General features: G+C 33.8%; 2 protein-coding genes, 1 long non-coding RNA gene and 1 pseudogene across 9 annotated transcripts; 1 reads left to right on the forward strand and 3 right to left on the reverse strand.

Moving 5' to 3' along the window:
* Nucleotides 1-3590: 3590 nt before the first annotated feature.
* Nucleotides 3591-9874, reverse strand: LOC112773211 (uncharacterized). Of its 5 annotated transcripts, none has more exons than XR_011876469.1 (4): nt 9538-9874; nt 9068-9399; nt 7926-8660; nt 3591-6866 (listed from the first exon to the last, which is right to left on the reverse strand). It is a non-coding gene; the product is annotated as an uncharacterized lncRNA (long non-coding RNA). The 5 variants fall into 5 exon arrangements; XR_011876471.1 differs by having other exon boundaries at nt 7926-8131; nt 8566-9399; nt 9538-9870; XR_011876470.1 differs by having other exon boundaries at nt 9505-9851.
* A 21375-nt stretch (nt 9875-31249) lies between these two features.
* On the forward strand, nt 31250-33419 carry LOC112772313 (SNF1-related protein kinase regulatory subunit beta-3). 3 transcript variants are annotated; one of them, XM_025817229.3, is made up of 3 exons: nt 31250-31773; nt 32636-32750; nt 32828-33419. In XM_025817229.3, the coding sequence occupies exons 2-3, from the start codon at nt 32724-32726 to the stop codon at nt 33152-33154; spliced, it is 354 nt and encodes a 117-aa protein (XP_025673014.1). In that variant the 5' UTR covers nt 31250-31773; nt 32636-32723; the 3' UTR covers nt 33155-33419. The 3 variants fall into 3 exon arrangements, with proteins under 3 accessions (XP_025673014.1, XP_025673013.1, XP_025673015.1); XM_025817228.3 differs by having other exon boundaries at nt 31341-31773; nt 32657-32750; XM_025817230.3 differs by having other exon boundaries at nt 31358-31773; nt 32640-32750.
* A 5654-nt stretch (nt 33420-39073) lies between these two features.
* Nucleotides 39074-43498, reverse strand: LOC112772763 (cell division cycle protein 48 homolog). Its single transcript, XM_025817763.3, has 9 exons — nt 43324-43498; nt 43009-43174; nt 42379-42607; nt 41099-41865; nt 40728-40949; nt 40543-40614; nt 40171-40452; nt 39665-40024; nt 39074-39585 (listed from the first exon to the last, which is right to left on the reverse strand). Exons 1-9 carry the CDS (start codon nt 43350-43352, stop codon nt 39292-39294), a joined length of 2421 nt encoding a protein of 806 aa, XP_025673548.1. The 5' UTR covers nt 43353-43498; the 3' UTR covers nt 39074-39291.
* Nucleotides 43499-52646: 9148 nt separating this feature from the next.
* On the reverse strand, nt 52647-57897 carry LOC112772443 (cell division cycle protein 48 homolog; annotated as a pseudogene).
* Between the last annotated feature and the right edge of the window lie 11888 nt (nt 57898-69785).

The raw sequence follows: 69785 nt of genomic DNA on the forward strand, positions 1-69785 counted from the left end.
AGATAAACAAAACACCTCCCTGGCTCCCTTAGCTTTATTAGATCAAAGGAGGTCTATGCAAAGAAATAATAGTAGATTACTCTCTTAGCTTTCTGATTGTCCATTCTTATTTTCTTGTAACTCATTGTCAAAGCACCTTTTACTTCAAAGAGTACAAATCCTTCATTTAAGAATGGTTTAATTTCCGATTGTACAAAATCAAAGCACCTGATACACGTTCAATAATTTGTTACTGCTGCACATATTTGATAAATAAAATAGTTTATTAATATTCATATTCTAGTAATTATTAGGTTGATTTACGGGGAAGATGATTCTATCTTTATTATATGATAAATTTCTTATTAAATCCACTGATAAAAGTAGAACTTGCAGTATTGTCACAATATACAATGTGTACAAAACATAATAATTTTTATTAATTTAAATACATAAATTTCTCTTACAATAATAACTAGAAGTTAAAGCAATGTTAAAACATTAAAAATTATTCTCTTGGTTTTCATTTCACGCAATGGTGTAAGAATCAAATGTTGTTATAAAGACAACACTTAATATGATTGAATATATTATTTTAATAAATATTATGAAATTATATTCTATAAAAAAAATCAAATCGTATAACTAAGGGAAAAAAACTCGAATTTAACTTTTGGAGAAGAGAATATATAGGTTGGATTGTAGTGTAGAAGAGGATCCCGTGCAGGAGTCCCAAATAGAGGGATTTTTTTTAAAATAAATAAATAAATTATTTTATTTACTAAAATACTTAATTTATAACGTATTTACTAATTTATATTACATTAATTTATTTTATTTACAGTGCAAATGAGATAATTATAAATGTATTTCATTTATTGTATCTCGTTTATACTGTAAATGAAATATGTATATTTTTTAAATTTTACATTTTATCGTGTAAATGAGATATATTTATAATTATCTCGTTTACACTATAAATAAAATGAATCAACCTGATGAAAATTAATAAATAAGTTATAAATTATATATTTCGATAAATAAAATAATTAAATCATTTATTTTAAAAAATCCTCTAAGCAGATAGTCATGGTCCTTTTAAAGTTTTAAGTAATTGAGTAAGTTGCATGCCTCCTGCCACATATATAGGATGCCATTCTTTGGGACCAAAACCCCTCTCTCTTTTTGGTACGGATAACATTAATATCCAATAGACATTTACATTGATGCATTTTATTTATAGACCACTACTCAAATTACATTTTCTACTTTAGTTCTTGTACTTTCTCCTCTTTTATTTTCCTTTTTCATTCTACTGAATAAAAATTCATAAAGTTAAATTTCATCACAAAAGAGTTTGATTCATATATATTAATTAAAAAAATATTGAAAGAGATATTTATATATTTTAAAAAAAATTTTAAGTATATCAATATACCGGTATTTGAATAAATTTTAACCATTAATTTTAATTATATATATTATATATATTTTTTATAATTAAAATTAAAAATAAAAAATGACTAAAACACAACTAAACCGATACACTTGAAATTTTTTTTATATTTTATGTGTCTTTCTTTCAATTTCTATCAACAAGCATTTGTACTTTCTCTTATTTTATTTTCTATTTTTATTCTACAAATAAAGATTAATAAAGTCAAATTTCATCACAAAAAAGTTTGATTCATATGTATTAGCTAAAAAAAATCAAAAGAGATATTCATATGTTTTATGTATCTTTTTCTTCTGTTTCTATCAACAAGTATTTGTATTTCTCTCCTATTTTATTTTCCTTTCTCACTCTTGAATAAAAATCAGCAAAGTCGAATTTAATGACAAAAGAGTTTGATTCATATGTATTAGTTAAAAAAAATAAAATCCAAACAGATATTCATATGTTTTATATGTCCTTTTTTTCTGTTTTTATTAACAATCGTTTGTACTCTCTCCTATCTTATTTTCCTTTTTCATTTCATTTTAGACAACAAAAATCAGCAAAGTTGAATTTCATCACAAAAGAATTTGATTCATACGTATTAGTTAAAAAAGAGTAAAGTATTGTTTTTGTCTTTAATGTTTGGGATAAGTTCTAAAATTGTCCCTAATGTTTTAATCGTCCTATTTAAGTCTTTAACGTTTTAAAATTGACTCAATATTGTCCTACCATTAGGGATCCGTTAACAGAATTAAAGGTGGGACAAAATTGAGACGATTTTGAAACGTTAGGAACTTAAATAGGACGAAAATGTTGGGGACAAAAACAATACATAGAAATAAATTTTAGTTTTATCCTTCAATAATATTAATTTTTTATTGTATATAGTATTCAATTATTTTTTAATCACATCTAAGTAAATTACACTTAATCACATTACTTTTATTCTAAATAAACTTATTTTTTTTATAATTTTACACTTAAAGTTATAAGTTAATATAAAAATATAAAAAAATTTATTTAGAATGAAAGTAATGTGATTAAGTGTAATTTACTTAGATGTAATTAAAAATAATTGAATATTATGTACAGTAAAATTGATATTATTGAATGATAAAATTAAAATTTATTTCTATGTATCGTTTTTGTCCTCAACGTTTTCGTTCTATTTAAGTCTCTAACGTTTTAAAATCGTCTCAATTTTGTCCCGCCGTCAATTCTGTTAACGGATCCCTAACGGCAGGACAACATTGAGCCAATTTTGAAACGTTAGGGACTTAAATAGGACGATTGAAACGTTAGGGACAACTTTAGAACTTATCCCAAACGTTGGGGACAAAAACAATACTTTACTCTTAAAAAAAATTGAAAAGAGATATTTATATGTTTTATGTGTCTTTCTTTCTGTTTCTGTCAACAAACAAATCATGCTCAGTAATAATAATAAAGTAGATAAAATATAATATAACTTAGTTTTAAAAAGATAAAAAAAAAAACCGAAATTTGACCAAATGAAGTGATTGTATAAGAATATCCTACTAATAATTAAAGTTGTAAAATCTATATATATTATTTTGAAATAGTAAAGTGGTGAAACATAGGTTTATGGAGAGAATCAGGTGATTTACAGGGATATGTGGACTATTACCTTTTGCACTTTTTGAAAAAAAATTAATTTAAACAAATGCTGTCCGTATCCTATGAAGAGTGTTTTCAACATAAAAAAATAATAATAATATATTACTTTTCCCTTTTATAAAAACTTTTTGCTAAAAAATAAAACATATTTTTTGTTTCTTACAAATCTTTTTGTCAAAAATAAATAAAAAGTGCTTTTTAAATAGAGAATAAAAATAGTTTTTTTTATATAAATGTAAAAGATTAAAAAAAACACATACAAAATGCACATATTCTTTATTAATTTAGTAAGAATTTTTTTACCTTTTAAACAAACTTTTTTACTAAAAAATTTCTAAATAAAAAAATACTTTTTTGTCTTTTACAAAAATCTTTTAACTCTATATTCTTGTGATTTCAGTATGTGGCATTACCTGGCATTTCATACAACAACAGTAGTGTCATAATCAAAATTTTGAGCCACATGGATCTATATATAAAAACGTGAGTTTATAACCGCCACTAAATTTCAGTGATATCCAGGATAATGATCATGTCGAAAAAGAATTTCATTTCTTATCGTCAACTATCAAATTTGACACATATCTGTACCCTTTTTCCCCTTTATTATGAATAGTTTGAACTTTGGACTTCGAATGGAGCAAAATAAATATTTGTGGCAAAAAAGCAAAATCTTACAGCGCATTATTAGAGGCAGAATTTTGTAAAAAGCTGGAAGAGAACCTCATCGGTTTCTAACTTTACATCTATGAGATCGATGGAAAATCAATATGTGCCTCATCATCCCAACATGACATGATGTATGAGAATCTCATCACAACATATTTTGTACGAAAAATATAAAAAAGTTTATAGCTCACAGTCAAACAAAACAGTGGATATTGTTTAATTTGCATCTTAATAACACTTCAAATTAAACTATATATATATATATATATATATATATATATGAATTATTCTTTTCCATAACAATAATTGTTGATATTCCAGACACACACCAAGAGAATCCCATTTATTGGTTATTGCTCTTCCTCCTTCCTCAGTTAAAAGTAGTTAAGACGTTGGATAATGGAAGGCAATGAAGTTCGTGGAGGCATGTGATTATGTCCATTTTGAAGCCAAAAAAAAAAGGTTGAAATGATGTCTACTTCTATCAACTTGTTCTTGAGGGGGAAAAAAATCTTTCATTTTAATCTTTCTGAAAAATTGTTCTACAGAATATAGTTTTCCATTTATTAATTAGACAAAGGGATGACTTGTATTTAGATTCAATTTTTATACATACACTAGTTGTATATACAATTGAGTAATAACTTTTGTATGATTTAGTTTAAAGTTACGCCATAACCATTATTAGTGCAAATGATGATGCAGAGGATTGAAAATTTTGCAAACAACAAGAATCACTCATGTTTGCCAAACCAAAATAGGATTCTAAAATACAAACGTTAAAAATATAATCGTTTATGTTTTTTCCTCCTAGCTATCGACTGAAGATTTTAGAAGAAATGATTTTATGATATTAGAATTTTATGTTCGAAATGTCTAAAGTTCGATGTTTGGTGAATTTTAAAAGACAAAAAAAAAATATCAGATAAATAAAAGAAACAAAAAATATTTATACAAAAAATCAAACTTTGTGTACGAAGAGATTATGCTATTTGAATTATAATTCATTGGTAGAGAAACTTGAGTTACTTTGAATCAAAAGCCAATGATATTTAATATTTTATAATTAAAAAGTTATCTCATTTTAAAATAATAACCACATAAATATCACGTGTATAAAAAAACTAGTTACTAAGTTCATTATTTGTATAGTATATATGTTAAAAAATACGTATTAAAAATAAATTAAATAATATATATTTATAGTAACTGATTTTTTATAAATATTTATTTTTTTATAAAATATATATAAAAATGTATAATCCACTAATAAGTCTTCCAAAAATACTGCTTGTGAATTGACAATTCGCTTCTTAATTACGTTTAATAAGACAACTTTTCAGTTTTCACTAAAAAGAGGGAAGAAAAAATGTGGTTAATTTAAACATTATAGTACTGAGTCACCAAAAAAAAAAACATTATAGTACTGTATATATATCATAAAGTTAAGCACAACTAATATGCTATATGCTATCCAAGTAGCTTCGTACCAAAGCTGAGCTACAAATATGGGCAAGGTAAGCAAGAAGTACACAATTGATGGAATGCTTTTGTTTCTTTCTTAAAAATGTGAGACACATTGTCAATGAACGATGTAAGCCATAGTTCATTCTTACTAATAAAGCCATAACCTACGCAGTTTTCTTTTAATTCCCCTATATATATATAGCCAATATTGACAAAAGGATAAATTTGAAAAAGATTAATGTTAGAGGATTATTAGAATTTATTGTTTTTTTATTATCAATTAGTTATTAATGTTTAAAAGGATAAGATAAAATATATTGTTGGATTATAAACTAAAAAAATTAAACTAAATAAATTGAATTGATGGTAAAAAATAATAAATTTAATGGTCTTTAGTATTTTATTTTTGAAAAAATAATTATTAAAGATATAATTTTTTGTACTATTTTTTTATAATTTAATTTTTTAAATAAATAATTTAATAATATAATATAAAATTTAAGGTAAATTTTATAAGTTTTTATTGTAGTGTTTGAATTGTCTAATTTATTTTTAAAAATAAAAAAATTTAAAATTTAAAATTTATTAAATATTATATATTTATCTTTTTTAGTAAGTTATGCATAATGTTAAAAGGGCCATACTATTCACCAAAATTTAAACTTATAAGTGATTTCACAACGATTGATAAATAAAAATTTTAAATGTATAATCTTTGACTTGTTAGATGTGTGAATTTTATATTGACTTATTTTGTTGTATTGAATATCAAGATAATATTATACATTTATAAATGAAGAGTATTTGAGTTTATGCTTTATCAATGCAATAATTTTTGTACCATGGCTGGCCAGGAAGGCGGGAACCAAGGAAGAAATATATATGCATACATTATGATTATTTCAGCAGAAGTTAAATTTAAATCTCAACTAAAGGTGTAACTAATTAATAATGTTTGATAAAAGAAAATTTAGAGATGATTATTATTATAGATACGTGAAATTTTTAGATATTTTCTAAGCAAGACATTTGTTTTGTTTTAATTTATGTACTGATCATCATATTAATTTGGTGAATAAGATGGTGGTGGTGGTTATTGATTAATTAAATAGAGGAACCTACAAAACTGATGTAAAGAAAGTGAAAGAGATGATAAGATGAACAGAAAAATGTTACTTCTAAAGCACTTATAAAGCCGATTTTAAGACACTGATGCTAACTACTGTGTATTGTTTCAATTCTCACTGTTTATGAAGATACCGATACAGGAGTCATAACCTAAAAATGCATCAAATTATTAGTACCGATGAATAAATTGTACAGCTAAAGAAGTGCACAAATAATATTCTAAATACACTTAACTCAGTTTCTTATATCATATATTTAATTACTAGTTATAAAACAGAAGAGTATGAAGTGCATTTGTATGCCAAACTAATAAAAAAGCATACACTTATTACTTTTTAGTTTAAGTTTTTATGTATTACTATTAAAAGGCAAGGAAATATATGTAGAGATATCATCATAATTCATAAGAATATAGCTTAACTCAATTTATATACACATATATGAAATTAGTACTTACAGAAGATTCATGTGAACCAGCATGTAGGAGATGCATGGTTAGAGAGGTGGAAGTATAGACTCCCCAAATTTAGTTGAAAATATTCCTTAACTGCAACCAAATCAAATACTACTCATGATGAGTTAATTAAGTGGAGGAATCTGGTTGAAGATTAATAATTGCTTTAGTCTAATGCAGCTTTAACTAATTAAGTAAGCTTGCTTTAAACAGCAATAAATAGACATAGCTAGCAGCTTCACACAGAAACTATATGTCCTCATCATCATCTAACAAGGTTAGGTAATAGTTAACTTAACTAGTCAATTTTCTCTTACGACAATTGACTTATATTTGACTTAAATTAGATTATTATGAAGTCTTTGTGTCATTAAGTGATATCATTTACCTAATTTAATTTCACAATTTGAAAAGATCCCTTTAAAAGAGACTAATCAACTGCCTATATGTCAGTCAAAGCTCAACAAACAAATTAAAGTGTATGTGTAATGGTTAGCACTGAAGAGAGAACATAAAAGTAGTACTGTGATGAGAAAAAAGGTACAAAGAAATAGGGCAAGTTATGCTTAGCTTGTACAATATTCCTTATTTTAAGAAAATAATTAAAACTAATTATGTATATATACATGAATTTATGTATGAATGATATATATGTATCTCCAACAATATTTATATGCAAGCAATATTGGACAGTGATGCCAGCACACAGATATCCATGATAACATCTTAAATAGAGAATGAATAATCACTATCATCAATAAACAAAAAAGATATTGGAATATATTCAAACAGACATACATCTTAATAATAATAATTAATAATAAGATGTATATGTTAAAATTAAAGTTTTAGCTAGCTAAGATATATTTATTATTTAACTTAAAAATCATTATTCATAAATTAAAAGAGGAATGAAATAGAATATTATTGAACAATAAAGTTTTAGTAAAAAATAAAGATTATTTTTTTTAATAAAAAAACTCGCTCAAAAAATTTTGTCATATACAATGCACATATTTTTTCTATAAAACTCTTCACTTTTTTCACCTAATTGTATTCTTAAAAAAAAAATCTCTAATAATAATAGTAGATGAATGGCTTGAAATATCTCTGCCATATTTGAAATAAAAGAGAATATATAGTACTACTTACCAATGGTTCAACGTTGCAGCATCTATAGGTGTTGGTCCACCTTTGAGCAAAAGATAGTTGATCATAGAAATCAGACAATAGTGTATGCCCTTTGATAATTTGCATATCCAACTTCCAATTTTTCAGTGATATCTTATAATTCCCAGATGCATATCCAACCACTTGGAAGAATATATGTCCATTACTACCTAAAATATATTTAATTTCTGCATACAATATTAAAAAATAATGCAGTAACAACAATAATAACTAACAAGTACAAAGCTTGTGGGCACGGGAACCGAACCCCTCCCCCCCCCCCCCCCCCCCAAAAAAAATAAAGAGAAATTAAAGAAAGAAAGAGAGAAAGAGAGAAAAAAAAAAAAAAAAAAACAAGAATAAGTATCACAAGGTACAACTCAGTGGCCCTTGTCTTCAAAATACAGTGAGGTACCAATTAAAACTGCAGGCTGAATTTCTCTACAATAATGATATCCAGGGTATCCATAGGGTAAAAATGAAAAGAGAAAAAAAAGAAAAAGTGCTAGCTATGGACACACAGAACAATAATTCGAAAGATATGGTAGAAATAAATATGAATCTAATTAATTAAAGCCATATATATTCATCATATAGTAATTAAAAAAGAAATTAAATGTACCGTATAATAATAAAATAAAGGCGGCATGAAGACTTTACTAGAAGTGAGTGACCCTTCTCTCTTCCTCTTTTGTGTGTGTGTTTGGATCTAATTGTCTATATATAATATGGATAAGTAGTATAAGAAAGAAAGAAAACAAAACTATGAAGATAATTTGCAATATTGTATGATGAAAAGGAATATTCATTCATAGTAATAGATAGATCTGTAAATGAAGTCAGCATAAGACTTCAAATAGTATTAGTGTATGTATGTATATAAATAAATAACAAAGAGAAATTAGATAACCTAGTATTGCCTACAAATTGCAAAAGACCTAGATAATAATGAATGCATCCCCATCCTCATTAAAAAAAGAAGCAGTGGGTATAGTAGAGGGCGTGACAATAAAAAAATTATATTAATTATTAAAAATGAAATTAAGAAATTAATAAAGGTTGAATAAGAAATAATTAAACTAAGCCGGCCATCTGACAAGTGAAATTAAAGAAAGAGTAGTGACCTGTGGTGATGGTGCCTCTAGATCTCGTGTGTGAAGATGTTGTTCCACCAGTTCCCACCTCCTACCCACTACTAAAGTCGTTTATGGCCGATGCAGCATCATCAAGATTCTCATAAGCTAGCACTTGTTGCAGCATGTGAATCTTGATGATGCTACATCCGCAAACAACGACTGCTTTTACTTTGATTTCTTCATCCCCATGCAACTTCCTGCTAATTAAACACGTGCATACGAAGTAGAAGAAGCTGCAGCGAGCATAACTTCATGTATAGATTACTCAGAAAGAGTAGAGAGTAAAGACCAATCACAAGGAAGCTCGTCTCCTAACACTCCTGTAGTTGTAGTTGTAGAGTACATACAGAAGAATCAAACACAGAGAGAGAGAGATAAAGAAGAAAAGATAATAATCAATTGAGATCAGATGTTATGATGATTACTTTATATGCTTGATGAGATGAGTAAATTTTTACCAGCGGCAAGGCCACGAGGGAGATGCTGACGTGGCTTGCTGGGAGTGGTTAGGAGTGTGTGTTGTGTTTGCTAGGCCCCCCAGTTATTGTTCATCGATCTTCAACAAAAGAAAAACAGATCGGAGACAGAAAAGTATAGTCATGAAAGAAATTCATGGAATTCAAAGGCAGCCTTCGGAGCTGAGGATCGAATACAAGTACTCAAAAGAAAATAACTAAACTAAGGGAGCTCGGGGGATCGGAGATAGATCTCATTAATGGCGAGAGATGAAAAGGGAAAAGAAGAGGGGGAAGGAAGAGGTGGATGAATGGTAACAGTGGAGCAAGGTTTGTGGTCACATATATAGAGCCACCAACGCGTTATATACTATTTTCCTCTAAATTCTCATTGGTTCCTTCCACACTTACCTTCTCCTATTTATGTGTTTATTCTAAATGTTATTTTTACACTAAAATTAATTATTAAAATTTTTATTATATATTTATGTATAAATATATATTATTTAATTAATTTTTAATATATATTTTATATTAATAATTAATTTTAATATATATTTAAAAAAATATATAAAAAATTATTTTTTATTTAATTAATATTAGTTAATTTAGTATTTAAAATTTATTATTAAAAAATTATAATTTAAAATTTAAAATAATTTAAAAAAAATTAGCTAATGTTTATTGATAAAAAATTAATTATTTAATAAAATAAAGTATATTTTTTATTCTTAAAGTTTGATAAAAATTTTAAAAATATTTTTAAGTTTTATTTTTTTTAATTTTATTCTAAAAGTTTTTGATTTGCATCAAATATATCTTGACGGTTAATTTTTTAAAAAATTTAAGACAAATTCAACAACAATTTCATAAGAACAATCCTCAACATAAACAAATCAAGCATAATTTTCATGCATTATTGTTAGATTGGTCTTAAATTTTTTGAAAATTTACTCGTCGATGATATATTTGATGCAAATAAAAATTTTTTTGGACAAAATTGAAACAAAATAAGACTTAGAGATATTTTTAAAATTTTTACCAAATTTCAGAGACAAAAATATACTTTACTCTATTTAATATTACTCATATTTCCATTGGTTTTTGAAAAATATGTATTTTAATATCTCATAAAATTTTTATTCATAAATTTTATTATTAGTATATTTTCAATTTAATTATTATTTTATTATAATAAATTTGATTATTTTGACAATTGTTTATTTAATAATTAATATATATATATATATATATATATATATATATATATATATATATATATATATATATATAATAACTCTATCTGGATAAATCTTAATATATTGTATTATTTATATGGTAATTAATTAAAATAATGGTTAACATATTTGATAATGATCAAATAAATTTTAATTTTATAAGAATTTGAGATAGATAACTTTATATATTATATGAAAGAAATAATTTCACAAATATTAGAAAGTATAAAGGTACTATTTGATCTTAGCTAGAATAACTAATGTGGAACTTAACTAAATATGCATATACATCCGAAACCCTAGCTAGTTTTAAGGTCCCTGGTGGATAGTTGATGATGGCGAGCGACAAGGACTCGCTCATTTTCTTTACCATAAGATCAGTGATCACATACATTATTATGTGGCAAAAAAGTGTAGGGCTGCCGTTCTTTATTTCTATTTATAATTTTAAAGTGACGCAACTACTGGTGAAGGTCCACGTTCCACAATACAAATTGACAATGCAAGATTCCCATTTTCAGAGGCATTACTCTAATTAAACTCATATATTTATTCATTTATTTCTTTAATTATTGCAATTAATATATAATATGCAAACTACTGCTGCTGCTAAGTTCCATTTTAGCAGAGATAAATTAAATCAGAAAACATACACATATTTCCGATAAGATCTAAAATTATAATTATTAAGAAAATAGGAATACTACACATCCATGTAATTATGTAATCAAGTTGGTCCAAGATCAAAAAAATCCAATACTATTAAATAAAATGTGAAATACACGCGCCCAACACACATAAAATCGCTCTTGCTCAACGCTTCTTCTCCCCCACACTTCTTCTTCTCCCGTATTTCTTCTTCTTTTTTCACGCTCATTTACGCACGGAGTGTCTTCTTCTTCTTCGCGTCCCTCCTTCTTCTCCTTTTTCGCGTTCCTTCTTCTTCACGTGTTTTCTCCTTATCGTCATTCTTTTGTTGTTGTTGCTGCTGTATTTTTTTGTCTTTTCCTCCTTCTCTCTCTGGTGAAGAAACAATAGAAGGTGAAGAAGAAGAGTTTTGAATAGTGCAGAATGAACCAAACACATTACTCATGGTGAACCGAACACAGTACTCATGGTGAATCGAACATAGTACTCATGGTGAACCGAACACAATACAATTGTATAGTATTGAGTGAACGAAACATAATCCATTATATAAAATTAAATTCAAACAGCTTTCTGCAGAATGAACCGAACACAACACTCATGGTGAAACAAATACATTACTCATGGTGAAACAATTGTATAGTATTGAGTGAACGAAACATAATCCATTATATAAAATTAAATTCAAATAACTCTGCCTACAATTTACATATTGTCAATTCAATTCAATTTAATTCAGTACACCTTCGTCCATTTAATTCAATTCAAATTAGCAATTGCATTCCATTCAATTCGATTCAAAATTGAACAATCCAAACTTTGTCAGTTTGATTCGTTTCAGAAGAGTAATCCAAATCGCTCTCCTGTTTACCAAAAAATTATGAACCCCTAAACACTGAACTCTAAACTCTAAACCCTAAGCACTAAAACCAGAACCTTGAACACTGAACCCTGAACCTATAAACCCTAAATCCCTAAAACCCTAAAACCTAAACCTTACACCCTAAAACATAAACCATAAACCATAAACCCTGAACCCGAATCCTAAACACTGAACTCTGAACCCTAAATGCTAAACCTTAAACCCTAAACCCTGAACCCTACCGTAAACCCTAAATCCCTAAAACCCTGAACCCTAAACCCTAAATCCTAGACCCATAAACCATAAACCCTCAACCATGAACACGGTGAATCGAAATTAATACACGGGACAAACCGAAAGTTTGAAACACACTGAACCCATAAACCCTAAACCCTAAAACCCTATCGTCATTTTTTTGTTGTTGCTGCTGTATTTTTTTTGTCTTTTCCTCCTTTATCTGGTGAAGAAGCAATAGAATGTGAGGAAGAAGAGTTTTGAATAATGCAGAATGAATCGAACATAGTACGCATGGTGAACCGAACACAATACTCATGGTGAAACACACATAGTACTCATGGTGAACCGAACACAATATAATTGTATAGTACTGAGTGAACGAAACATAATTCATTATATAAAATCAAATTCAAACAGCTTTCTTCAAAATGAACCGAACACAGTACTCATGGTGAACCGAACACAGTACTTATAGTGAAACAATTGTATAGTACTGAGTAAATGAAACATAATCCATTATATAAAATCAAATTCAAATAACTTTGCCTACAATTTACATATTATCAATTCAATTCAATTCAATTCAGTACACCTCCGTCCATTTAATTCAATTCAAATTAGCAATTACATCCCATTCAATTCGATTCAAAATTGAATAATCCAAACTTTGTCAGTTTGATTCGTTTCAGAAGAGTAATCCAAATCGCTCTCTTGATTTGAAGTTGAGTCATTTATTGTTTCGATTCAGAATAAAACGAAGAAGAATAGGAAGAAGATAAATGCAATCAGATCGAAATAAGAAAACGAGAAGATGAACGCAACCAGAGAAGAACGACGAAGGCAATGCAGATCAATAAAGAAGAACGCGAACAGAGGAGGAGGAGGAGGAGGAAGAGGAGGAGGTTTACGTTGTAACTGAAGGTTTACGTTGAGCAAAACTTTAAGTTGTAGCACGTTATATGTAGCGCGTGTATGACAAACGAATGAGGAGTGGGGAACACGCGTGTGAAGGAAATTAAATTACTTGATTAACAACCATGTAAAAAATACATAGATGCAAAGCTTTTCCGTTAAGCAAATTAATTGCTAATAATCAGTTGCTGACACCAACATCATCTAAAAAAATGTGTGTGCTTTCAATTTATGTTTTTGTTTTTCAAAAAGATATATACATGAAAAATCACTTGTTAAACTAATTTATATATATTTACAAATGATTAAATATTACCAATATTATTTATTGTAACCGATCAAGTGATCAACTATTATAATGAGTGAAAATCACTATAAAAGAATTATATTTTTAACAAAAAAAAATATATTTTTAAATATATTTTGACCTTTATTAGATAATACATTGACTTAAATAATATTAAAATATTTTTTATAAGTATTTTATTTTTAGAGGTGGAACTATATTTAAAGAAGCTGAAAGAATGAAACATTGCATATCAAATGAATTATACTTTAAACTTTTTTTTATATAAATATTAATAGTTGATTTTTTTATATACATGTCGTAATAAACTTAAATTTTTTTTCTCCCTTTTAATACTAGAAGCTTACTAGGAGATGTTAACTTATTATATTAATGTTTAATGACATAAAAAAATATGGCGTTTATCGAAACAAGCTTAACTATATCCTGTTTTTTTAAAGGACTGTATTTGATTATGACATAAATATTTGATTAGTGTTTTAACGAACATATTTTTTGTTGACATCTGATCAAAGAGTCTTTAATATATGTTCTTTAATAAGGCCTTCGGCATGTGCATGGGTGTGATCTGAAGCGGATGGCAGTATGGTACTGATGATACATGATACATCCTTACATTAATGTTTACATTTTTTTTAATGAGAATTTCTTAAGTTACGGAGTGACTTAAGTGGGAAAAAAAAAAAAGAAGATAAAAAAAAAAAGATAAAAAGACGAAAAAAACTTAAAACACAAGATAAATTTATTATTTTTAATCAATACTTTTAAATATTAATCTAATTTTTTAATTTAATAATATATTTTTACTCTACATTTTAAATATTATTAACTAATTACTAATAAAAAATAATAAATTTTACAGATGCTTTAACATTTTTCTAAAGAAAACCATTTCTTCTATAAATTAAAAGAGCTGTACGTGGACCAGAAAAAATGTGTAATTTAAATTTTTAATTGCAATTATTAGTGACACTTAGTCACTTATTATATTATATATGTTAGTGTTTCTTAAGGTTGATGGTGGTAGGGTAGCGAAGTTGTTGTGAAGATTTAGTTGAAATTAATTAATATAAATTATTTAATTATATATTACAAACAATTTAATTTAAGTTTTATTTTATTAAATAAGTCTTATCAATAATATAATTAAATTATATTTATATTTGTAAACAAAAAATATAGTAGTGGCTATTTCTATATTCATAGAAAAAAATATTATTTTAATTGAAAAATAGTTGCTTAATTTATGTAAAAGATATAATTATTTTTCTTAAAAAATGTAATTGTTATTATAATTGATTATTTTATTAAAAATGTCTTTGAAATAAGTAAAAATATATATAAATATATGTAAACTAAATTTGAATTATTATAAATGTTTGGTAAAAAAATTTAGGTGCAGTCAATTTCACGTAAAGTTGATAATTAAAAATTGTTAAATGATTTGATTGATTTGATTAAATTTTTATCTAACAACTTTCAATTATTAACTTTATATGAACTTGACTGTAGTTGATTTTCACTTAGATATTTTTAATATTTATAATACTCTCCTTTTTTCTTTATATTATTTTTTTATCCAATTCCAGTAAATAATTTGTGATTAATAAAGTAACTATATGAAAAAGAAAATTGAAATTTCTGCAGTGAGATGTGAAAGGCTCAAAGGGCAAAGGCTCCAGTGCGAGTCCCACCTGAAGAAAACGCCATGGCCCACTCCGTACAATCTGATCTGTCTCTGCGGCTTTCCCGCTATTCTTTTCTTTCATCATCAAATCAACAAACCAAAATTGTAAATAAATATATAAATAAGAATAAATTAGTAAAAATCTAGTACAAAGATTTAAACAATAACAAAAAAAAGAAACATCGGAAGATAAAAATAAATAAATATTTTAAAAATATTTTAATATATAAATTTTATTTCATATCTCACATATTTTCATCATATTTTTTAAATATTTTAAAAACAGTTAAATAATATATGAGACTCAACAAATAAATCAATTTCTTATGTCTCCCCTTTTCTACTTCGATATCACATGTTAACAGTTTAAGACAATTTATTAATATATATATTAGTCACAATTATTTTTACAATATTGATGATACTATGTTGAATATTATATTTTTATATACCATATATATAAACACGAAACATTTTGACAAGACCTAATCTTAGCTTGTTTCTTATGACACAAAAAGATAGGAAAAATCAAAGTTAATATATTTCTAATAATATACATGTGAGGATTGTGAGATTATCAGAGTGCAAATTTATTTTAGACCAAATTAAAAAAAAAAGTGCAAAATATATAATATTTAATTGTACACATATATTATTTCGATTAATATTCAAACAAATTAAAAAGTATTAACAATGGCTAGACAATAAACTAAGATATATAATATAATTCCATAAAGTAAGGAATGGTGGTCCCAAGAATGGATGGTATATGCAATTGTAGTAGTGAATAATAATAATGGTGTATGAATGTATGATGGTTACTAACATTGCAATGAGTTGGAAGTTGGAACAACTCCATGATTGCAACCCACACGGACACGGCCCGAAGCTGCTTATGTCAAGTCTTATATATGTCTGCTCATCAATCCCTGCAACTTTGTGCATCTCCACATACTTACTTGTCACCAAAAAATCTAACAATTATCATTCTATCTTCCATGCTTATTAGGTCAGGAATCATGCAATGCGCCTACATATATACTCATGTTTATTAGCAATATGGTACACCAAGAATGGTCATAATTTGATAGCAGTGAAATTAGATGTCTTTTAAATATTGTCTTTTACTTAATTAGTTAATTTAAAAAAAAATAAAAAATAAATATTTTTTTTTCAACAACTAATACATAAAAATAAGTATTTAAATTAATTAAATAATAATAAATTTTTAAAAAAGACTAACCAAAATCAGAATTTTAAAATGCAAATAGTATTTTTCATTTGATAATTCATGTCTTTCACAATCAAAGGCTATTAATGGCCCAACATTCATCGCATATCAATGACAAAGTTATAATAATTTCAGATTTATATACACCTTCTTCGTATTTATAACTTTTTTAGAGACTTTATACTTAAAAGATATAAAACTTGTAATGCGAATTGATTACTTAATTACTATTGTTGTCACTACTTATAATTCATGATTTGATTATTTGTTAAAGATAGGGAAAAGTACAGTGATTTGTTTGTTGATTAAGATTAGCGGAGTCAAATTTGTAGTGTATAAAAAAAAGTCAGCTTACTTATTCACTTAAATAAATATTGTAGTTTAAATTTTGTTTTCTGCATGCAGTAATTTATTAGTTAATAATACACTCTTAAGTAGAATTCAAATTCACAATAAATTAATTCTTAATCTGTTAAATTGGGAGATATCAGGCCAAAAAAAAGTGATTATTACAGCTTGACTAATTTCAATCATGACTCATATATGATGAGTGACTTCCACCATAGTCATCCATAAATTGTCGATATAAACTTAATCGCTACTTGTTGATACTTGATTGGCCTCTGCACATTGATAATCCACGCCGCCACACCAATTACGCTCCGAGATTTGGAACATTCATTCACCTTAACTATTCTTATTCATACATATATGAAGAACTTACTCTATCAAAGTCAAATAGAATGTACGTAATTAATTAAAATCATTATCATGATGAGTAGTCGTACCCAAGAAATTAAAAAATTCACTTGCGGGTAAATATTATTCCACGAATCACCTTTAGTTTTGCAAGTCAAGTTTTGTATGTGACTAATAATGCGGACAAAAGATTAACAAATATCGTATGCCACATTTCAACTACTTTAATTATTTTAGCAACACATGGGAAAGGAAATATTCCCATGAATCATATCTTCCATGCTTAGCCATATAGCGAGTAATAATCATCCCTACGTCAACTTGTCATCATCATAATATTATTTACATAGACACATACACCTGATTCAAAAAATAATAAAATTAGTAGACACTACTAATCATGTTTTGCTTGCCACTACTCTCGTCTCCATGCATATATAGTTCATTGTATTTGATAAAGTCCTATACAGTGTTAGGTAATCAATGATTATTTTGAACAATATAAATAACCATCAATCAAATAAAAATATACTACATTCTAATTTAATGCTACTAATTAAATTTAAAATTAATTTACTCTTTTAACTCTATTAATTCATATTATTTACACATTGTTCAAAAATATTGTTGGTTATCTATACTTTTCTATATGCAATTGACTGTCTTCCCCACAATGCAGAGACCTTTATTAATTGTTTGGATAATATACTTTTTGGGGTGTCTAATCTCATTTTAGCCTTGCTTCATGGCTTTTAAAAATTTAACCAAATCTCATATTTTGTCTTATATACATATATACCACAGACGTTATTATGATGGCCGTGAAGATCATATCAATTATTATTGGGAAATATCTAAGACTTTACACGTAACCAATGACTAATGAACATAATAATAATTAACTTGGAATGAAAAACCACATTCAAAAAGTTAGTAGGTGAATAAGTTAAAAAAAAAGAAACAAAGGAAGAGTATTGTTATATGACCACTCATCAAGCTAATTAGACACACTATGCATAATGTTTATTTATTTTTTATTTCAGTTTCTTAAAATTTTGTATGCAAAAGTAGTACTTAGTTATCGCCTTTAGCTACTTTAATAACCGGCTTTTTCGGTTGGCTGATTTTCATCAAACGTGGAATTTACAACTAGCATAAGATTTTGTTGAGAGAATATGATATTATTCTAAAAGGAAGCTATGTGAATAGAGATTTCAAAATGAAATAGAAGATTACGAGTTAATGAGTAATGAGCATATGTAGTGCGTGCAATGTGTTATGTATGTGTATCGTGGAGTGTGATGGAAATACGAAAAAGGAAAAAATAAAGAAAATAGAAATTTAAAAAAAAAAAATCAGAGGAAAGTGGAAACGGTGTACGCAGCGTGTTCACTCGATTGATAAGTACATAAGATGTACATGGTGATGGTGGTGGTGGTGTGGTTGGTTCGAAACCAAACAAGACCCACGCCCCCTTCACGTGAAATGGGGGCCATGACCGTACACTTTCACTTTAATGGCTGTAGCTCTCTAACTCAAGTACTCAACGCTGCCCACGTGACCCACTCCGTCTTGGCTTTCACTCCTTCCTCTTCTCATATTAGGTTTTGCTTTGCATCTAATATATGATTCATCTTCTTGTTTTATATATTCACTTCACACATATGTCTTTATGTATTCTTAGAAGTGTGTGTAAAATATATGCAACCAACATATTTATTTACAAGTGGTTAAGCTTTTGCTGAGTTACACACTTCTTTATTGTCTTTAACGTATAATATAATTTAAGTTTTTATTTTTTTCCTTTTAGTTATTAACTATTCACCTTTTTTCTTAAATAAATTACTATAACATAGTGTCATAAATTCTACTATCCAAAAATTTTAAAATTCTATCTTTAATGAACAAAAAAAAATATAAGAGAAATAAAAAGAAAAAAAAGACCTATACAAAAAATTTAAACAAATTCACAAAAAAAACTTTATTTAAAAAGATATATTAGTATTTGGTCCAATCCAAGCTATATATTTACAGTGTTTGATTTTGTTGTAGGAGTTGTGAAAATTAATTCTAAAGGGTTAGAATCGATTTTTTTTTTCTTTTTGTATTAATGCTATTTCTGCAATGAACATACAAACGGAATCTGTTAGACACCTAACGAAGAGTGTCTTTGCACAATTCAAGCTGCGCAAGCAGTAGGCTTAGCAATGTTACGAAATGCTCAAGGGAAGGAGGAAAGCGTAGAAATATTCTTTATAATGTTAAAAAAAATTGAAAAATAATAAAAAATTTAATTTAAAATTGTCTAAATTTGCTTTGTTTTCTATTAAATTTCTTAGTTTTGCATTTTGTAATTACTGCTTGAATAATGAAATAATTTTAAAATGCAATAAGTATCATATATGAAATAATGATTATTAAAATAAATAAAAAACTTGGATTATTATTTTCATACCAAAATGTTGCAGAAATTGACATAGTTATTCGAGATGAGAGAGTTGTTCTTTGGGTTTTACCGTAACCAAAAGAAGATGATTACAGTATGTAGTAGAGTCATATTAGAAGTAGCTTTTCTAGAGCTTTGACAATGCTTAACCAGTCATCTCTTATTTTGTCAATTTAATTGAATCTTTTGTTGAATTATCATATTCATTCATAGAGTTTGAATGCTTGTTTATACCTGGCCACTGTCAATTCTTTTTCTTTGATTTCATCTTGATAATACCAAAGAAACGTGTGATGAGAATATTTTTAATTTCTTCTATGTTTCTATTCATTCTGTTTTACTCACTATTTTTGTAAGCACTTTGTGCGATGAAGCTTTTCTCTTTTGTGGTCGAAATAAAAAAAAAAAAAGGAGTAAAACTGTAAAAGACATTATAAACATATCAAATGATAATAGGCAACAACATTTTGGATCTAGTTGTAATGTATTCTTAGTTTTAGTTTAATAAATTTGCTCCAGCCCTAATGGCCTTGTCAAAGAAGAAGTTGGGTTAGTTCTTAGTAATGACTTTTATGGTGGCCATGCTGAAGAGATATCGTCACTAAGGATCGAGTTTTCAAAAAAAAAAAAAAAAAAAAAAAAAATAATAATAATAATAATATAGAAAAAATATTATTTTAGTTCTAACCTCAACTCTTAATTTAATTTTTAATATTTTAATAGTTCTATTTTAATTTTAAAATATTTCAAAGGGTTTAATTTTATGGTACAATTAAATTTAATATGAATAATTAACATATTTAAAAGTCAATATAACATTGGATTTTAATATATAAATAAATTAAAATTATGATCACTAATATAAATTTTACGTTAATTATTCGAGTCAAGTTTAATGATAAAATAATATTAAATTTATTTAAAATTTTTAAAATTGAAATAAAACGATTAAAACGTTAAAAGGCCAAAATTTGACTTAAACATTTAGGACTAAACTAATATTTTATCTTAATATATAAAAGGTCCAAATTTAATTCTTCAATAAAATAAAAAATATTAAACATCGTTATGTGTTTTATTATAAAATAACCATGTTAGATGTACACTAATATCAGTATAAATTATATATTAAAATATAAAATACATATTAAAAATAAATTAAATTATACATATAATTATATATAAATACATAATAACTAATTTTAATAATATAAAAATAATATTTTTTTTATTATAAAATTACAAATCAAAAGAAAAAAAAAATACTAACAATCCTTTAAGATTGTCCAAAATTTAAAACATTTTGATATTACCTTCAATAATAATCATCAAGCCTTATCACACACAAACATATCAAAACTAATATGTTGTTAGGTAGACAATAATTTTTGTAAATAATATGAACAATAAACTTTAAAATTAATTCAATAAAATAAAAAAATATTCCACTCCTAAATTATTTTTTAAATCTTAACATTAGAATAACTATCCACACACCTATTAAATTAAACATCTAGTCATTGTTAACTGTGTATGAGTAAATCAAATAAAAAAAAATAATCATCCAATTAAAAATAATAAACATATATAATCATCTACATACCTATTGAATTGAATATCCGATATATGTATTATTCATATTGTTTAATATTTTCATTGTCTACCTATACTTTTTCTTCTCACGATATAAAAGCATAAAATCTATAGTTGAATCCTCTGTATATATCTAAAATATAAAAATTGTCAATGAGTTTTCAACTATAATCCAAACATATAATCTATATATACTCGCCTTGAAAAGTAATATATATAAAAAGGTGTATACTTATATCATAAAATCTATAGTTGACTCCTCTGTATATATCTAAAATATAAAAATTGTCAATGAATTTTCAACTATAATCCAAACATATAATCTATATATACTCGCCTTGAAAAGTAATATATATAAAAAGGTGTATACTCCCATCTTAATTATTAATTACACAGAATATATTTAGAGAATGTTTAAGTTCCTAAAATAATCTCTTGTATTTAACCTAATTTTTAAAAAAAATATTATTTATATACTAAAATTAACTATCATATTTATACATAAATATATGTATTATTTAATTTATTATTATTATTATTATTATTATTATATATATATATATTATATTTTAATATATATATCTATAATAATTATTTTTTGAAATACGAACTAGGCAGCTTCGCTTTGAAAGGCACACCACGTCACCACATCTACACACATGCCTCACAGTCTCCTACTTTTATTCAAAGGAAAAGTCCTAGAAATTAATATCACATATCTAATATTGCAATTAATATTTAATATAAAAAAGATTTAAATTTTTTAAAATAAAAATATATAATGAAAAAATTCAAAATTTAAACTCAATAAAAATTCATTTTTACTTCAATTTTTTACTAAATTGTTTGACATCTTACTGTAATGTTAACTAAAATTAATTACTATAATATTGTAGATCATAACATTACTCGGTTAAAAAATGAAAATCGCATCACTCTTCCATAACTACAACAAAAACGCCATTTAGCGGCGGTTCCTGGAGCCGTTTGGTGGCGATTTTGAACCGCCAGAAAATATTTCGTGGCAGTTTCATGAACGTCGGAAGATAGGGCGCGGCAAAACGGATAGCGGCGGTTTTAGTCAACCGCTGAAAAAACCGCCGCAAAATGCAATTTGGGTTTGGCGGCGGTTTGTCAAGGAAAATTGCAATTGCCCAATTTGCGGCGGTTACAAACCGCCGCTAAATGTCGAATAGGAAGAAAATATATTATAGTTTTGCGGCGGTTTCAAAACCGCCGCCAAATTCATTCCCATTAAATATATAGATTCTCTATTATGTTTATTAAACTATAATTTTTTACTTTTTAACTAATTTAAACAAATTTAAACCAAGTAAAACAGCTCAATTAACATAACAAACCAAATTAAACATATGCAAACATAACATATATAACGAAATTGTCATAACATCATCCAAAATAAAGTAAGAATGCTCAAGTCGAATAAAATAAGCATAACGTACTAAACCTATTTAAATGTAAAAGTATCCAAGACCATTAATTGAAATTCAAAATTTTTGTTGCGGGTCCTAATTTCCAGATGAAGATGGCTCTGCGCATGACGAGTCCGGTGTACCGCCCACAAAAGCCAGCTCTTCAGCAATCTCAACTGGCAAATTGCCTCCTAACTGTTGGACTACATATCCCAAGACCTTATGTATTGACTGTCTCTTTGCCCGCTCTTCTTCTAGCTTAGCCGTCAATTCTGCAATCTTCCTTTTATCCTCTGCATTGGACTCTGTAGAACCCGACGGTTGTCCAGCAGCATTACCAAAGACTTGGGTGGGACATGGTCCAGCACCTAGGGCACGAACTCGTCCTGGGTGCTCCTTTCCGAGAACTTATGCTAGCGAGTCATTTTGTGAAAGGTGCTTAAAGGATCCATCCTGCCTCTCAACATTCGCAATTACTTCCTACAAATATACAACATTGGAAAGGAAGAAGTTAACAGTAGCACGATATATACAGTAAGCTATATATTGCTTCAAATTTTCAAACATGACTTACACTAACAACACGCGCATCGAGATGGATATACGAGCCATCTTTTTTCTTATGAGTCATGATAAACAACTCTCCTCTACCAACGGGTCTTCCTTGCTCTCTCTCCGATATTATTGATATTGACACAATTTAGTAAACAACAACAACATTTTTCAGGAAGCTTAACCAAAATCTAATGCAAATAATGACTTATTACCACTTCGTCTTTTTTTTTTTTTGCCAATATTTTGGAGCCCCCAGTATGTGTGTAAAGTTGCTTGTCCGATTTAAAGTGTTCTATCTACATGCAGTTTGATCTGAATAAGGGTCCGGATGAAGAGGATGAAACTTTAGAAGACCAACAAGATAAACAAGATGATATACATGTTAAGAAAAGGTGCTTTGATCTGAATAAAATGTCATGGTATGGAGGTGAAATAGCAGATCCTCTGAAACATGAAGCCCATAGATTCATAACAGAATATTTTTCGCCGAGTCAATACGATGTTGGAGAGAAATTTTGATCTTTTATTATAACAGTTACGCTGATTTCCTTAGTTTAATGATTTGGGTCGCAGTTGTACATGTTTATTCTTGATTTAGGTTTAGTAAGGCATAACTTCAAAGAGGAGTAACTTTGATTTATGCTCTCTAGAATTTTATTTTAACTTCATAAATATTAGAGTTTGATTTTATTTTCTTCTTTTACATCCATGATTGAATGCAGTTTTTAAATGCTAATAACGTAATCAAGAAAATCTTATTGGTAAATTTGTTCACATGAGTTAACATATATAGTTTACAAGTAACTTGTAAATATTTTTAACGTAAAACAAATGTAAAAAAAGTGTTACGAGTTTAAGTAACAATGATTTAAACATAAGTATCTTCAGATAGTAATCGTTACTTAAATAGATTATACCTAGATGGTTATTACTAAAGAGAACAATAGAATATGTGATAATACGCATTTTGCGGCGGTTTAAACATAACCGTCGCAAAATGCCTAACAAGAAATCACCGGCGGACATATCGCGGCGGTTTTCGAAAAGACGCCACGAAATGCAAACCGGACAGCAATATAACGGCGGTTTGAACAAAACCGCCGCTAAACGTCAGCCTGATTGCAGTACCAACCTCTAACCACCGCTATATGTGCCCCAATTTGTCTTTTTGCGACGCATTCACAAAACTGCCACAAAATAACGGTCGCTATCTTAAGGAATTGTTGTAGTGCATGTTTTTTCACCTATTTTTTATAGATAGATTTTTTGTAGGTTTAATTACTTTATTAATTTTATAATTTTACTAATTAATTAAATTCTTATAATTTAAAAATTTATAACGAGATGGTTTTTTTAAGAAAATACGTTAATTCTAAAATATTTTACATTTAGAATATTTTGCAATTCATCCAACATAAAAAAACAAAAATGAATATTTTTAAAAATTGTATTTTTTTAACAAAATATAATTAAAAAAAATCTAATTGAAATTTGTATCTAATATATAGAAACTTAATTACAAATTTTTAAACTATACAGATCTAACTAAAAATTTGATAAAATGATATAAACTAATAGAATATATATATATATATATATATATATATATATATATATATATATATAGTTCCGATGGTTACCTGAAATTGGGCTTATTGGGCTTGAATGTGTGGCTCAAACGTTGGAAAGAATGGGTCTTAGGCTGGCTAGCGTCCGTAAGCCGCCTTCCGAGTTGTTTGTTTGGAAGAATGGGATGTGGTACCTGCAAAGACACTCCGATGCCTAAGTCAGCAAGGGGTTTAGCAGGTTTTGAATGTATTAGAACTCAAGTATACCTGATAGGTGTCAATGTATTTATAGGTGATGAGCCAATAACCACCGTTGAGGCAGTTCCACTTCTGATGGTGGATAACCGTCCCTTTATCTTAGGGTTGTTGAGATATCCCTTCTAGTAGTGAGAGAGAGATTTACGAAGGCAGTTACTTAGATAAGTGTGTCTCTTCTAAGTTTTTGAGCCTCCTTTTGCTCTTCGGGAAGGATGTCGAATTTTAAGTATTCGATCAGAGGAGTCATCCATCCAAGGTCTAAGCCAGAGACTGGCAAGATATCCAACATGTTATCCATCTTTGTGACCGGGGGCTCTTGGAGAGTTTCCTGTATCAGACTTCTATTGTTTCCTCCCAGCTTGGTACTTGCCAGTTTGGAAAGGGCATCGGCTCTGCTGTTGAGCTCCAGTGTTATGTGTCTGACTTCAGTTTTGAGGAACTGCCCAAGAAGCTCGAGCGTTCTTTCTAAGTACCTCTTCATGTTGGGATCTTTTGCCTGGTACTCTCCATTAATCTGGAAAGTCACGACTTGAGAGTCGTTGAAGATTATTACCTTGGAAGCACTGACTTCTTTGGCGAGTTTTAATCCCGCAATCAGAGCTTCATATTCAGCCTGGTTATTGGAGGCAGGAAACTCAAATTTTAAGGATAATTCTATTTGAGTTCCCTCCTTATTAACCAGTATGATACCAGCTCCACATCCTACCTTATTGGAAGACCCATCCACATATATCTCCCAGATTGTGGAGGCCTCTTCTTGGTCGCCTACATATTCTGCTGTGAAGTCGGTGAGGTACTGAGCTTTGATTGCCTTCCGAGTTTCATATCTCAAATCGAACTCGGATAGTTCTATTGCTCATTGAACCATTTTGCCCGCAACATCTGTTTTCTGAAGGATTTGCTTCATAGGCTGGTTCGTCCGAACTCTTATGGTGTGAGTTTGGAAATAAGGCCAAAGCCTCCTAGATGCTACAACCAAGGCATATGCAAACTTTTCAAGTTTTTTGTACCTTAGCTCAGGGCCTTGCAGCACCTTGCTTGTGAAGTAGACGGGATGCTGTCTGACCTCATCTTTCCATATTAATGCTGATGCCACAGTCTTCTCAGTGACAACTAGATATAACACGAGTTCTTCCCCTGCTTTTGGCTGGGTAAGGATGGGAGGTTGGCTCAGAAACCTTTTGAACTCTTGAAAGGCTTCTTCACATTCAGGAGTCCATTCAAACTGGTATCCTTTCTTTAGTAGGGAAAAAAGTGGTAGGGCTCTTAGTGCTAATCCTGCCAAGAACCTGGATAAGGCTGCAAGTCGGCTGTTTAGCTGCTGGACTTCCTTTAGACAGGCCGGACTCTTCATTTCTAGGACCTTTCTACACTTATCGGGGTTAGCTTCAATCCCCCTTTGTGTTAGCATGAATCCTAGAAATTTTTCAGCCTCCACTGCGAAGGTGCACTTATCGGGATTTAATCTCATCCCATGCATTCTTATAGTGTTGAAGACTTGCGTGAGGTCGCTCAAGAGGCAAGTGTCATCCTTGGTCTTCACCATGTCGTCCACGTATACCTCTATTAGTTCTTCCAAGTGAGGTGCAAACACCTTATTCATCAGCCTTTGATATGTGGTCCCTGTATTTTTTAGTCCAAATAGCATGACCACGTAGCAATAGTTTGCTCTGGGCGTGATGAACGATGTTTTCTCTTGGTCCGGTTTGTACATCGGGATTTGATTATATCCCGAGTAAGCATCCATGAATGACAAATATTGATAACCTAAGCTAAATTCTACTAGGGTATCAATATTGGGTAGGGGATATGGGTCTTTTGGACATGTCTTGTTGAGGTCGATATAGTCCACGCACATCCTCCATTTGTCATTCTGCTTCTTGACCAACACCACATTTGCCAGCCAGGCCGGATACTTGACGTCCCTGATAAATTTGGCCTCTAGTAGGGCTTGCACTTGTTCTTGGACCACATGAGCTTGCTCTGTCCTGAGCTTTCGTCTCCTCTATTTTGATAGGTCGGGATCCTGGATAGACTGCCAACTTGTGCGACATAAGCTCGGGATCTATTCTGGGCATGTCGGAAGCTTTCCAGGCGAAGAGGTCGGAATTTTCTTGTAGCAGCTTTAGGAGCTCTTGTTTCAGTTCTGCCCTTATGTTGGCTCCTATATTGGTATTTTTTCCGACCTCTTGCCCAATTTGGACTTCTTCCGTCTTCTCTTCCGGGTGTGGTCGTAATTCTTCTTTTACTCGGGTTCCTCCGAGTTTAGGGTTTATTAACTTCCTTGCCTTTACCTCTAAGGTTTAGGATTTCATTATAAAATTTCCTTGCCAACTTCTGATCTCCCCTAATGGTAGCAATCCCCTCGGAAGTTGGGAACTTCATACAGAGATGAGGGGTAGAAACGATGGCTCCCAGCCGATTTAAAGTTGTTCTGCCTATCAGAGCATTATAAGCGGAAGCTACATCGACAACAATGAAGTCAATACTTAGAGTTTTAGACTTCATCCCCCTTCCAAAAGTTGTGTGCAGGGAGATGAAGCCTAGTGGCTTGATAGGCGTGTTTCCTAAGCCAAAAAGGGTGTCCGGGTAGGCTTTCAGTTCCTGTTCCTCTAGTCCTAGCTTATCAAATGCTGGATTGAATAGTATATCGGCTGAGCTTCCTTGATCTATCAAGTTTCTATGTAGATGAGCGTTAGCTAGGATCATTGTGATTACCACCGGGTCGTCATGCCCGGGTATGATTTTTTGTCCGTCTTCTTTGGTGAAAGAGATGGTGGGGAGGTCGGGTCCATTACTCCGACTTGATAGACTTCTTTCAGATGTCTTTTTCGAGATGACTTGGTCATCCCTCCTCCCGCAAATCCCCCGATATCATATGGATATGTCGTTTGGGAGTCTGCGGGGGCGGGCCCCTCCATTCCTGTCATTCCTCATCTCTTTTCCTCTTCCCATGATTGTCCGACCTTTCCATGAGATATATATCTAGCCGACCTTCTCTGGCCAACTTTTCTATTACATTTTTTAGGTCATAACAATCATTAGTGGAGTGTCCATACAATTTGTGGTATTCACAGTATTCATTACGGCTCCCCCCTTTTTGTTCTTGATGGGTCGTGGGGGAGGAAGCCTTTCAGTATGACAAATTTTCCTGTAGACGTCGACTAAGGAAACTCGTAGGGGAGTATAGGAATAGTATCTTCTAGGCCTTTCGAACCCGACTTCTTCCTTTCTTTTGGGCTCCTTCTCCTTTTCTTTTCTTTTGATTAGTGAGGGTGCCCTAGCCGCCAGCTCGGTTCTCATAATCTGGCGTTTTCCTCTATATTGATGTACTTCTCAGCTCGCTCTTGTACATCGCTCAAAGAAATCGGGTGTCTCTTTGAGATGGACTGGGAGAAAGGTCATTCTCGGAGTCCATTGACGAGACCCATTATTACTGCCTCAGTGGGCAGGTCTTGGATTTCTAAGCACGCTTTATTGAACCTTTCCATGTAGTCTCTCAGGGGTTCTCCGACCTCCTATTTCACTCCCAATAGGCTGGGGCGTGCTTGACCTTGTATTTCTGGATTGAGAATCGTGCAAGAAACTTGCGTGAGAGTTCGTCAAAACTAGTAACCGACCTTGGGGGGAGGCTATCGAACTACTTCATGGCCGCTTTTGTCAAAGTTGTCGGGAAGGCTTTGCAACGGGTAGCGTCGGAGGCATCAGCCAAGTACATTCGACTTTTGAAATTACTAAGGTGATGCTTCGGGTCAGTCGTCCCGTCATACAGATCCATATCGGGACTTTTAAAGTTTCTGGAGACTTTAGCCCTCATGATATCCTCAATAAATGGGTCTTCTTTCCTCAATGGGGTATCCTCTTGATCCACGTGAGAATCCTTGTTTCGGAGATTGGATTCCAACCTCGAGAGCTTTTATTCAAGCTCTCTTCGTTGCTAGATTTCTTTCCTTCGGCTTCGGTCCACTTCACGTTGTCGTTCTAGCTCTTGTTCTAGCTGCTCAAGTCGACCTTGGTGGCCATGTAGGAGTCCCATGAGGTCGGTGGAATGAGGTTGCTCCTCTTTTCCAGGCTGATGAACCTCAGAGGAGACTTTCTTTGATCCCTGCGTATTCGAGGGACCTTTTCCACGCGGCCCTTCCGCTCCTTGTAGGGATATTATCGCTTGGTCATTATTGATTGCGTCCTGATGCTCTTGATCAGACTCAGATGCAGTGTGTCCGTCTTTATGCTGATCGTCTGCCATTATGCGATGATCTCCGAGTCCCCGGCAACGGCGCCAATATTCCGGGAGTTACCTGAAATCGGACTGATTGGACTTTAACGTGTGGCCCAAACGTTGGAAAGAAAGGGTCTTAGGCTGGCTAGCGTCTGTAAGCCGCCTTCTGATTTGTTTGTTTTGAAGAATGGGGGGTGGTACCTGCAAAGACACTCCGATACCTAAGTCAGCAAGGGGTTTAGCAAGTTTTGAATATATTGGAACTTAAGTATACCTGAGGGGTGTCAGTGTATTTATAGGTGATGAGCCAATAACCACCGTTGAAGCAGTTCCACTTTCGATGGTGGATAACCGTCTCCTTATTTTAGGGTTGCTGAGATATTCCTTCTAGTAGTGGGAGAGAGATTTACGGAGGCAATTACTTAGATAAGTGCTAAGTGTCTACTCATGTTGATCCTGACCTCTTCGAGAAGGTCGGATAGACAGTGAAAACCAATATTATGAATTGGCCTTTTAGTTTAACTTAGGCCTGACTTATCGTTTAGGTCAAAATATGAATATATAACTAAGCTTAAAATTTAAAAAAATAGAAAAAAAATTACAGCTATAAGAAATTACAATAATCAATCGTTTTCTATAAATTCTTTTAGTTAGACTTGGAGCTAATACACAACTACAGGAACTTATGCTTAATTTTTTGTATGAGAAAATATTAAGGCTAACAATTTAATTTATTTTAACAAGTACTTTTAGCCAATAAGTTAATATTTTTAGTTTAATAATTTAATATTATATTTGTTATCAATATTTCTAAAATAGTATTAATTAATAATTGATAAAAATAATAAATTATAGTGAGATCCAATTTGGGTAAATAACTTAAATAAGTTATTTTGGAAAAAAGAGTTTAAAGCATAAGAATTTTTATTAATTTCAGCTTATAAATAAATTATTTTGTATTTGAATTTTTAGTTATAAAAGTACTTATTTTAAAGTTGTAGTGTTTGGATAAATAACTCAAAAAATAAATTTTTTTTACAGAAGAGAATAAATATTAAAATAACGATGATAACAAATACTTTCCAATATTGAATGTTGATTTTACATAACCTAATCACTAATATTGTGTATGATATGGTAGGTGAAAATAAAAAATAAATATAAAATGTGTGTCAATGTATATTTTGTTGCTGTTTTTTTATTTTTTTACTCCTATTAGAACTCCCTTCTCCTTTATTGAGGTTAAGAACTTGCTATAAAATCACATGTGAAAAAAATAAAATTAAAACTGAAACTTCATAACACAGTTAAATACAAATTTAATAATAAAAAATAGAGTGATAAAATGATAAAAAATACTTAGAATAAATATATGCGGTAGAATGTTCAGATGCAATATTATTTGAAAATGAAAATGGTAGTGGAGGATCAATACTTCCATCACATGAATCATTACGTGAAAATGGTGAGGTTTGAAACATTGCGTGAGAATGATGGTGGAATAATGGTGGAAGGCCAGTGCTGACCTTACATGAAAATGGTGGTGAAGGGTCAGTATTTTTTACAGAGTAAATAAGGAAAGTAATTTTTTTTTTGTTTTGAAATTAATTTTTTTACGAAAATGGTAGAATGACTTATCGAGAAACAGAGAAGTCATATATTTCTACTTTTTCAAAAAGCTGTAAATTAACCTTTCGAAAAATTAAAAATTTTTTTTAAAATAGTGTCAAATACACATATTTTGACTTTTTATAATCTAAAAGTAAAAAAAAAAAAAAATAGCTTCTCCTACTTCCCAAACGAATTCTGATTCTTTAACGATGCTCCTTTTGTATTTATTCATCAGTTATATTCATTCATAAGATTTTAGTTCAACTTTTACGAATAAATTAAAGTTATATTATTGATTGATTCTGGTCGTTCCACATTTATATAATTTTTTTTAGTTGGCACTAAAAAATAAAAATCTCCTATGGTCTCTTACCATATTGAACAAAAAATTGGAAATCTTTCCTCCTATAGTCCTCTTGCCCAAAAAAAAAATTGCAAAGCGGTGCGTTTTAAAGAATAGAAGAAGAGAACACAGTGATGCCAGCTGTGTTGTGAGCTGAGCACATTGCTTTAGCTGTCGTCCTTCTTCTTCAATGTCCAAATCCCTATTCCCTCCATTTTCTTAGGGTTTCTTTTATGCGCTTCCACCTTCCCATCCTTTTTTCTCACAATCATCAAACCCTAAATTATTTCAATTCAATTTCAATGTGCCCAACCAGGTTGCGCATTCTCGCAATTCCTTCATAATTACCTTTGTTTCGGTAACTAGCCAAATCGAAAGCGTTGTTCTACAAGGTACCATCTTCTCGAATATTCTTCTTGTTCTCTTAAATATTTATTTTTATTAATTGCGGCGTGCATTTGGAGCGCTCAATTTGATGTGCTTTGGGTTTTTGTTTGGTCCGGAACTAATAGAGATTTGTACGTGTACTCTGTTTTTTCAGGGTTTTCTTTTGTATAAATAAATGGCTGTAATTCTAAGCTTATTGTTGTAAAAGTTGTAGCTATAAACCGTGTCTTGATTTATGAGTGTATGATTGGCTAATTGGTATTATAGTGTGAAATGCACGATTCACTGAAACTTTAGGGTTCTTGCAAAAATAGCTGCTTCTTAGCTGATTATTCTATATAGCAGCATGTCTGGACTGTATGGTAGCATGAACTAATTTCACTAATAGTGCAGAGTTGTTGAAATGTGTGTAGTAATCAAATGGTAGTTTTAATATGTACTGTTGATTGCATTGCATTCGCTGTGCGATGCAATTATGTTGTGTGCACCAAAGGATATGTTCCCATGTTTATCATAGCAAACTCTATGCAGAGTGAAGTCATAAGATTTCCCTATTAGATGTGCTTACCTATTAGGATAGAATAATTTCATCATAGAAGCTCCAGTGGTGAAGATGTTTTCTTCTCTCGTGCTTTGGAAGAAGGGAACATGCTGAAGTGAAATATAAGGGGTAATCAAAGTACATAAGTTGATAATAGGCATGAGATTGATGAGCAAGAGACAGAAGTCTAATCAATTAGAATATATAATAGTTATTCATGCATACATTTTAGAATGACAATTTACTAGCTCCTTAGATTAATGATATGCAAGTGTTCATTATATTATGGATCTTTACATATATTTATTATGCATTCTTAATTGAAGGCAGAACTACTCTTTCTTCAGGCTTATATTGATATCTTGAGCTCTAGTTGATGAATTCACGTTGTTAGTTGTTGGCTCCAATTGCAATATGAGCAGCTCATATGCCGAAAATCATGTGAGTAACTTATTCTAATACAAATTATATCAATTGCTTATTTGTAATATGGTTAATAATTATACAATCTTCTGCAGGATGAACGGACCGTGGTTGGCTTTGAAGTTCCAAAGTCACCTGACTCTAGCTACAACAATGTATATCCAGGAAATGAAGATGAGACAAGGGATCCACCTATGGTTCCTTCACATTTGCAGCACAGTTTGCTGGGATATCCTGCTAGTATAGACAATTCAACAACTCTTCCATCGCCTCAAAATGTGATTCTAAATCATCTTTATATTGAGAACAGAGAGCCACCAAGATCTGTGGTGGCTTTGGGATTCACTCATCGCTTTCGTTCCAAGTTTGTTACAGTTGTGCTCTACAAACCAGTGCAAAGAAGGGGAAGTACAAGCGTTTGATGTGCATAATTGAAAACTTAAATCCCTGTTGGTTTGTAATGATTTATTGTAGACTCCATATTTGAATTAGCGTGACCTGATATTTCAATGAACATATAGATTGGTTCTTAGTAACTTGGCTGCATAGTTGTAGTTTTAAAATGTTATGCAGTAAAGGTTGAACAACTATTTTACTTAGAGAAAAATCGTGACTGATTTAAGAGAGGAGTTCATTTGCTATTATATACCTTTTTTTTAAGTAATAAATTGTCTAATAATGAACTAATTGTTATCTATTATCTATTTATTGGTGCATACTATGGTGGAGAGGAAAAATGGTGAAGAGAATGAAGATTCTCTTTTAGTAGTTGGATAGTTATCATATGAATATTCGTCTTCATTCTTTGCACGCAAACGTATCTTCATAAAATTGGCATGCAACTACTGTTGGATCATTGTTCATTGCATATTTGCTTTTGTGGTCTATCTTGTAAACTGAGATATTTCAGGTGATTGTAATTTGTTATGTTAATATATAATCAGGTAACTCACCTTATCGGTGAATAATGCCATTAGTAAGATAAGAGATACTTTTCTTTTTTTTTTTAAGAAGCCGTTGTTGGTCAATGAGCTAAAAATGCGTGCGCATACATGTAAGTAAGTTAAAATGAGTAGCCACAAAAAAGTGGTCAACTGTGCGCATACATGTAATTAAGTTAAAATGAGTAGCCACAAAAAAGTGGTCAACTGTGCGCATACATGTAATTAAGTTAAAATGAGTAGCCACAAAAAAGTGGTCAACTGTGCAAAACATTGATAAGCTAACACATTATTTGAGCCGTCTTGATTGGCTTTGAATGAGTACTATATTACCATGTTTAACAGCAAGGGAAGGGGCTACCCCTCATTGCTTTCTTGGAGTTTTAGTACTACTGTTGAAGAGACAAATAGGAATATGTTGAGAAAAAAAAAATACTAAGAAAATGAAAGAATGTGTAAGATGTTAGAATCCAAAGAAACAAAGGAGGTACAATCTAATCATCCCTAGATGAAGTGGGTCAAAGAATATAATTCATAAGTGAAAAACTTCTAATAACACGTTTTGTATGAGGATGTTTGAGTTCTGGCCAGCACAAAAGCAACTTTGTTAATTAAATAATTTACTTTTAAGTTAAAAGACTCAATTTATGATACCTATTGATGAGACAACCACACGGGACCTTCTCTCTGAGAACATGGTGAAACTGTGGACTGACTACTCCATAACCATAAACATTGCAATGAATTGTCATGGTGGTTCCACCGAACTGGAGACCAACTCTCTAAATGCCCTTGAAAACAACACTTCCTCCTCTTTAATTACTTAAAAGTTTACCATACTTTCAATTAATATTACAATTGCAAGTTTACAACAATAATACCCATTGTTAAAGTTCAACTTGTAATTTATTTCAATTTCCAAATTGTGAGAATGCAATATAAATGAAGATAGTCTGACGAAGCCTAACCTATAAAATTATAAAAAAATTATTTTTATTACATCAAATCCATACAAATCTAAGTTTTTTCAGCACTTAAGAAGATACTCAGAAATCATTTACTAAGAAGACATTTATAAATTATTGTGAAGCCCCAGTGGCAATAACAATCCTATGAAACAAACAAAGACATAGCAATAAATATAAAATACAAATAAAAATCGACAAAGATTTTGTTTGTTCGTAGCCATGGGCTCAAAATCTAAACACTCCAAGGAGTGAGGAGTTTCACGTGAGGAAAGTAAATTTGAGGCCTGTCGCCTCTGAAACCTTTTTTGCCTTTTCGAGGCAGTAAGTTGTTAATAATAACACACCTCATGCAATTACTACTATTATAATGTGGCACCCGAATTTCATATCGATAGTAATAAATAAATATGTTATGTGCATTTCAATTTTCGAATTGAAGTTTCAGTAGAATCTCATGAATCTCCTTTCATCCACTACCCTAGCGGTTCATGTATCATAAATGGTAAAGTTTGCACATTTTTATGACCCTCAACATGAGTTGTTCGACCATATTATTATGAGCCTCTGTAAATGTGTCTGGTATAATCTTAATTCCATTTTTTCTTTCTTTCATTCTTTTTTAACTGTCCAATTATTACTGTCGGTAGTTACCTTGAAGGTTGCAACCATATCTATCATATTTCATTCTACCAAACTAACCCAATTATGCTCCTAAGTCCTACCTAGCCACACTTATTGTGCTAAGTTTTCAATTTTATAGGAGGGAGAAAATAGAGGGAACCATGGTTTGATATTCTCCTTTAAAAATTAAACTTCATGAGTAGTTATACTTTGCTTGTGGTTGATGAATCCTCTCATTCAATGCCGTTTTATCTGTAATAAAGTTTTGGTTCCTAACTTTTTTATTTGTTATATAATAAAAGATATAATAGGCAGAGAATTTTAAGTTCTTACAACTTCTAAATAATACAGCCCTGTCCAAATAGTGTCATTCACTTCAAAGACTTAAAACTTATATCATTCTTGCTAATTAAGCTAACTCTTTTTAAGTGGTTTTTAATTTGTTTTTACTACCAATTTAATAAAATGTTACACAAATATGTTTAATATAACATAAGTAAAATAATTTTTTTCTGTAGTCACACTTTGAACGATTATCTAAAAATAATCTCATTGGATAAAATTGTAAACTTATTCTATAGCTGTTTAATTCATTAGAAACAAAGTATTAAATGGCAACTTAATTGGAGAAGGTGGTGTTATTAAGGGAGCTTAACAATTTGTGGATGGGGTAAAGCTACCACCACAAAATTAAAGAAGTCTGGTTAGTTTCATAGTGTAACCAACAAATTTAATGGGAAATACAGCTACATAACAATAGTCATTATAGAAATTTGTTCAATGCCTTGAATTCTTATAATGAACAATCAACTATTCAACTGCCATGTAGAAAAATAAAACAAAACCACATAAGTCTTAACTATATCATTATGTAACCTTTAAATATTCATTAAGTGCTCTCCTAATCTGCAGAACATAACAAAGAAGAAACCATTAGAGAGTATACAGAATAGTAATATAGTATCTGGGTGAGTGCAATAACAAGAACTCACGAGCATAAGGTGCACCCACCCTGCCAACTCACAATGAAACCACAACCTCAATAGTAATGGTGGGGTAAGGTACTAATTAGTAGTACTAAACATTAAACAATGCCATGTCGTGAAAATTTTGTGACATTTCTTTGCCTATTCACGAGGCCTATTTAAGGCTGCATAGTATCAAGCCATTTTCAACAATCTTGTACCATAAAAACCTCTTCTATACTCACAAAACATAACCATCTATCTAGCTTAGCTTCTTTCACATTTACAAGCCAAAATCATAAGAGACTATAGAAAATAGTTCAATTGAGATCATTTTAACAAAAAGAATGTCTACAGCACATGTGTCTCTTATGGTGATAACCCTTTATCTTCTCCTTTCACTAGACTTAACCATGGGTGGAAGGATAATTCCCCCTAGTGCTCCAAGTACGGTGACAAGGCCACTGGTTTCATCAGAAGTTGAAACATATGTGAAGCCACAACTTGATCACAAGCAGAAGGTGTTCCAAGTCAGAGAGGTGAAGGGTTGCTTGCCGAAAGGGTTCCGGCATAACTCAGCCCCAAGCAGATTCGTCAACTATGATCCACTAGGATCTAGCGGCTGCTCCGGAATGCGTTCGGGGAAACAACAACCTTGAACGTGTTTTCTTAAATGGAAGAGGCTTTTGCTTCTTTTCTTGCTTCTCTTCCTAATTGTATATGGCTTTTCAACACCAGTATCAGTAGCTAGAAAAGATGAGAAATTTAACTATGTCTGTTTTCATCACTTTGGTTATTGACATATATATATTGTCACCTACAATTTTGACAATGATGGTGCATGGATGATGCCCGAGACATTGGCTAAATATTATACCAAAGAGTGAATCAACATTTAGCTTTATTTTTTTTTGTCACACCAAGTACTAAAACCTTCAACCGTCTAACTAAAAATCCAACTATGGAGTACTATATATGCAATTTCATGATGTTATTGGTAGATGTAAACTTTTTTATAGAAACTTCAGTTTTTTTTACAATGTGCTACACATCCAAGTAATATTGCCATTCAATCAAGTAGACCCAATATTAACAAAAACTACTCTTATTAAGAAGAGTTGATTACGCACATATATCATTCTTCCAAGTCATTTACGTTCACAGATTTTACGTTATCGTCGTCATCTTTTCTTCTTAGCGTTCCTCCTCTTCCTCCTTGATCCTCCTTCTTCTTCTTTTTCGCTATTTTCTCCTCATTGTCATGCTGTTGTTATTGCTGTTATTAGAGTAGAAGGTGGGGAGAAAGAGTTTTGAATTGAGCAGGACAATGAGTCCAAGTGCAGTTTCTCCTTGATCCTCCTCCTTCTTCTTCATTTTCGCTATTTTCTCCTCATTGTCATTCTTTTGCTGCTGTTGTTATTGCTGTTATTAGAGTAGAAGGTGGAGAGAAAGAGTTTTGAATTGAGTAGGACAATGAGTCCAAGTGCAGTTTAATTCATTCAGAAATAGACCGAAATTATATAATTATTGCGACACAATTAATTTAAAAATGAACCGAAATTACGTAATGATTGCGACACAATTAACTCAGAAAGAAAGAGAAGCAGAGAACAATGGTAAAGAATATGCAGAACTCAGAAATTGTGTTAAATTTGAGTAAATCAAAAAGAATTTTAAAAAAATGAAATAAGAAGGAGAAGATAAAGAAGAAAAAGATGAAAAAGAAGAATAAGAAACAGTAGAAAATGAGGAGGGGAAGGAAAAAAAGTTTTGAATTGTGCAGAACGAGTCCAAATACACCTTAATTCACTCAGAAATGAACCGAAATTATATTACAATTGCGACACAATTAACTCAGAAATGAACCGAAATTTACGATAATGATTGCGACACATAAACTCAGCTTGAAAACAAGCACACAAATAAGACTAAATCATGAACAATAACACATCCAAAATCAATTTTGGATCAGACAACGTCATTAATATATTTTTTCTTCTTTTTTGTTTGATATTTTCTTCTCTTTTTCTTGATTTCATTCCTCTCAAGAGAATAAATAAAAAAGAATTTTGAGAAAATAAAATAAGAAGGTGAAGATGAAGAAGAAAAAGATGAAAGAGAAGAAGCGAGGAGAAAAAGTTTTGAATTGTGTAAGAGAACGAGTCCAAATGCACCTTAATTCACTCATAAATGAACTGAAATTACATAACAATTACGAAAAATTAACTCAATTCGAAAACAATCACACAAACAAAATTGAATAATGAACAAAAATACATCGAAAATCAATTTGGATCAGACAACATCATCATTCATCAACATGAAAAAATTCAACAATAACAATAACGATAACGAAGATATGTATAAGATGATGATAACGATAACGATAATGATGATGATGATGGAGGAGGAGGAGAAGAAATTCAAATGAGAAAAGAAGGAGGATGAGATGGTGGTGGTGTTGGTGATGAAGAAGAAGAAGAAGAAGAACAAGAACGCATGCATGAATGAATTTGAAAGAAGAAGAAAAAGCACCGCCAAGGGAGAAGAAAGAGAGGGAAAAAAACACGAACTCTAAATTACTTGAATGAACTTGAATGTTAAAATTACTTGAACGTGAAGAATAATTCATTTTCTTATCTACTAAATTGTATTATTTGGTTGATGCAAACTTTTCCAGAAACTTCAATTTTCAGTATATGGTTCTTTCCCTCAGCTGAAATATAACACTAGTCAATGCCAAGTATTAGACACACTTTAATAGTTTCTTATGTCATAATCTACATATTGAATCCAATTCACTTCAGGGTATACTTTCAACGGTTTTAAATAAACACACAACATGGTTGTTGAGAATCCGGTGTGAGACCATGCAAGAATGCATGACATTCACAATTATTATCTAAAAACTAAAAATTCCATCCATAATATAAACATAGTAACATATCAGCTCTGAATTTATGTTTATGTGTATTTTAAGTATATTAAAAGCAAAATAAACAGGAGGCTCCGATGTTACTAAAGGGAAAGTCTAGAGACACTAATACAGAGCTTATAAAACCGACTAACTATACAGATCATCTTCATCGGCTGCGCCAGCAGCAGTTGCAAAGGGATCAGATCCAGTAGTCCTCTCAGCAGTTTCTGGAAACCTAAACTCACTTCCGAATCCCCTCGACTGCTGTAAGGTCTGAGCAAATGCCTGGTATTTGCGAATATCCGCGTCGCTGACACTCCTGCGGGCAAACTTCATTGACTCTTCAAAATGAGCAGCCTTGATCTCTGCAACTTCGTCGTCGACGACATCTTCGTCCATGGCCTCAGGGTTCTCGCTTTTCCTCCTCTCTCGTTCTATGTCCTGAAGTAAATCATACAATTCATCAAAGTTTTGTAATTGACCAATGACAACTTAATCTAATGTTGCATCAAAAGTATACCTTTTCGATGTTTTCTCTAATAGCATATTTGCATGCTCGCTGGCATATCTCAGTAATATCAGCACCACTGAATCCTTGAGTATATCTGGCCAGTGCTCTCAAATCAACATCTTTGGACACAGGTGACTTCCTCAAGCAGGCCTTGAAGATCTGGTGACGGGAATCCTCATCGGGAAGAGGAATATAGATCAATTGATCCAGACGGCCTGGCCGAAGAAGTGCTGGGTCAATGATGTCTGGTCTGTTAGTTGCCCCAATTATGAACACAGTCTTTTTGGCTGACATGCCATCCATTTCAGTCAGAAGTTGATTCAAAACTCTGTCAGCAGCACCACCAGCATCCCCAACACTGCTTCCTCTCTATACATGAATGACACAGTGATGTTTATACAAACAATTGTAAACTATTAACTTTGTCCCACAACATTACAATGTAACTCAGTTTGATTTAGTAGCATATTAATAGAGTAAGAGACTAAGAGTGTGATGTAATAAGAAAAACCAACCTGAGTGGCAATGGAGTCGAGCTCATCGAAGAAGAGGACACACGGAGCCGACTGTCTAGCCTTGTCAAAAATTTCTCTAACATTGGCTTCACTTTCACCAAACCACATTGTAAGTAATTCTGGGCCTTTCACACTGATGAAGTTAGCTTGACATTCATTAGCAATTGCTTTGGCTAACAAAGTTTTTCCACATCCTGGAGGACCATAGAAGAGGACTCCTTTAGATGGTGACATGCCAAACTTCTCAAACTTTTCTGGGTGCTCCACAGGATACTGAACAGTCTGAGTCCACAGAAAAACAAAAAAGCAGTTAGAAATTAAATAAATATGTAAAATAAGCAACAGTGTGAAGTGCATAGTAGCAAGATTTACCTCTTGCAGCTCACGCTTGACATTCTCAAGGCCTCCAATGTCCTCCCAACTAACATTAGGCACTTCAACAACCTGTCAAGTGTCAACAAAGGCAATTCGTTACAAAATAAACCATAATGTAGGAAAACCATATCACCTGATCAACTAATGATTTGAGACTATAGGGATACAAAGCAAACACTTACAGTTTCACGCAAAGCAGATGGGTTGCTCGTTCCAAGAGCGGTCTGGAAATGCTCATTTGTAACTGCCATAGAATTCAGTATTTCAGCATCAATAGTTTCATCTTCCAAGTCAATGACATCCATCTTCTCTCTAATGCATTGCAAAGCAGCTTCAGTGCAAAGGGCAGCAAGGTCTGCACCAACATAACCGTGTGTGTCTTTGGAAATCCTCTCTAAATCAACCTACAGGACAGCGGTGCTAGAGTTAAGCAACAGAAAATTTAAGAACATTAAAGAATTAATGAACAACCTACAACCAGAGCCACAGCATGGCATGCACAACCTGGTAGAGTGTATACACACCAACAAAGTTAAGAGACAATGAAACTTACATCATCAGAGAGCTTCATGTTTTTAGTGTGTATACGAAGAACTTCAAGTCGGCCAACCTCATCAGGAACACCAATATCAATTTCCCTATCAAATCTACCAAACCTTCTCAATGCTGGGTCAATGCTGTTTGGGCGATTGGTAGCTCCAATAACAATGACATGAGCACGAGATTTCAATCCATCCATAAGAGTCAAAAGCTGTGAAACAATCCTCCTTTCAACTTCACCATGTGTCTTCTCCCTCTTGGGTGCAATAGAATCAATTTCATCAATGAAGATGATGGATGGTGCATTCTTTTCAGCCTCTTCAAATGCTTTCCTCAGATTGCTTTCACTCTCTCCTGCCAGTTTGGACATAATCTCCGGTCCATTTATACAAAAGAAGAAAGCTCCCGTTTCATTAGCAACAGCTCTTGCTATCAGTGTCTTCCCAGAACCAGGGGGTCCATAAAGTAGAATACCTTTGGGTGGTTTCACACCAATCGACTTAAAGAGTTGTGGATGCCTCAAGGGAAGCTCTACCAACTCACGAATTTGTGCCATTTGTTTCCTGACTCCACCCACATCATCATATCCAACTTCATCCAGCCTCTCTTCATCCTCTCTTTTCAAAGGCTCCCCCTCGCAGAAGATTTCAGTATCTGGAGCAACCACACAGTACTCCCCAGGATCAGTTTCAATGACCTTAAACTCCACACTTCTCATCCCTCCACGGACAAGAAATAGATCTCCTTTTCTGACAGGACGATAAGCTTCCAAGAAGTAAGCTGCAAAATTTACATTAAAAAGTTATAATATTTTACAAGCACCAAAATAATCATATTCCACATGTAATATCAATGTCGTCCAAGAAACTGAAGATTGTAGATTCTATATATACTACTAAGTCAGTTTGGCATGCATTCAAATCAATTCAATTCAATCAAATATCAAGAAAGGTGACAATCAATCATACCAAGTTTGACAAGCCAAGACTACTGTCTCTCCAAATAATAATAATAATAATAATAATAGCTTGCTATAATTATAACACAAGCAATGTGAATGTGAAAAACACAAGTCATGTATAGCCTATTCAAAACAAAAAGTTGCAACTTGTAAGGACTTTTAAGAGAGGTAAGAAATTTTGCAAAACACGTTGACAGTAACGAAGTCTTATAACATTAATAGAAATACTCAAATTAAAGTACTCATCACTAAGAGCAAGCTCATAAAGCAAGTCAAATTCAGTAGCTATCCCTAAACCCGCAACTTAAGAGAAGCTCAAGGTAGAAACTCACGTTTCAAGAAAGCATCAAACAGATTGCCAGTGACACCTTCAATGGTATCATCAATAGGCAGAATGTGCACACGTTTCCCATACTTCACATCAGGGCACTGGTGCACGGACACAACATCTCCAAGACGAACCCGCAAATTCGACCTCACAACTTTGTTCATCCTGATCTTGGGCTCTTCACAGGTGTCATCAGCAAGAGCTATGCAAACAGTATCCCTCCTTTTCTTGCCCTGCAAACATATAAAATCAAAAACCCCATCTGACTTAGAAGTTGCAACACAAAGAACAAATATAAGAGATAAATTAGATAGTTGTACTTCAAACTCGAAATGCTTTCATTAGATACAAATTTTCGTAAATAACATCTTAAATTTAATCCAATTCTATTTGCAACCATGTCAATCAATCATGATCTTCTTCTTAGTATATATGGCCTAGTACTTCACAGTATAAAACTCAAAATCTCACAACACCATTCGCTAAGAAAGAACAAAACAAAAACAGCACCCCAAAAAGAGACTTTGAAAAAGAATACTTTTTGTGGGGAATCGAATAAATCAATTAAGAGTTAAGAGCTAAGACACAGCAAGAGGAAGGTAAGTAAGAAGATAGAGGAGGGTAAGAAAGTCACCTTGATGAGGATAGTGTCGCCACGGAAGAGCTGGAGCTTCTCCATGGTATCAGGGTGCATGGACACGACTGAGTTGTCGTCATTGACGGCTTCATCCACCACAAGACGGTTCGGCGACTTCTTCCGCTCAAGAATGGCCGTTGAGTAGTCCTTCTTCCCCGATTTCCTGAAAATTTAAATTCACAAAAAACAAAAACTTCAATAATCCCAAAAGAATAAAAAAGTTACCTAAGGAATGAACAAGAAGAACTACTTAGCGGGGAGTGAAAGAGACGAATTTTGAAAGGAAATAGAAGAATGGAAGAGTTGACTTACGGGTCCGATGATTCGCCCTGATTAGACATTGGAACTGAAGCTGAAGATCGGAGAGAGACTTGGTTGATGGTTGTGTGTGCCGATGACAACAGAACTCACAAGCAGCTAGCTTGCTCAAAATCTGATATTTTTGTTCAAGAGTGAGTCCTCATTTTATAAGAAAAGAAAAGAAAAAGATAAAATAACAGTTTTATTCTCTAATTATTATCTTTTTTTTTTTTTGAATGTAGAAGATATTTAGATTTTTTTCATAATAGGAAGAAAAAGAAATCTGATCAAGAGATATAATTTTTTGCTGTGAGCCTGTGACTATCAAATATATTATATCGAATTTAATTTTGATATACTAGTATATAAAAAATTTTATATGATTATTTAGTTAAATTTATATATTTAAATAATTTTTAAATAATAATTTAAAAATATTTATTTTGTTATGATAATATATTATTAGATAAGTGGATAAATATTTTTATACTGTCACATAAAAATTAAATTTATATACATTTATATAGGATTTGGGTCTTTTAGAATTGTTTATTTATTTTAAAAAAAATAACATAATTTAAATTTTTAATAATATAAATGGTTCTAATTATCTTAAATAAATAAATAAATAAATAAATAATAAATAAATGCATTAAAACAAGTTAAAAGAAGACTTTTCAATAGGATTTTTTGAAAATCGTGCAACAACTGCAACATGATTTTTTCTTTTTATTTCATCTTCTTTCGTTTTTTTTTCTTTTTCTTCAATAAAAAAGAAAAATTTTATTTTCAATTCTATTTTTCACAACATTTAATATTTTTTTTTATGTTTTATTATCATGTTCTTCTTGATATTGTTGCTCTTTTTTATTTATTTTTGTTTTCTCTAACTCACATTTAAAATTGTCATGAAAAAAATTAATAGTGATTATTAGTAATTTTTCATCTTTTTGAATCCTTAACATTTTTTTGAAAAGTCTGGTAAAAAATAAAATAAATTAATTTAAAATAGGTCAAAAGCTGTTTATTTTTTATTCTAATATAAAAAAATACTAATGTAAATGTACTCGATCTCTTTTAAATAAATGTACTTAATTTTTTTATATTTGAAATAAGAATGTAACTAATAACAAATTAAAAGACGTTTAGAATTACTAATAATGTAATGTTGGTTTAATAGATCTCTAATAAATTTATATTGATATAAATTAAATTAATTTATTTATATTTTTATGTGTTTATAATGCTTGTTTTATGTCTAATGTTGTAGTTTAAGTTTATATGTTTAATGTATTTATTTATTATTTATTTACTTAAGATGATCGGAATTATTTATATTATCAAGAATTCAGATTGCGTCATTTTTCCCACTAAAATAAATGAATAACTTCAGAGGAGCCAAATCTATTTGTATATTGCTAATTTTTAAAGTTGAAAATTTTTTTGATTTTGAGGACTCGACCCACACCAACATACACAAAAACTCAACCAGGTCTCTATGGATTCAACCCAAAGTTGAGAATATTTTAAAATATTTTATTTCTTGGGAACTAGCGTAGGTCGGTAGCTAGGAATTGTTGGGGTCAACGTTATGACGGGCTTATCCAAAACATGAAGGCCCAAATCTCTAATATGGAGGTTTACTAACCGGCCTAATTTTTTTTGGTGACTGAACATAACACAAAGAAAAAAGACCTAAGAAAAAGAGTAGTACTCCTCTCTAATAATAATGTCTAAATTATTAGGAGGCAGTAACCACTCTAGATACACCTGCTTGTTTAAAACAGCAGTCTTAGCCATTAAATCAGCTGCTTTGTTTGCTGTTCGCTGGATGAGCACTAAAGTAGCTGTCCAATTGCGCTAGAGCATCTCTTTGATTTTGTCAAGCAAACTAGAGTCATTCCTAATCATGTTGGTTGTGCCTCGCGAAACAAGAAGAAACGCATCAAGATTATCAGTTTCACATATGACCTCTTTGCACTCGCAATCCCAAGCCATAACAAGCCCTCTCCAAATAGCATGAAGCTCACAACAGAGAACACTAGAAAGAGGTATACTGGCAGAACAACTTTTTATCCAAATTCCCATGCTGTCTCTAATAATACATCCAAAGCCAGCTAATTGCTCATTTTCAAAAACGCTTGCATCGCAGTTCACTTTACAGACATTCATTGGAGGTGGTTCCCAGTTATATTTCAAAGAAGAAGGAATAATATGTTTTTGGTTGATAACAACATTAGAGAAATCTCGAACAGCATGTTTAACTAAGTGAACAATTTTCTCCTTACTCCATGGATCATCTTGGTAAAAGATGTCATTGTTCCTATCCCTCCAAATCCACCAAAAGGCCGCTGCAAAGAGAAACTTATTTTTGTTGAGGTTAGAACGAATCCAAGACACAAATTCCAAACTAGAGTCCTCAGCGGTCATTCCCAAATTTAAGCTAATCCAAATTTGACGAGCTTTTTGGCAAGTCCTAAAGCAGTGGTTAATATCCTCTAGAGCAAGATAACATCTCTGACAAAAATCAGAAGTAGAAATACCTCTTTGAAACCGGTAACTAGCTGTGCCAACTCCGTTGTTGAGGCAAAGCCAGAGCAGACACTTTATCTTCTCCGGTATTCTCAAGTGCCAAAGCCAAAGCCAATTTTCATTATCATTCCAGCCAAATTTCTTCTTCAATAGCCATTCACACCCGCTTTTAGTCGAGTAGGTGAGAGTATTTGAGTTTGTCCAAAAGCAACATGTTTTATCTCCTGCCTGCTTGATATGATCAAAGAGCATCAAATCAAGTTTAACTTCTTCCGGAATCATTGTGCAAAGAATATCCCACCGCCAATGCCCATGGTGCCAGACATCTTCTAACTTCAAGTGAGAATCAGAAATGTGCACAAAAGGAACCAAATGAGCTAGCGTTTCACATGGTCGCCAAGCATGATACCAAAAGGATTGAGACATCCTGCCTGTACACCAATCAAAACCATCACGAAGCTTTTCTATTGTCTTATAAATCGCTCGCCAAGTGCTTGAAACATTATTAGAAAATTTGGGTGAAAAGCAAGAACTCCCAGATAAATATTTTGCCAACATAATTCTTACCCAAAACTTATCTTTATTATGCAATAATTGCCAAACAAGCTTTTCGAGTAAAGCAAAATTTACACATTGAGTATCTCTAATTCCCAATCCTCCATATTTTCTTGGAGTGACAACTTTGCTCCACTTGACCAAATTTAAGCAACGCTCCCCCACCTTTCCCTTCCACAAGAATTGTCTAAGTACAGAATCAATCTTTTGACAAACCGAAGTAGGAAAAAGAGTCACTTGCATCTGATAAATAGGAAGAGAAGAAGCAACATATTTAATTAAGCAAAGCTTGCCTGCTATGTTAAGGAGCCGACCTTTCCAACTAGCCAGCCTATTCTTGATCTTCTCTAAAGAGTTCGAAAAAATAGATCTAGCAGCTCGAGGATGATTAAGGTTCACCCCCAAGTATTTGCCTAGGTCACTAGTAAAAGGAATATGAGAAACACCAGACAACATTTCCTTCCTTCTATTAGAGATATTTCTAGAACAAATAGCTTTAGATTTTTCAATGTTAACCTTCATACCTGAAGCTTTACAGAACAACTCCAAGGTGTGCACAACATTCTGAACTTGACTTTTCTTCACTTTACAAAAAAGGAGGAGGTCATCTGCAAACATCAAGTGAGAAACTCTAGGTCCCCCTCTAGAAACAGCCACACCATCCCAAATACCCTCGTCAATTTGTTTGGAAATGAAGCACGCCAATCTCTCCATGCACAAAACAAATAAATACGGAAAAATTGGATCTCCTTGCCTGAGCCCTCTGCGAGGTTGGAAGCTGTCCAATCTATTCCCATTCCAAAGGATGGAAAGATTTGAGGCCTGAACACAATTCATTACAAGCCGAATAATTAGAGAAGGAAAGCCAAAAGATTGAAGAGTGTGCTCAAGAAAATTCCAATCAACTCTATCATAAGCCTTTTCTAAATCAATCTTAAAAGCCATAGCTCCTTTTCTAGACTTTGTCCGCTTAAGAAAGTGAAGAACTTCTTGGGCGACAATAATATTATCAGGTGCTCCTCTACCATGAATAAACCCTCCCTGAGTTGGGCTAACAATCTCATCCAAAAATGGTCGTAATCTATTAACCAGCACTTTAGTTACTAGCTTATAAATTACATTACAAAGGCTTATTGGCCGAAAATCCTTCAATCTAGTTGGAGGGTCGCACTTAGGGATAAGAATAATCAAAGTTTCCAACAAAGAATGACTTAACGTCTCCCCTAAGAATGCTTTCTAAACAGTACGCCATACCTCATGACCCACCACATCCCAATATTCCTTGAAGAAAAAAACTTGAAAACCATCTGGCCCAGGAGCTTTGAACGAGCTCATATTATTCAGAGCTTCTTTAACCTCCAACATTGTTACTGGTTTAGACAAATTATCACACGCATCCTGGCTAAGAGATGGCATAGAAATTTCTCCCATGCAATTAACCTCAACAGGCTCAGTAGAACAAAAAATATTTTTGAAGAAATAAACAACCTCCCTTTGCAAAACTTCCGGATCATCAGACCAAGACCCATCACTGACTAGCAACCCATGAACCTTGTTAGATTTTCTTCTAAGGATGGTTTGCATATGGAAAAAGCTAGTATTTCTATCACCATACCGAACCCATTGATCTCTTGACTTCTGGTACCAAAGCAATTCTTCCTGGGCCAAAACTATATTATACTTAGCTCTCAATTCTTCCTCTTTGTGCTTCAGAATCGGATCATCGTCAGCTTCTATTTTTCGTTGAATACGATTCAAATAACCCTCCAATTCCCTATTTTTAATAAAAATATTGCCGAAGACCGTAGAGTTAAATTCCAACGAAGCTTCTTGGACCCCAGCAACTTCCTATGGATGCCAAAGCCTGTACTATCCCAAGATTTCTGAACAATGGCCTTGTAATCAGGATGCGTTGCCCATGCCGCTTGGAATCTAAAAGGCCGGTTTCCTTTCTTGATAGGAACTCCTTGACATCGAATAAGTAGGGGACAATGATTAGAGTGGGAACGACTGAGAACTTCAACAAAAGCTTCTGGAAAAAGAAGGTGTCATTCTGTAGTACAGCAAGCTCTATCCAATCTCTTTGCAATTTCTTTGTTTCCTTGAATTTTACGGAACCAAGTAAACCATCTTCCAGAGGTTGTTAGATCAAAAAGACCACAAGAATCTAGAGTACTTACAAAAATACTACTGCGATTTGAATAGAAATTATCCCCTTTCACCTCATGAACACTCAAAATATCATTAAAATCCCCAACCACCACCCACGGGTCCTGAATGCACAAACCAATATCAAGCAGATGACTCCATAATTCTACTCTATTAGTGGCTTGAGGGCTGTCATAAACCGCACTGCAGATCCATCTTCGCCCACCACCATCAATTTCCAAAGTTACACATTAATTCATAGCCCAAAGAATTTTACAAGAAAATTTTAAATTAGCAGAGAGGAACCAAATTCCTCCCTTGTGTCCAACAGCATCTACAATCCCTACAGGATAATAGCCTAATCTCTCCCAAAATTCTTTCATAGTTTCAAACCCAATATGAGTTTCCACCAAAATAAAAAAAGTTGGTTGAAATTTTCGTACCAACTCCTTACAGTGCACCCGAGACATCTTATTTGACGCCCCCTAACATTCCAACTAATAATATTTAAATGGTCACAATCCAAAAAAATTAATTAAATAATTAGAATGTTTAATCATTCTACCTCACGTTCATGGACCCTTGTCTCCAAGTGTCTCCTTGTGGACTTGCACCGCAGAACCATCATTCTTCTGTTGAGGTTGGGTCTCCAAGTTTGTTGTTGCACTAACTTTATCAAGCTCTTTTTGTACTCGAGAATCCATTGATAATGCTTCAGTAGGTGAGTTTTGAAGCGAAATAGGACGCTGCCTTTTGTGCTCTGCTTTAAAAAAGGGAGTACTCTGATCCTTGAAAGCCACCTGAGTTGTTCCCAAAGAGTCAAGCGTGGATGGAGGATCTTTCTTTTTCTTAGGCCCCACCTTTGCATTTGATAAGGACTTCACCTTTGCATTTGATGAGGATTCAGCATGCATGTTATTAGACCCAAAGAAAAATTTCTTACTCACCAAATTAGAGCATATTGCTACATTGGCTTTTTTGGCACCACATTGTGGCCTTTACCCACTTTTTCCTTGCCTTTTCTACTAACTGTAACCCATTCACCCTCTTTTGCACGAGTATCCCTTTTCATACGTGAGTCTTGAAAAATATCATGCACAAGATCTGCTGCACCATGCTTCTCCATAATTAGAATTGATTTGGCATTAATTCCAAATTCAAAAGTTAAATTTTGATTTTTTACTGGGATTTGACTACCTTCCACCGTTTTCTCATTGTTATCTACAGGAAAAAGTGATGGCAAATTTTTTTCCTTCATCGTGCTTTCCTTCCCAATGCCATTGTTGTTCTCTTTCGCACATTCTCTTGTGACATGCCCAAAGCAGCTACATTTTTCACAAATTAAATTCAAGTGCTCATATTCTCTGTCATACATATGACCATCAACTTGAATTTTTTTTATAACTGGAAGTCCCAAGTTAATTTGCACACATTCTAAGTCGATGCGGATCGGTTTGCCAACAGCTGACGCAATCATTTTCATGGCTCTCTCTTGATAATAGTTAATGTTTAAACATGTGATTCTTATCCAAACCATGGTAGACCCAAAAGTGTTTTCACAAGGTCTGAATGAAGAACTCCAAGGTTTAACTGCAACATAGCTTCCAGTAATCATCCACGGTCCTCCAGGGAGAACTTTCTCTCTATCATCCAAGAGATCAAATTTGACTGAGAAATAGCCAAAACCGACATCTAGTACCTCATATCCTCCTTTGGTTCTCCAGACGCCTTTAAGCCTGTGCGTGACTAAAATTTTTTCCAAGAACTTTGATCACGATGGCATCTTTGTAAGGCTCTGCCAATATCTCTTTTGCTTCCTCAGTGAACGTCACAGTTGGTGTCTCCGAATCACCTTACTTACCAACTACTGTAGCCATCTTATCCCATCAAGAGAATCAGCAATTTCCAAAGCTCTCCTTGCTGAGGCACCAACAACTTTATCTCTGAACAATATCCGCTGACTTTGAGTCTTGTTACCATCTCCTTTAATCCCCTCCTTTTCACCTGATACATGCCCCCCTCCGCTCTCCCCCTTATTGCTTCCGCCGACATGGCCGGCTGCCTCGCTATGTGCCACCCTCGAAGACCCTCTCCCGCTCTCCTTACTCTCCATTTCACGTACTCTCATGTACTCTCTCGTACTAGGGTTTGTTTTTACTAATCGGCCTAATTTAAAGGCTCAATTGCATTGCCAAAAGCAAAAATTTTCCAAAAGACCAAAAGAAATATGTGAAAGAAAAGACTAATTGTCTAATACCAATACTAATGTACGTCAGTGATGATTGTTATCTCCTATCACTGTATAATTTTGTCTGAATTAGAAACAAATCAACAATGCCAATATGACATACTATTATTTAATATCAATGGCCGTGAACTTACATCTATTAAAGAAAACAAAATTCAAAAGGAAAAATATTTTAGAAACAAAATTCATTAGATATTTATCCTCTCTTTTTCTTCATGCTAAAATACTTTTCAAAATCATATGTCAGTCTTTATATTTGAACAGCTGATCATCCCATAAGATATTTTTGTGAGAATTTGTTATAAATATTAAACGAATAAATTATTTTTATAATTAATTTAATTAAAAAAATTATTAACTAAAATTTTTTGTTATTAATTCTTAAGATTTTGGTAGTTAAACTTGGTTATCAATATAACTTAGTCATATAATATAATTGGTTTTTTTATATACATTTATATATGATATATCACTTGACTTAAATATTTAAAACTATTTATTAATTAAAATCATAGTTATGAATAAGTTTAATTTTCTTTAAGTAAGATCTTACACTTATCGGTAGGTTGGCTTTTGAGGTTAAATTCATTAAGAATGTTTTTTATTTGTTTGTTGAGACGGAATAAATTTAATTTATTTGTAGAATTATTTCCTTTTGTGAGTTTGAGTATACCAAAAGGAACATATATAATTGCATATTTTTGCTGCTTTTAGATTCTATTCACAAAAGTATGAAAATAAAAAATTAAATATATAAAAGCAAAAGTAATTGTTTTTTTTTTGGTAAATTAAAGGGGTTTAAGTCCAAAGAAAACCAAAAACAAAACAAAAATAACAAAAACCAAAAGACCAAAACAGCAAAGAAAGTGTAAGTGCTTTCTTGTACTATCTCTATTGATCGGGTTATACTAAACCCTTTCACATCCTCAGCTAAGGTGGACCGTATGTATTCAGGCGGGAGATCTAGGAATTGAAAACTTTGCCGTTCATCAAGACTTTGCTTAGCTAAGATATCAACACATCGATTCGATTCTCTATAAGCAAGCTGAATCTTTATTTTTCATGGTCTTCCTATCAATTCTTTAATTTCTCTAATTATTGCATTATGTTCTCTGCAGGATCTTCCTTCATTCGCCAATTCAAAAACACTTTCTTCTCGGTCAGTCTCGACGATAACTCGTCTCATACCCATTTGCCAAGCCATGGTAAGACCATGAAAAATTTCCCATCGTTCAACTTGATCTGCACTGCATGTTTCGACATTGGCCATAGAGCCTCCTATAAAATTATTTCTAGTGTAATTTTTAAAATCAAATTACAACATTTTAAGAAGTTTTTTAGGAGCTTATAAAGAAGTTAAAAAAACGAGTTTTCTCATAATACTACTATTTTTTTTATCACATTTCTATAAAATAAGTACTTTTAAAACTAAAAATCAAAAAACAAAATAACTTATTTATAATCAACTTTTCATATAAACATTTATTGTTTAAGTTATTTCGTTAAAAAGAGCTTAATTAAGTTTTTTTTATCCAAATTGGGCTTTAGTATTGATTATTGAATTTTGACAAATTTGTTTTCTGTAATTTTTTTTGGGAAATGAATAAAGATAGAACTCTAAATATTTTAATTTAAGAATTTTATTTTATTACTATGTTATAAAATTATTTATTCTAAAACTTTAATTAGATAAAAAAACTTGTTAATATTTTGATGTAATGAAAGTGGTTTTTGTTGAGTTTAAACCAACTTGACTGTAAAAAAACTTAGATGTGTAACTGCACAAACAACATGGTTGTTGAGAATCCCGTGTGAGACCACGCAAGAATGCATGAACTTCACAATTATTATCTAAAAACTAAAAATTCCATGATTCCATCCATAATATAAACATCGTAACATATCATCTCTAAATTTATGTTTATGAGTATTTTTAAGTATACAAAAAGCAAAATAAACAAGAGGCTCCGATGTTACTAAAGGGAAAGTCTAGAGACACTAATACAGAGCTTATAAAACCGACTAACTATATAGATCATCCTCATCAGCTGCGCCCCCAGCAGTTGCAAAGGGATCAGATCCAGTAGTCCTCTCAGCACTTTCTGGAAACCTAAACTCACTTCCGAATCCCCTCGACTGCTGTAAGGTCCGAGCAAATGCCTGGTATTTGCGAATATCTGCGTCGCTGACACTCCTGCGGGCAAACTTCATTGACTCTTCAAAATGAGCATCATTTATCTCTGCAACTTCGTCATCTACGACATCTTCGTTTCTCACTTTTCCTCCTCTCTCGTTCTATGTCCTGAAGTAAATCATACAATTCATCAGAGTTTTGTAATGACCAATGACAACTTAATCTAATGTTGCATCAAAAGTATACCTTTTCGATGTTTTCTCTAATAGCATATTTGCATGCTCGCTGGCATATCTCAATAATATCAGCACCACTGAATCCTTGAGTATATCTGGCCAGTGCTCTCAAATCAACATCTTTGGACACAGGTGACTTCCTCAAGCAGGCCATGAAGATCTGGTGACGAGAATCCTCATCGGGAAGAGGAATATAGATCAATTGATCCAGACGGCCTGGCCGAATAAGTGCTGGGTCCATGATGTCCGGTTTGTTAGTTGCCCCAATTATGAACACGGTCTTTTTGGCTGACATGCCATCCATTTCAGTCAGAAGTTGATTCAAAACTCTGTCAGCAGCACCACCAGCATCCCCAACACTGCTTCCTCTCTATACATGAATGACACAGTGATGTTTATACAAACAATTGTAAAATATTAACCTTGTCCCACAAGATTACAATGTAACTCAATTTGATTTAGTAGCATATTAATAGAGTAAGAGACTAAGAGTGTGATGTAATAAGAAAAACCAACCTGAGTGGCAATGGAGTCGAGCTCATCGAAGAAGAGGACACACAGAGCCGACTGTCTAGCCTTGTCAAAAGTTTCTCTAACATTGGCTTCACTTTCACCAAACCACATTGTAAGTAATTCTGGGCCTTTCACACTGATGAAGTTAGCTTAACATTCATTAGCAATTGCTTTGGCTAACAAAGTTTTTCCACATCCTGGAGGACCATAGAAGAGGACTCCTTTAGATGGTGACATGCCAAACTTCTCAAACTTTTCTGGGTGCTCCACAGGATACTGAACAGTCTGAGTCCACAGAAAAACAAAAAAGCAGTTAGAAATTAAATAAATATGTAAAATAAGCAACAGTGTGAAGTGCATAGTAGCAAGATTTACCTCTTGCAGCTCACGCTTGACATTCTCAAGGCCTCCAATGTCCTCCCAACTAATATTAGGAACTTCAACAACCTGTCAAGTGTCAACAAAGGCAATTCGTTACAAAATAAACCATAATGTAGGAAAACCATATCACCTGATCAACTAATGATTTGAGACTATAGGGATACAAAGCAAACACTTACAGTTTCACGCAAAGCAGATGGGTTGCTCGTTCCAAGAGCGGTCTGGAAATGCTTATTTGTAACTGCCATATAATTCAGTATTTCAGCATCAATAGTTTCATCTTCCAAGTCAATGACATCCATCTTCTCTCTAATGCATTGCAAAGCAGCTTCAATGCAAAGGGCAGCAAGGTCTGCACCAACATAACCGTGTGTGTCTTTAGAAATCCTCTCTAAATCAACCTACAGGAAAGTGGCGCTAGTGTTAAGCAACAGAAAATTAAGAACATTAAAGAATTAAGGAACAACCTACAACCAGAGCCACAGCATGGCATGCACAACCTGGTAGAGTGTATACACACCAACAAAGTTAAGAGACAATGAAACTTACATCATCAGAGAGCTTCATGTTTTTAGTGTGTATACGAAGAACTTCAAGTCGGCCAACCTCATCAGGAACACCAATATCAATTTTCCTATCAAATCTACCAAACCTTCTCAATGCTGGGTCAATGCTGTTTGGGCGATTGGTAGCTCCAATAACAATGACATGAGCACGAGATTTCAATCCATCCATAAGAGTCAAAAGCTGTGAAACAATCCTCCTTTCAACTTCACCATGTGTCTTCTCCCTCTTGGGTGCAATAGAATCAATTTCATCAATGAAGATGATGGATGGTGCATTCTTTTCAGCCTCTTCAAATGCTTTCCTCAGATTGCTTTCACTCTCTCCTGCCAGTTTGGACATAATCTCCGGTCCATTTATACAAAAGAAGAAAGCTCCCGTTTCATTAGCAACAGCTCTTGCTATCAGTGTCTTCCCAAAACCAGGGGTCCATAAAGTAGAATACCTTTGGGTGGTTTCACACCAATCGACTTAAAGAGTTGTGGATGCCTCAAGGGAAGCTCTACCAACTCACGAATTTGTGCCATTTGTTTCCTGACTCCACCCACATCATCATATCCAACTTCATCCAGCCTCTCTTCATCCTCTCTTTTCAAAGGCTCCCTGATAAACCACTATTTTATGATTTATCTTGTGTTAATTTGAGTGGTTTTTATCAAGCCTTTGCACACTTATTCATACTATTTGCATGGTTTTATAATTCCTTCCCAGATATTGTTCTATAATGAAAACTTGCTTCCTAAGCCCTTAAATTGCATATTTTAATTCCCCTTTATACCATTTGATGCCGTGATCTGTGTGTTAAGTGTTTTCAGGCTTTATAGGGCAGGAATGGCTTAAAGGATGGAAAGGGAGCTTGCGAAAATGGAAGGAGCACAAGAGACTAAGAAGATAACCAGCGAGCATCGACGCGCACGCACGGCTCACGCGTGCGCAAGATCTGGAGATTTTCACAGCGACGCGTGCGTGTGCCTGACACGTACGCGTGACACGTGAAAATGACAAACGACGCGTACGTGTAACTGACGCGTACGCGTGACTGACGTGTACGCGTGACATGCGTGACTTACAGAAATAGCAGAAAATACTGGGGGCGATTTTGGGCTGAGTTTGGACCCAATTTTTGGTCTAGAAACACAGACTAGAGTCAGGGGACAAGCAGAGACTCAAGACACATTCACATTACGCATAGTTTTAGTTTTAGTTTTGAATCTTAGAGAGAGAACACTACTTCTTCTAGGTTTTCTTCACACTCATAGAATTCTTGTTTTTATGCCCTTTTATGCTTTTGCTTTGGATATTGAGAAGAGTCCCTACCTCCGTTGAAGTTCCATTATTCTAGTTTGTTTTCTTAATCCTTTACTTTTTATTGCCCATTAACTCTGCTCAGATAAGTATGTTTATAATTTTGGAATTTATTAATGCAAAGTACTATTTTTATTTTTAATTACTTTTTAGTTATTATTTAATTTATCATGTCTTTCTTTTATTCCCTTTTTTATTCTGTGCAAGTAATTTTTATGTCAATAGAGTAGACTTCCAACTTGACTTGGGGGTTGATTAAAAGGAGACCCTAGAGTTGGAATACTCAAGTGATTAGTTAAATTGGAAGTTGTTGGCTAACTCTCTAGTCTCTGACTCTAATCCTTCCTAAGGAGAGGATTAGGACTTGGGATTCAGAGTTGATTAGTTGGTTGCTTAACTTTCCTTTATTCAGTAAGGTATGACTAAGTCGAACAACAATCTCTTGCTATTCCACTTGGGAAAAACCAACAAGGATAGAATTTCCAATTAATCTACCCCCGGTCAAGACTTTTATTTGATTACCTAAACTCTCTCGTTAGTTTTTATTGCCTTAAATTACAATCATTTAATTTCCTGTCCTCCAACTCTTAAAAAAATTCTCGGAAAACTCCTGACTAATAAATTAGCACTCTTTTGTCAACTCGTTGGGAGACGACCTGGGATTCCTACTCCCAGTATTTTTATTCTAAATTTGTGACAACCCTTCTAAATTGATAAGCGGATTTTTGCTGGTTAAGAACTATACTTGCAACGTATTTCTTATACTAATTTCTTAATCGGCTAATTTCCGCCACGTCAATTTTTGGCGCCGTTACCGGGGAGTTGCAATAGTGTGCTAAATTATTCGTTGGTGTACATATTTTTAATTTTTGCATATTTTATTTTATTTTATTACCATGAGCTTTATGTTTCTTTCGTTGAATGACGCGTTCACTGCCTGATCCGAGCTTAGCCGCATTTGATCCTGAAATTGAAAGAACTCTTTCGCGTATTAGGCAAGCTCGGCGTCGGTTAGCTTCTGAGGGTGGTGAAGTAGTTATTGTCAATTCACCAATCTCATCTGAGGGCGAATCTGAACTGCCATTTGAGAAAAAAAATAAGCTTTTCTTCCACTAATTCGGTTGATTTATGTGCAGGTAATATGGCGGAGCCCAGAAGAATCACTCTCCAGGAAGCTGGAGCTCCAAACTTTACACTGCAATCGTATCAAGTGCGTCACTCAAATTTGGCTACAGATTTTGAACTGAAGACTGCGCTAATCAACTTGATACCTAAGTTTCATGGCTTACCTGCTCAGGAGCCTATAAAGCACCTCAGGGATTTTCAGACAGCCTGTTCTACTTTTAGGCGTCATGGTGCAGATGAAACTTCTATTCTGCTAACCGCCTTCCCATTTTCTCCTGAGGGAAAGGTGAGGGAGTGGTACTACACTCAATCTGAAGCAGTTGTTACCAACTAGGACACGCTCAGGAGAGAATTCTTGAAAAAATACTTTCCGGCTGAAGTTACAGACAGACTGAGGAAGGAGATTTCCTGCATTATCCAAAGTGAATCAGAGACTCTTTATGAGTATTGGGAGCACTTCAAGAATCTTCTGGATGCATGCCCCTACCACATGATTGACAAGTTGGTGTTGATCAGCTACTTCACTCAAGGCATGAAGCCTCGGGATAAGACTACATTGGATGGTGCAAGTAATGGTTCTCTAAAAAAGTACAAGACCGCAGATGAAGTGTGACAACTGATCAGCGACCTAGCTGAGTCCACTCGGAATCACAGGCACAGGAATAACCACCCCAAGGCTGTTGCAGAGGTTTCCTCTGGCAATGAGACTACTGCTCTCACACAGAGTCTGTGTGAGATGACCAACCTACTGAAGCAGATACAACTGAATCAACAACAATCTCAGCCTCCCTCACCACAACATAGTCAACAACTGGTTTCTCAGAGAGTGTGCGGTATATGTGCATGCTTTAGTCATTATACTGATGAGTGTCCGCAACTCCAACAAGAGGACAACACCTTGGTAGCTACTCACAATTTCTATGACCGCCCGAACCAAGGATATTATCAACAAGGCGACAACTATAACCAAGGTGGGAACCATAACCAAGGTTGGCAAGACAACTCCAACCAGGGGTGGATGGATAATTCCAACCAAGGCTGGAGGGACAACTATAACAGAGGAGGCAGAGACAACCAGGAGAATCAGAGGTGGAATAATAATAACAATCAGCAAAACCAGTATCAGTAGAACCAGAACCAGCCTTACAGAGCACCTCATCTATGGCAGTCCCAAGCGCCTCAGAATAACCAACAGCAGGCCCCTCAAATCACATATCCCCTTCCTCTTCTAATGACGAATTGCTTTAGTCTATTGAGCAAAGACAAAAGGCCATGGAGAGCACACTTAGCTCCACCTTAAATGGTCTGACCTCTGCTGTACAAGCTCTTGCCTCACAGATTGGATCAATGAACACTTCCAACAATCAACCTCCAAGCTCCAGTGCAATTCCTTCTCAACCCTTATCCAACCCCAAAGGTGGAATCAATGTCATCACTTTGAGGTCCGAAACTACACTGCAAGAAAGGAATCATGAGGAGCCAAGCTTAAAGGAAAACATTCAAGTGGAAGATATGGTTGAAGAAGAGGATGTTGAAGAGGAAGATGAAGTACAAGACATGGTTGAAGTAGAAGCAACTCAACCAAGGAATGGAGCACCAAAGGAAGCTGAAGCTACAAGAGACGCCATTCCTATCCCCTTTCCACACCTTGCAAGGAAATCCAGGAAGCAGATGGAATTCGATCCCAAAATGGTAGAAATCTTTAAAAAGGTTGAGGTAATTGTTCCCCTTTTTGTTGTTATTCAGCAAGTACCTAAATATGCAAAATTTCTAAAAGATTTATTCATGAATAAGGATAAAATTAATGAATTAGAAACTATTCCCTTAGGTAGTTCCATATTTGCTTTAATGGGAGATATACCTGAAAAATATAGTGATCCAGGTCCATGCATGGTTAACTGTACCATTGGGGGTGTAATATTTTCTGACTGCATGTGTGACTTAGGAGCGTGCGTGAGTATTATGCCATTGTCTATATATGATGCTTTGAGGCTCCCTCCCTTAAAAAGGTCGGCAGCTCGTTTTGTTTTAGCAGATAAAAGCATCATCACAGTGGTTGGAATTGCTGAAGACGTGCTGGTAAGCATTAAGGGGCTCACGTTTCCCATTGACTTCTATATCTTGGAGATGCCCCCTAATGACTCAGGAAGACCGTCATCCATCCTGCTTGGAAGGCCATTCTTGAAGACTTCAAAGTTCAAGCTGGATACATTCTCAGGAACTTACTCCTTTGAGATAGATGGCAAAGCAGTGTGCTTCAATTTGAATGAAGCTATGAAGCACCCTCCGGAAGATCATTCCATCTTCTAGTGCGACATTATTGAAGAGACTGTAGTTGCAGTTTACCAAAAAGAAATAAAAGAGATGCACATGGAGCAAGGTCCAAGTGTGGGGACACCCTCTGAACACAATGAGGACACTTTTCCATTATCGCTAGCTCCAGATGATCAAGTGCCTAACCATGAGCAGAAATTGGAATTAAAGTCCCTTCCACCCCACCTCAAGTATGCTTACCTTGAGGATAATCAGAAGCTCCCAATTATCATTGCAAGGGAACTCACATCCCAACAAGAGGAGCAACTGCTTACTGTGCTGAGAAGACACAAGAAAGCAATTGGGTGGAGCTTGGCGGATATAGTAGGCATCAGCCCTCAAGTCTGTGAGCACATGATATTTTTAGAAGAGGGAGCAAGGCCTGTCCGTCAACCCCAAAGAAGACTGAATCCCACCATCTTGGAGGTTGTCAAGAAGGAAGTGACCAGACTGCTGGAAGTTGATATCATCTATCCAATCTCAGATAGCGAATGGGTCAGCCCAGTACAAGTGATGCCCAAGAATTCTGGAGTCACTACAGTGAAGAACGAGTAAGGAGAGCTCATAGCAACTAGAGTGCAGAATTCCTGGAGAGTATGCATTGATTACAAGCGCCTCAACCAGGCTACTCGCAAGGATCACTACCCCCTGCCATTTATCGATCAGATACTTGATTGTTTGTCAGGTAAATCATACTACTGCTTCTTAGATGGTTATACAGGATATTTTCAAATTCATATAACTCCTGAAGATCAGGAGAAAACTACTTTTACATGTCCCTTTGGAACGTATGCATACAAAAGGATGCTTTTTGGCTTATGTAATGCACCGGCTACTTTCCAAAGGTGCATGATGAGTATTTTCTCTGATCTTCTTGAAGATTATATGGAAGTTTTCATGGATAATTTTAGTGTGTATGGTGATTCATTTAGCCTTTGCTTGGATAGTTTATCTAGAGTATTAGACAGGTGTGTTAGTTCAAACCTTGTTTTAAATTTTGAAAAATGTCATTTTATGGTTAAACAAGGTATTGTTCTAGGACATGTCTCTAATACTGGTATTTCAGTTGATCCAGCAAAGATAAATGTCATTTCTAGTCTACTTTACCCCTCCTCCGTGAGGGAAGTCCATTCATTCCTTGGCCATGCAGGTTTCTACCGGAGATTTATCAAGAACTTCAGTAAGGTAGCACTACCTTTATCTAGATTGCTGCAGAAGAATGTTGAATTCGAGCTGAGTGAGGACTGCATGAATGCGTTTGATAAGCTGAAGATCACCTTGACTCAAGCTCCGATTGTGAGAAGACCAGACTGGAGCCAGCCTTTTGAGATTATGTGTGATGCCTCCAACCATACAGTCGGAGCAGCGCTGGCTCAGCACGCAGGTAAGGATCCTTTTGTAATTACTTATGCTTCTAAGACATTAGACACTGCTCAGTCTAATTACACTACCACTGAAAAAGAGCTTCTGGCTATTGTTTTTGCTCTGGATAAATTCCGAACCTATTTACTTGGTACTAAGGTGGTAGTGTACTCAGACCATGCAGCTCTAAAATATTTATTAGCTAAAAAAGAGTCCAAACCAAGGCTAATACGTTAGATACTGCTGCTGCAAGAATTTGATTTAGAAATTAAGGATAGGAGTGGTTCTCAGAATTTAGTGGCGGACCACTTGAGTTGCCTTGAGCACATTAAGAGTGACTCCACTCCTATCAATGATACTTTTCCATTTGATAGCTTGCATGCAGTATCTGAAGTAGTTCCTTGGTATGCGCCTATAGCTAATTATCTAGTTAGTCATACCTTCCCTCCCAAGTTTACTAAGCATCAAAGGGACAAGCTGAAAAGCGAGTCCAAATATTATATATGGGATGACCCTTATTTATGGAGGTATGCTGTTGATCAGATAATTATGAGGTGTGTGCCTCAATCAGAATTCCAGTCCATTTTAGAGGCCTGCCACTCATCTGAGAGTGGTGGACATTTTGTCCCTCAAAGAACAACTAGAAAAGTTCTAGACTGTGGATTCTGGTGGCCCACTCTTTTTAAAGATGCTACTGCCTTCTGTAAATCTTGTTCCTCCTGCCAAAGATTTGGTAATATATCCAAGAGGGATGAGATGCCCCAACAGCTTATGCTATTCTGTAAAATTTTTTATGTTTGGAGTATTGACTTCATGGGTCCATTCCCAAACTCTAGCGGTTTTTTATATATACTGTTAGCTATAGATTATGTTTCTAAATGGGTGGAAGCAATTTCTACCCGTACTGATGATGTTAACACTATTGTCTCCTTTGTTAGAAATCATATTATCTGTTGCTTTGGATCACCACGAGCAATCGTGAGTGATCAAGGCACTCACTTTTGTAACAGGAGATTAGCAGGCTTACTGAAGAAGCATGGGATTGTGCACAAGGTAGTAACATCTTACCACTCCCCAGACCAATGGACAAGCGGAGGTGTCGAACATAGAGATAAAGCGTATCCTAGAGAAGATTGTCAAGCCTCATAGAAAAGACTGGAGCACCAGGCTACAAGATGCGCTTTGGGCATATCGGACAGCGTACAAGACACCAATCGGGATGAGCCCCTTCCACCTGGTTTATGGAAAGGCCTGTCACCTCCCAGTAGAGGTAGAGCATAAAGCATTCTAGGCGGTAAGAGAGATCAACATGGGATTTGAGAAGGCTGGTGCTGAAAGGAAGCTGCAATTGGCAGAACTGGAGACCCTTCGACTCGAAGCATATGACAACTCCAGACTATACAAAGAGAAGGTGAAGGCTGTCATGACAAGCATATCAAGAGAAGAGAGTTTAGACCCGGGGAGTTAGTTGTTAGTTCTCCTTTACAACTCCAGACTGAGGCTCATGCCAGGCAAGCTGAGATCCAGATGGGAAGGCCCCTACAGAGTAGAGAAGACAGAGCCATACGGAGTCTTTCACCTGAGTCATCCTTCAAGCTCCAATTTCATCAAGGTCAATGGACATCACTTAAAGCTGTATCATGGTGAGAAGATGAACAACACCAAGGAGCTAGAGATCTTCCTCTTGGAAGATCCACCAACAGAAGAAGATTGAGCTTGTGGACCGTCCAACTTAAGGACGTAAAAGAAAAGTGCTAGGTGGGAGACAATCCACCATGGTACGATCTTTCATTTTTCTTAGTTTTATTTTAGTTTATCAGTGTTCAGTCATAATTTCTGGATTCTGCATTCTGCAAAAAAAAAAAAAAATGAGGCACGTGACGCACGAGCGTCCATGATGCGTACGCGTCATATGGGTGTGCGTGAAAAATAAAAATTGAATAGAGAGTTGCATGGGAGCAGGGTTGGAGGCGTGCTTTAGGCACAAACAAAGCCCACGCGTAGGCATCGCTTGCGATTTCACCCGTCCACGCGTACGTGTCTCCCACGCATACGCGTGACCCTGCAAATCGGCGTAAATGAGTGTATGGCCAAAGAGTTATAATGGTATGGGGCTGGAATTATGCTGGAAGCACAAATCCTATCACGCGTATGCGTCCCTGACGTGTACACATCGTTTTCCCATCTAGGCCATCCACGCGTACGCGTCCCTGACGCGCACGCGTCGTTAAAAACTTTGGAACATGTGCGTCTCAAATAGAAAGTTGTGCGTGCATGAGGCTGCTGATAAACCACTATTTTATGGTTTATCTTGTGCTCAATTAAGTGGTTTTTATCAATTCTTTGCACACTTACTCATACAATTTGCATGGTTTTATAAATCCTTCCTAATTCTGTGATATAGTTGAAAACATGCTTCTTTGGCCTTAAATTGCTAATTAATAATCCTCTCTTATTATCATTCGATGCCTTGATATGTGTGTTAAGTGATTTCAGGGTTTATAGGGCAAGAATGGCTTAGAGGATGGAAAGGAAGCATGCAAAAGTGGAAGGAATACAAGAAACTAAAGGAATTGCTGAGCTGTCCAACCTGACCTCTTGGTACTAATTCGATGATAACTTGAGCTATAGAGGTCCAAATGAGGCGGTTCTAGTTGCGTTGGAAAGATAACGTCCGGGGCTTCACAACGATATATAATTTGCTATAGCTACCCCAAAGATAGGCGACACGCACGCGTGGATCATGCGCACATGACCTGGAGAAAATTCAATCCACGCGTACGCGTGGACGACACATACGCGTGACTTTGCCGCGTGCTGGACGTATCAGAAATCGCTGGGGGCGATTTCTGGGCTGTTTTTGACCCAGTTTTCGGCCCAGAAAAGACATATTAGAGGCTATAAAGTAGGAGAATCCATCCATTCATTCACACAACTTCTCATTATTCACAATTTTAGGTTTTAGATGTAGTTTTCTACAGAGAGAGAGGCTCTCTCCTCTCTCTAGCCTCTCTCCTCTCTCTAGGTTTTAGGATTTAGGATTTCTCTTAGTTTTAGGATTATCTCTTCTCAATTCCAGGTTCAATGTTCCTTTAATTTAGTTTCTCTTCTACTTTTATTTATTCTAGCATTCTAGTTTATCTATTTCCCTTATTGATTACTTTATGTTGCTATTTGGTTTATGAATTCTCATGTTTAATTTGATTTTCTATTTAATGCAAATTAAAGTATTTCAGATTTATGATTACTTTCTTCAATTTATGTGATTGATGCTTTCAATTTAATTTAGATTTCTCTTCTTTTGACTTTGGTTGAGTAATTGGTGACACTTGAGTTATCAAACTCCTTTGTCGATTGATAATTGGAATTTGCTAGTTGGTTTGGATCCTTTTAAAGCTAGCCTTTCCTTAGGAGTTGACTAGGACTTGAGGAATCAAATTGATTAGTCCACTTGACTTTCCTTTATTTAGTAAGGGTTAACTAAGTGGGAGTAATGAACAATTCTCATCACAATTGATAAGGATAACTAGGATAGGATTTCCAGTTCTCATACCTTGCCAAGAGCTTTATTAGTTATTAATTTAATTTCTTGCAATTTACTTTTCTTGTTCCTTATTTCAAAAACTCCAAAAAGATACAATCTCATAACCAATAATAATTCCACCTCCCTGCAATTCCTTGAGAGACGACCCGAGGTTTAAATACTTCGGTTATTAATTTTATTGGGTTTGCTTTAGTGACAAATAAGTTTTTGTATGAAAGGATTCTTTGTTGGTTTAGAAACTATACTAGCAACAAGATCTTATTTGTGAAATTCTTTACTAGCAGAAATTTCGTTCGTCAAAATGGCGCCGTTGCCGGGGAATTGCAAACGTATGCCTTATTATTGGTTATTGTAAATAATTTTGCTTTTTCGCTCTTTGTTCATGTTTCTAGTTTTAGGAGTTTATTTTCATTAATTTCTATTAGTTTTTATTTCTGTTGCTACTATGAATTCTCACCCCTCTGGCTTTAAGTTTAGTTCCAATGTTGTTGTAAGGAATGGAAACTATAATGAGAACAGACATCAAGGTTGGAAGAATCAAAGATGGGAGGAGCCACAAGGATTTGATCAACCCTCTTGGCAACAACCCCCTCCAATGCGCTATAACCAACAACCATTCTATGATGCATACCAAGACAATAGTTATGATGGACCTTTTCGTGACAACCAACCTCCACCAAATTACTATGGTCAAGAGCCATTTCGAGGTACGTACCAAGATGATAGATATGGTAGACTCCCTTGTAGTTACCAACAAGCCCACCCTATGCTTATGAACCACCTCCACAACATACCTTTGAACCACCAAACTCACAAGCCCCTTATCCACCACACCAACCACCATATGAACCATACCCAGAACCACCACCTCAATATTCACCATCTCCATATCCTTACCAAGCAGAACCACCTCCTTATTATGAACCTTCCCTCCCAAATACTGAACCCTCTTATCCACCCCAACCTCCATTGTTAAACAACACACTTATCTCTAATCTCATTAGTCTCACCTCTAAACTCCAAAATCTTATATCCCGCAGGGACCAACCCTCTACCCCCAATACTCAACCTTCAAGCTCTAGTACACCACCACCCTCTGTGGAAGAATACCCACATCCATCAACCCAAGAGCAACACGATCCCAATTATGCTAGTGACATAGAACAAGAGAGAAGGGATCGCCTTAGGGTCGCAATGGATTGGTTACACGCGGTCCTATTTCCAGAAGAGCAAGAGAAGGCCCAAAATGTGGAGGTAGGAGAGACCCTTGAAGATGAAGGAATAGTTGAAAGGAGTTGTCAGGGAAAGGAAATCATCAAGGAGAAGTACGGTTTTATACTAAAACAACTGGACAAAGCAGTAATACGTAAAGAAGAAGAAGTGGTTGCAGACTTAGGAGATGCTGAACCTCCATGGGAACCTCGAGTCATAGAGCCTCCTTCCAAGACATTTGAAATTGATGTTGAGGAGGGTGTACAACCTCCAAGGCATATCATGGTTGAAGACTTTGAAGAGGCTGATCAAGAGATGGAGATTAAAGAAGAAGAGGCACAACCTCCCATGCCCTTGGTAAGCAATGAAAAAGAGATTGAATTGGAAAAAAGCTACCAAGAGGAAGAGGTTGGAATTGAAGAAGCTTGCAAAGAGGTGGAGGATGCCAAGGGAGAGCACAAGGGAATGGAGCTTGAAATCACCTTGCCAAAGCTGTTGGAGACCTCTCCTCCAAAGCCATTACCATCCAATACAACATTCAAGTGGGTAAAATACTTATCCTTAACCTTTACTTTCCCACTTGAATATGCTCTGCTTGAGACGGATGGGCAACTTAGAGCTCTTTGTGGCTTTAAGAGTAAGAGGGAGACGGTTAGTGGTTGGCAACACAATCTTAGGTTCGTTGTGGTTGGGAGCTAAAAATCTAAATGCAAGGGTTGGTGCAGAGCTCGAATGAATGGGTCTAGGAAGCTGTTTATATGCCTTAGTAAGAATTCGGATTGCTTACCACCCGGATGGAATCATGATGATCAACTTGAAGACGGGTGTAGAATCAAGATTTGGGATCCAAGAATATATGAGGATCAATTTTGGGAGCTCAAAGCTTGTGAAGAAATCCATCAAAGCTTGGAAAATTTACTTGGTATTGATAGAGCTTATTGGAAGTCCAAGCATTGTTGGAAGTTTCAGGATGAGTTCAAGCACAAGCCACCATGACAAGGAGCTCACCATATGTCCAACTTAAGGACTTTAACTAAAAGTGCTAGGTGGGAGACAACCCACCATGGTATAATCATTCCTTTTATTCCTAGTTTATTTTATTTTAATTTTATTAGTGTCATTCATAATGTTTGCATTAGCATCTTCATGCTGCATTCTGCATTTTGCATATAAAAAAAAGGGCAAACCACGCGTGCGCACAGGCCACGCGTGGGCGTCGATAGCAATTTCACTTCCCTATCCAACGAATAGAAAGTTGTGATGGAATCGTGTGGCTGGTGTGCTCTGCGCACAATTCGCGTCATCTGCCACAAGTGAAATCCACGCGTACGCATCAAGCACGCGCACGCGTGGATAGGGAAATCGGTGTAAAGAATGTGTTGGACAGAAAGTCGTGCTGCCCCCACGCTGGAACTGTGCTAGAGGCACAAGGTCATCCACGCGTACGCATCCCTGACGCGTGCGCGTCCTTTCGCTTCCAGACCACCCATGCATACGCGTGGGTGACGCGTATGCGTCACATGGTTAATGCAGTTTTCACGCACACGCGTGCCATGCGCGCGCGCGTCGCGTCCCGATTTTTCATCCCCTTTCTCCTTTCTTCTCTCTTTTCTCCTTCTTTCTTCCTCCTTTCTCACTTTCTTCTTCTTTTCTCACTTTCTTCTCATCCTTATTCTCTTTCATTTTATTTTACTTAATTTATTTGCATACTTTCTTTCATTGCATTTTAATTCTATTCACATTTTCATCTTCTTTTCTAATTTCCTACTTTATCATTGGTGTTAAATATTTTTTTCAACTATTGCATCTTTTCTTCCATTATTCTGGTGCTTCATGACTTGTTTAACTCTGATTGGGTAATCTTATTTAAGTCAATGCTACTCCTTTATGATACTTATATTCCACTTGCATTGATATACACTTACATTGTCTTTCATTACCCACTATCTCTCCCCCATTATTGCAATTTTTGCATTATTGATATGTCATCTGCTTCTACTGTTTTCTCACTTGCTTGTTGTAGCTACCATGTATTTGAGACTTTCGTTATTTGGCATTAATCCACCCATACTTTATCTGTTTTCTTATCTTTATTTCTGGGTTACTTTTCTCTTTTTTTCCTCTTCTTTCAGGATGACCACCGAGAAGGGAAAGGAAGAACTTCTATATGGGGCGACAGACAAGTCCATCTGCACAATTTTTGGAGAAAAGCATCAGTTGTAGCAGCTCGTCCACTTGCACATCTCAGCATGCACCGAGGACGGTGAAATCTTTAAGTGTGGGGAGGTCGATACCGACTTCCGTGGGTTAGTTATTTTCTTTTCAACACCAATGTTTAATTTTCTATGTTAATTTAGTTGTTGCATTTGCATTTTGATTGCATGTTTGTTTAATTTTGTGCATTTAGCTACTACTTGGTTGAAGTAATATTTTCTTTTTCAAGACCCTTTTTATAGCATTTCACTAATCTAAATTAAAAAAATTTTGTGTCAAACTTGTTTGAAGATTGTAATTTGGAACATAGTTTATAGCTAAGAACACACAACCTAGTGAGATTTGAGCTTAATTATATGGTTACACTATTTAACCATAATATTTTATTCTTGTGTGTTTTCTTCTCTATGATTGTAATCTATATTTTGTTCCACTCTATATGTCCAATGTTTAGTGTATTTATATGTATGCATATGATTGAGGCCATCATTTGTTATTAGCTCACTTATCCCAAATAGCCTACCCTTTCAATCACCTTTGTTAGCCACCTTGAGCATTTTAATCTCCATTTATTTTACCACATCACTAGCCTTAAGCGGAAAAACAATTAAATACCCCAATTGAATCTTTGGTTAGTTTAAGATAGAGATTGTGTATCAACTAAGTGTGGAGAAACTGTGGGAACATGGGTTAATAGGGAATGTGTTATGCTTCTACTTTGATAAAATATTAGAAATTTTGGTACCTACTCATGTGAGATCAGAAAAATTAAAAATTCATGTACATTGATATGTTATATTTACTTTTAATCATAAAAAAAATATAAAAAATAAAAAAATAAAAAATAAAAAAAAAGAAAAAAAGAAAAAAGAAAGAGAAAAAGAAAAAAAGAAAAAGAGAAAAAATATATATAATATAAATAAATAAATAGGGGAAAATTACCCCAATGCTAAGTTTAATAAAAGATCAATGCATACGTGATAAAACTAAAGAAATATTTGGTACATGAGTATGTGATGAAAAAGTGGGAATTTTGGGTAGCTAGGCATGATTCTAGAGTTACATAGAGTGCGCGTGTGTGTGTTAGGTGAGAGCTTAGGTTAGTCAAAGATTCATATTATAGCTCACTTAGCCATACATATATCCTCACCCTGACCTTAGCCACATTACAACCTTGAAAAGACCTCATGATGTTTGCATTGGTATACTAAATTTTTGTTGATTGGTTAGATGAAGAACAACGTTTAGAAAGCATGACTAGAGAAGAGTATAGTGAATTAACTTTAGACACTTGAGATATTTGAGTGCATATACACTACTAGTGAGAGCTCAATGCTTGATTCTATGTTCCCTGCTTTCATGAGTTATCTTCTTACAAGTTTACTTGTCTTTTATTGTGTGATTTGAACTAGTCAAATCTGATTTATGTTTGTCTTGGAGAATTTGTTTACTTTTAACCAAGTAGGTAGAAGTATTTTTGCATTTAGTTACATTCATATGGATAGGTTGCATTTCATAAGTTTTACCATTCATCTTCACTCTCTTATAGCTTCTCCTGAGCTTAGCATGAGGACATGCTAATATTTAAGTGTGGGGATCGGAGATTGATAAACCACTATTTTATGGTTTATCTTGTACTCAATTGAGTGGTTTTTATCAGTTCTTTGCACACTTACTCATACAATTTGCATGGTTTTACAAATCCTTCCTAATTCTGTGATATAATTGAAAACATGCTTCTTTGGCCTTAAATTACTAATTAATAATCTTCTCTTATTACCATTCGATGTCTTGATATGTGTGTTAAGTGATTTCAGGATTTATAGGGCAGGAATGGCTTAGAGGATGGAAAGGAAGCATGCAAAAGTGGAAGGAATACAAGAAACTGAAGGAATTGCTGAGCTGTCCAGCCTGACCTCTTGGTACTAATTCGACGATAACTTGAGCTACAAAAGTCCAAATGAGGCGGTTTCAGTTGTGTTGGAAAGCTAACGTCCGAAGTTTTACAACGGTATATAATTTTCCATAGCTGCCCCGAAGATAGGCGACGCGCACGTGTGGATCACGCGTACGCATGACCTGGAGAAA

Source organism: Arachis hypogaea, chromosome 18, assembly GCF_003086295.3.
Source record: "Arachis hypogaea cultivar Tifrunner chromosome 18, arahy.Tifrunner.gnm2.J5K5, whole genome shotgun sequence".
NCBI classification, from domain to species: Eukaryota; Viridiplantae; Streptophyta; class Magnoliopsida; order Fabales; family Fabaceae; genus Arachis; species Arachis hypogaea.

Excerpts from the sequence above, each read along its gene's own strand:
- LOC112772313 (XM_025817229.3), top strand. The coding sequence starts at position 32,724 with ATGAGCAGCTCATATGCCGAAAATCAT. Across the intron at positions 32,751-32,827 it reads GCTCATATGCCGAAAATCAT|GATGAACGGACCGTGGTTGG; the intron begins GTGAGTAACTTA and ends AATCTTCTGCAG.
- LOC112772763 (XM_025817763.3), bottom strand. The coding sequence starts at position 43,352 with ATGTCTAATCAGGGCGAATCATCGGACCC. Across the intron at positions 40,615-40,727 it reads CATCTGCTTTGCGTGAAACT|GTTGTTGAAGTGCCTAATGT; the intron begins GTAAGTGTTTGC and ends GACACTTGACAG. Across the intron at positions 39,586-39,664 it reads TTAGAGAAAACATCGAAAAG|GACATAGAACGAGAGAGGAG; the intron begins GTATACTTTTGA and ends GATTTACTTCAG.